Source organism: Podarcis bocagei (genome assembly GCF_964188305.1).
Source record: "Podarcis bocagei genome assembly, chromosome: 5".
In the NCBI taxonomy this organism is placed as follows: Eukaryota; Metazoa; Chordata; class Lepidosauria; order Squamata; family Lacertidae; genus Podarcis; species Podarcis bocagei.
The window spans coordinates 43,151,520-43,223,608 of NC_138129.1; the positions used below are offsets into that span (position 1 = coordinate 43,151,520).

The 72,089-nt window shown below is 44.5% G+C and overlaps 1 protein-coding gene and 1 long non-coding RNA gene across 2 annotated transcripts; both read left to right on the forward strand.

The window, feature by feature from the left end:
• Nucleotides 1-8,711: 8,711 nt before the first annotated feature.
• NUAK2 (NUAK family kinase 2) lies at nucleotides 8,712-31,177 on the forward strand. The gene is made up of 7 exons (XM_081193456.1): nucleotides 8,712-9,017; nucleotides 20,435-20,555; nucleotides 21,942-22,093; nucleotides 24,646-24,711; nucleotides 26,811-26,930; nucleotides 27,436-27,568; nucleotides 27,985-31,177. Exons 1-7 carry the CDS (start codon nucleotides 8,808-8,810, stop codon nucleotides 29,139-29,141), a joined length of 1,959 nt encoding a protein of 652 aa, XP_081049582.1. The 5' UTR covers nucleotides 8,712-8,807; the 3' UTR covers nucleotides 29,142-31,177.
• A 26,455-nt stretch (nucleotides 31,178-57,632) lies between these two features.
• On the forward strand, nucleotides 57,633-71,479 carry LOC308587355. The gene is made up of 3 exons (XR_014008329.1): nucleotides 57,633-57,883; nucleotides 58,678-58,762; nucleotides 71,026-71,479. It is a non-coding gene; the product is annotated as an uncharacterized lncRNA (long non-coding RNA).
• Nucleotides 71,480-72,089: the final 610 nt, after the last annotated feature.

Consider the following 72,089-nt stretch of genomic DNA (forward strand, 5'->3'; position numbering starts at 1 on the left):
TTTCTGTTCAGTTGGCTTTCAACCAATCTCTTATGGCTGCTGGCTAACAGCTCCTTCTTCTGCACTTGTGGCTGCTTTGCTATGAGGCCAGGTTCAAGGTACTTGCATCAATTCACAAAGCCCTGTTTTATTTTATTTTTTAAAATGGGAACAAAGTCCCTTAAGGGGCATCCGATTCCTTATATTCCACCTCCACCACTGAAGTCCTCTGATGTGGCACTTCTGGTGGTTCCCCACTAGGGACTTACAGTGGCAAACCTACATTTTTGGGGGCCCTGAAGTTTGAGCTGTTCTGGGGGCCCCTTCGCAACTAGCAATGTGGCCTGAGTAACCACTGTTATCTTCTTCCATGGAGTTGTTCCCTAACAGATCATACCATTAAAAAATAAAAATTAAGCACTACATTTCAGATTTTGCTTAAAAGGGCTGTACCGTGACACTCCATTTTTACATCTTCTATGCTACTGACTCTCAAGCTTGTTGTGTGACTCAAATTGGGTTGACTATTTTTTAAGCTTTTAATTTTTAATTTTAATTGCTTTTCATTTTTAAGCAATGTAAATTTGCCTCTGGGGTCTCTCCAGGATTAAGGGTCCTGAATCTTAAGCTTCATTCGTTTCATAGTAGATCTGTCACTGGGAACCTAGTCTCTATTGATGAGTACATGACCTTGAGGAAATAACAATCCCCCTTTGCACAGTTTACTGCTAATATCTACTTAGCATCTGTTGCCTTCTGAATAGTTGAGAAGATTATTTATTCACATATAAAAGCAAGCTAACAAATAAGGAAAGGGAAAGAGGTGGCTTACAAACCTAGGGCATTTTACATACTAAGGCTGCAATACTAACCCCACTTACCTGGGAGTAAGCTCACACTGAATTTGAAAATGCTTACTTCTGAGTAGACCTGGTTAGGCTTGCCCTGTAATCTGATACTCATTTTTGGTATCAGGAGAGGTTTTTTCCACACACCTTTCACAAGGAAATGTGTTAAGAGCTGATACTCATTAACAAGTTGAGATGAACAAGGTGCCTTTCATGCAGAACTAGTAGCTAGTATGTGTAAAACTCACTGCAGATTATCTGAAGGCAAGACTAAGTAAAGCAGTTTGGGGGTGGGGAGGCCATTAGACAGGGAAGGAGAAAGGGGGAATGACACAAAATTAGATGATCAGGGTATATTAAGAGTTAAAACAGAGAGCACTCTTCTTCATTCCTTGCATTCCCTCAGCCAGTGACCCCCTCACTATTATAAAGCCCCCAAATTGCTCTTGATAAGCATCAAGGGCCATAGAGCAAGATGAAGTGTTAGTTACTGTCTGACATTTCCCATCATTTTGTGAATTTGAAGTAGATCCTGAGGATTCTGTTTCCTTGGTGGTGAAAGCAAATAGTTCTTGATAATGGAGTGGTCTATAGGCACATTAGCCGTCCCCCTCAAAGGCAGGGTGGGTGGGTGGAGGGGGAAGCAGCTGCCCAGAGGGAGGAAAACCTAAACCTTTGGTTTCTTATTCCATCTCATGTCCTTCTGTTTTATATTTCCGTGCTTGATCTTTCTTATCAAACGGCTTCCTGCAAAAGATCAAATGCAAACAGCAACCATAGAATGTGACATGGAATGTCTTGTGACCACATCAAAGGGAATAATTAAAAAGTTGTGTCGGAGGCTTAGGAGCCCATCATGGTACATTGGCCATGAAGCATAAAAACACTCAGCAAAAGGTGAGACGTTAAAATTTCATAACTTGAGTATTACACAGCAATAACTTAACAGTGTGTGCCTGTGTGTGTGTGTGTGTGTGTGTGTGTGTGCAGACTGAGCCCAGTGTTTCTGAGGAGAAACATGATGGCGATAAGAGGATGCCTGCTGCATCAGACCAAAGATCTGTGGACCCCAAGGTTATGCTTCCATCCACAGCCAACAAGATGCCTCTAGAAGGGAGATGCTCACACACAAGGCATATAATGGCAACAGCTATCCCATGTGGTGTGTCCTCAGCATCTAGTGCTTAATGCTGGAGACCTGGAATCCACTGTTCAGTAGACAATCCCCATCATCAGCCCTTAGGAGTCATGCTATGCTCTCAGTTGGGATCTCGGAGTGAGAGGACTCAACTGGCAACACAGGAAAGTGCCATTAACTGGAAACTTCAAAGTGCAGAGATGCATACCTGCAGTAATCCCTAGTGATAGTATGTTGTTCCATGAATTGATTAGTCTTCCTCATTTGACCCCAACTACAAGGCTAATGCGGGATGTGGGTGGTGCTGTGGGTTAAACCACAGAGCCTGGGACTTGCCGATCAGAAGGTCGGCGGTTTGAATCCCCATAACGGGGTGAGCTCCCATTGCTCGGTCCCTGCTCCTGCCAACCTAGCAGTTCGAAAGCACGTCAAAGTGCAAGTAGATAAATAGGTACCGCTCCAGCGAGAAGGTAAACGGCGTTTCCATGCACTGTTCTGGTTCACCAGAAGCAGCTTAGTCATGCTGGCCACATGACCTGGAAGCTGTACACAGGCTCCCTTGGCCTGTAAAGCGAGATGAGCGCCACAACCCCAGAGTCGGTCACAACTGGACCTAATGGTCAAGGGTCCCTTTACCTTTACAAGGCTAATGAGCAACAGTTCATCCTGCCATGGGTTCAGCTCTTTGGTTAACAGTACCTGTCGACCCCTAGGAGCCCTTCCATCTTCTAAGTTGAATTTATTGAAGGCATTTATTTATTTAGTGTATGAGTTACCTAAAGCAAAGCAAGTGGCATCCAGAGTAAAACAGACAAAACTGAAACATAATGTACAGTTTGATTGGAAAGCCACAAATCAATAAAACCAACCCAGCAGAAGTGCAACAATAAAAGCCAACCATAACAACCGATAGGCACAAATTAAACCCCAGCAATCAATCAATTTAGCACAAAAACAAAAGTCAGCCTTACTGCAAAAGATAAAACTAGCCAGATTGTTATAGTTCTGCAGATATTAAAATAGTACCGGCCATGATAAATAATATTAAAAGATGTTTAGAGGCTTGGGGACCAAAAAAGTGTTTGCCTGGTACCAAGAAGACAGAAAAGTAGGTGACAGGAAAGTCTTTATAGAAAATTCCGCAGATGGGGGGGGGGTACTGCTGAAAAAGCTATGACCACCCCAAATGTCAGTTTCAGGGGGTTTGAAGAAGGGCCTTCATTAAAGACCCCAGGGCATGGAGTAAGTGCATATAGGAGCAAGAGGTTTTCCTTTAGGTCAGGGACCACCAATGTGGCACTCATAGAATCATAGAATCATAGAGTTGGAAGAGACCACAAGGGCCATTGAGTCGAACCCCCTGCCAAGCAGGAAACACATAGGTGTACAGGTGCCTAGAGTGACCTTTATTGGCGCCCAAAGGGCTCCTCTGTCTGGTGAAATTAGGCTAATGGAACTGGTTGCAGTGTTTGCTTGGCCACAGTGTGCTCTGCAGTGCCACAACAACTTCTTCAGCTTGCAAATTTGCCCACAGGCCCTAAAAGGTCAGCAAGTGCCTTAGGTGTGTGAGAAGCCTACCTGGAAAAGGAAGAAACATTTATCAATCCATCAGTCAATCAATTTATAACCCACCCTTCACCATAAGGTTCCATCGACTGCCATCAACTGGACACATCTAAGTGTAATACTGGATTCCCACAATAATCCCTGATAAGATGGTCTCCTCTGAGTGTATTAGTCTTCAGTCTTCCATGAACTCATTAGTCCTTCAGTGACCCCAGCTACATGGTTGATGGTCACTGGTTCATCCTGTGATGTCTGTATACACAGCAGCAGCAGCAGCAAAAAATTCTGCCTCCACAAATTTGGCACATTAAGCAGCCATCATTTTGGATATTCCTGCCATGTACTCAGAGGGCAAGCCCGAACACCAGCTTATTCCAATAAATGTCTCTTGTCCTCAATATTAGTTGTATCTGATTTACAAATAAATTATTTTTGCTTGGCAAACTGAAGTGGAAGCAGCAATGGCCTGGCTTCTTGGCTCTGCATCAGTTTAGTAACTCTAAAGCCTCCTTTGGAAACGTGGCCTCTCCGTGAATGAGGCTCTAGTATTTGTGGGTTCAGATAAGGATAGGGACATGGCATTCAGCTTTCTGAGTCGCTAGGCACAATTAGGTAGCTGGATAACTGCATGCCCTCATTTGGGTAAACAAGTAAGGCATGCACTGAGCTGTGAATGGCAGCATTGCAAGCACAAAAGGAGTAGTTGGGTTCTGCCATGGAATCTCGGATAAGACACGCTATTGACCTCTTCCTGTCTATATATGCCTATCTCAAAACTGTCCTGTTTGGTAATAGCAGCAGAAAGAAAGAAAGAAAGAAAGAAAGAAAGAAAGAAAGAAAGAAAGAAAGAAAGAAAAAGAATGCAGTTGGTAAAGCACGAGACTCTTAATATCAGCGTCATGGGTTCAAGCCCATGTTGGGCAAAAGATTTCTGCATTGCTGAGGATTGGACTAGATGACCTCCTTGGTCCTTTCCAGCTCTACAGTTCTATGAGAATATAGCTACTGTATGGTGTGTGTATGTGAATATTTGCAACTTGGATGATTGACAATGTAATCACTCTTCCCAGCCAATTTGGGCTATGCTCTGCACTGTGGAACTCAGCATCTAATCTGCAGCTTTGTTCCCTATGCCTTTTCAAGCAAGTGGCTCCTTGAGTTAGTTCTCTCTGTGTGTGTTTTTAAACATTCAGTCCAGAGATGCTTCCATCCAGACTGTCACTATTTTCAAGTGGCATTCAATCACATACCAACACCAGATTTAGGGCGCAGAGCCAAGGGGGCACATGATGATGATGGTGGTGGTGATGATATCTCTATTTATATGGGTACCTTTGGAGATGATCCACAAAAAAGCAACTATCAAAAAGAATTATTGTAAGAATAAGAAATATGGGGCGGGCACCAAATTTCGTCTTCACTCAGGGCACCATATTACCAAAGTCCACCTCTGCACATACCAGAGAAATCAGGTTGCCCCATTAAAGTTTATTTGTCAGTCTTGTGCAACAAACTCGCTTCCCGAAAATATCAGACTTTTTGCAATGTGGAAAATTACTTGAAAATTCACTGGAAAGTGTTGAATAACACTTGCTTGACACAGTGTTGTCTGACCTACCCACAAATGTATCAACATGAATGCTAAAAAATAGCTGTCGTGGCTTAACCTTTCTGTAAACAAATGAATAAGCATGTCATCTGGAAGCAGCCTTAATGGGAGAGTCATTGACAAGGAATGCACAAAGACTCCAACAATTGTGGTCACTGATCTTTATCTCCAGATTCACTGGATTTGGGCTTTTATGTTGCTTCAAGTATTCTTAAGGTATTCAAGTGGGATTTTTTTTAATGAGCATTGCAAAGCATGCACATCATTAATCTTAAAATGTGCTTGATCATCTTGTTACTTCTTAGATGTTCAGGACAGCAAGCTGCTACCTTTCTGCTTCCCTCCCATGAGCAAAGACTAGCTATAGTGGAGAAGATTAGGCATCCAGTGTGTGCTGAGATTGGATTTCAGAGGCACAAGTTTTGGTTGCCAGCATGGAACCTCCTGGGCTCAAGTACAGTACACACACAAATTACCATAGTTTGTTCAAACATAGATCCTTATAAGCAAAACTCAATAGCTGGTCTCAGGAGAGAAATAAATTGCCCTGTGATCTTCAGATGAAGGACTGTATGGAAATTTAATTAATTAATATTTCTCGGTCTAACCTAGTTGACAGGGTTATCATCAGGATAAAATGAGATATGGTTATGGTAAGGTTCTCTTTCCGCTTTGGAGGCCCTGAGAGAGGGCAGAAAATAAAACAATATGGAAGATGTAGTTTTTTCTGTTGCAGAAAAAATACATGCACCACGTGTCTTCAAATATCTGTTGATTTCTTGGTGCTGGGTGGATTGCTTCAACATAATGGAGTTATGTAGGAGTAACCTGCCAACGAGATATTGGAGAGCCTCAACATTTTTTAAAAATAAAAATAAGTGTGGTGTAGTGGTTAAGAGCAGTAGTCTCGTAATCTGGGGAACCGGGTTCGCGTCTCCGCTCCTCCACATGCAGCTGCTGGGTGACCTTGGACCAGTCACACTTCTCTGAAGTCTCTCAGCCCCACACACCTCACAGAGTGTTTGTTGTGGGGGAGGAAGGGAAAGGAGAATGTTAGCCGCTTTGAGACTCCTTCGGGTAGTGATAAAGTGGGATATCAAATCCAAACTCTTTTTCCTCTTCTTCCTTTTCTCTCTTTCTCATAAGAATTTCTAGATAACTAAACATTTGCAAGTCTTAGTGGGCTCCACTAAGTTGTTGTTGATGATGATATTGTTGCCTGCATTTACAAAACATTTGTCATGTAAGAATTGCAATGATGCCAACTCAATACTGAATTATTATTATTATTATTATTATTATTATTATTATTATTCCTGTAATGCTACAAGTGACCTTATTCAAAGCACACTAGACACTGAATTGATTGAATTAATCTTATATTCAGCTGTGATCTGCCTTGATTGTATTAGTGTGTTTCCCTGGTATGTGTCATTGCTGCCCAAGCACTTTGAAGTTCTGGGAAAATCCAGGTCTGTATGAGTAACTCTGTAGTTATCTTTTTCTTCAATCAATGTGATGACCTCACATGCCAAAGTCAGGCTGAAGCTTTTGTTTTGACTGCTGTTAGAACTTTCCTCTCTAAGATCTGAAACCACAATGTGGCAGTCATTCCAACTATTATTAAGTTCCATAAAAAGTGGAGGGGGTATTTCAACCTATATGAGGGTTGTTTTTTCATATGCAAAAAACAACTCTGTAAGAGTTTTTATTATTTAGATTTTCTAAAAATGTACCCAATGCCCAGTAGCTTCTGAGTGTATATTCAGAGGGTTTTTTTCCCCAAGGCATAGATGATTGCTAATACAAATAAGAAAATACAGCAAGGGGAGTGCTACAAAGAATTACCCTGCTTCCCCGAAAGTAAGACATCCCCTGAAAATAAGACCTACTTCCAGTTTTGCCTCTCGCTGTAATATAAGGCATCCCCCCAAAATAAGACCTCCCCGATAATAAGGCCTCCCCCAAACATAAGGCCTCCCCAGAATATGTGTACCGTATTCTTCTTCATGGAAAAATAAGACATCCCCTGAAAATAAGACCTAGCCCTTCTTTGGGAGCAAAAATTAATATAAGACACTGTCTTATTTTCGGGGAAACAGGGTACAACAAGACCTGCAGCAACCTTTCTACATCTCAGCAAATACTATTTTTTTTTAATCAAAACCCCCCACAGTGGGGTCAAAATAGAGGTTGCATATTAATTTTGCATAATGTGTATAGCCCAGCAGGTTTTTATTGAACCACAGGAAAACAATCCACTGCTAAAGGACAATTCAAATACTAAGGCTACATCCTATGCACCCTTATCTGCAAGTATGCATAGGATTCTGTATATATAGATTGCAGAATATCACAGGGTGTTTCCCATTAATAACTGTATTTGCTTTAGGGTTTTTGTAGCAACAAATATATTCACCATTTGCTTTCACATCATTTCCTTAGCTGGTTGTTGTTCTAAATACATTGGAAGTCTTAGAGCAGTGGTGGGGAAATTTGGCCCTCCAAATGTTGTTGGACTCCGGTTCCCATCTGCCCCCACCAGCATGGCTAATGGTGAGGAATGATAAGACATATAGCCCCAAATCATTCTGAGGGCTACAAGTTTTAAATATTGTTTCCTTGGAAATAACTATTTACTGCGTTCATTGGGAATAGTGTCCTGTTTGCAGGGAGGTTAGATGATGTGGCATCAAAGGAAGTGTTATCGCACTTCCCAGTGTCTTCTCCCTCACTTTCCTTATCACAGAGAGTTGCTATTGATCCCGTTTGTTTCTCAAGAACTCCCAATCACCTATAATTACACAACCTGAATTTGCAAGTATGTGATTGAATCCCACTTGAAAACAGGGACAGTCTGGGAGTGACATTAACACTTTTTTTGTGTAAGCAAATCGGGATGATAAGAAGTCTGGAAGGGACATTCATTGTTAATGGGGAAATAAGTATATATGTCCTACCTCACAGGGCTGGTGTGAGGATGATGGGAGAGGCAACATCTATGCTATTTGATAAAAAGGCAACAAACAAAACGCATCTTTTTTTCTGAAGTGGTCCCGAGGTGCTAAAAGGAGGATGTTTGTGGAGTGATGAGAGTCTAGTAATGATTTTGTAGGATGCTGCTATTTTCAAGATTCCCGCCTCTTGCTTGCTGCTGGAAACTCGCTTTCAAACAGCTATGCTAAGGCTGGCTTTTCAGAGACCCAACCCCCGCCGTGTGGCTCAGTTTCTGTAATTTTAACTTGTCTCCATAGAACCGATCGCGTCTTCTTGGCTTTCTTTGTCTTGGGAGACAAAGCCCGACCACAAGATGCATATCCTTCCTCAGGAGTCAGCCCCAACTGAGGTCCATATAGCTCTGCTCCCACGCAGATGCGCCTGGCCAAGCATCCTTGAGATTTCTCTGACAACACAAGGCTTCTTGTCCCCCCCCCCCCCCGCTTTCTCTCCCCCACCGCCATGGACACCTTGCGAAATAGGTTGGCCACGTGGTCCGCCGCAGCCAATGGCTGCAAGGGGGCGTTCCGGCAGCGGGCAGGTTTGTAGCATTTATTGGCTCGGCGCTGCCGGCCGGCTCCAGCGGCGCTTGCAGTCTGCCGATCGCTCTCTCTCCGTCTGCCTCGCTCTCTCCGCCCGCTTTCGCTTGTCACCTGCGCCGGAGGGGGCGATGGATCGCGCCTGGCCCTCCGATCCCCCGGCGGCCTCCGCCGCGCTAAGGGACGGGCTCCTGCAGTCGCCCAAGCCCCCGGCGAAGAAGCAGGCGGTGAAGCGCCACTACCACAAGCACAACCTCCGGCATCGCTACGAGTTCCTGGAGACCCTGGGCAAAGGCACCTACGGCAAGGTGAAGAAGGCGCGGGAGAGATCCGGCAAGCTGGTAAGGAGAGAGAGAGGGAAGCGTGTGCATGTGTGAGTGTGAGTGTGCGACCCGCTTTGCGTCAGTATTCCGGGACCCTTAATGCTAAGGTGCCTATTGCGCTGCGTGCCCATTTCCGCCAAAGCTTCTCGGCCATCATCGGCCAGTTAATGGTTCTTGGGGTTCCAGGCAGGATTCTGACCTTGTGCCAACTCGTAGGGGCGGAGGTCCCAGCAGCCCCCCCATAAAATATTTGAAGGGACCAGGCACCCCCAAAGTTGATTGGCACTGACATTCAAATAGGGTGCGCGCGCCACATCTTGTGATCGATTATGTGTGGTGGGGCTTATCTGCCCCCCGCCAAATGTTTTATTCAGGTTGGCATCCCTGTTTGGGGCTGCTGCAAACCCGAACGCGTTTACTCGGAAGTCAGGCCCCTTGAACGCCTTGCTTATTCCTAATCCTGCATAGGATCGCGCTGTTGATCGCTCTCCTCCTTTGCAAGGTGTCCGGACAGGGTTGCCCTGAACAAGTTTCTTTGCTTGCCTGGATAGAATCCTCCCTCACCCCCCGCGGTGCCGCAGTTTTGTTTTTTCTTCCCCGAAGGATTCCCCGGGAAAATCTCCCTTGAATCTTCCCGCTGTTTGTGCCACCATTAGCACTGCTGTTCCTTTTCAGTTTAGCAGCGAGGTGGCTGGCAGCGGCAGGACGCCCTCGGCCAAATTCCCCTGCCGCAAAGCCCTTTCTCCCTCTGGCTGCCTCTGCAGCAAGCGCGGCGTTCTCGTCTTCCTGGTTTTAAGCCGTGCAAGCCGGCAACTGGAACTCCCTTTGCATTTCTGAATGGCGAGATGCCTGGCAGCGGCTCTATGGTCTTTGCGCATCTGATGCCATAAAGGTTGGCAGATTCTCCCTGGGAGATCACAGAAGTCTTCATCCTCCACAGCGCAAGGTTGCCTTCTGCGGACCGCAAAGGCTGCGGGGCGATTGGTGCTGCAGGAGAGCGCTTTCCAAGAGCGGGGAGGGGGGGAGGGGGCGCGTGAATCGCGATTGCACAGCCCTCAGGGTTTGCTGGTGCCCGGGGCAGCTTCGAGATCCTTGGAAAAAATGTGCGCATGCATGTGTGCATGCTCTTTCTCTCACCCACCAACCCCCAGCATAGAAATAGATTGCATAATGAATGTCAGTTATCTTCTGCCAGAGTGCGTTTTTTAAAAAAATATATATCTGCAATTCAGATGAGCCTTGTAACTAGCTCCGCAGTCTGAGTCTATGCAGATTTACTCAAAAATAAATTTCACTGGTTTTTAATGGGACTTACGGTACTCTAAGCTAATTTGTGAAGTTGCAGGGAAGGGAGGTGTGCAAAGAGAAAGAGGTTGGTTGGGTGGCCCTGTGAGACAGGGATTCCCCCCCCCCCTTGTCGCAAAGGCCTCCTGGTTCCAAATTAGTGATGCAAACAGTGAAGGCAAAGCGAATTAATCCTAATCTGAGTTAATAAACTAAATTGGCAAGCTGTGGGACAGGCCTGTGCAAGTTAATGGTGGCCTTGCTAAACTTCACTTTCCTGGTGTGAATCATTCTGGCTGGTGAGGAACAGAGTGGTAGGATTAAGGGCAATTACATCCTACTGAGCCAGGGTGGTGAAAATTTCACCTCTTCTGCAAGACTGCCTTAAGTAGCTTTCTTTTTTAGTGACAATGGCAAGGCATTTATAGCAGCAGCTTCCTTGCAAGGCTGAGCTTTGGTGGTAGCCAAAATGCCCTTGTAAAATGGGAGGGCAAGTGGTTTGGGGGCCCCTTTTGGCAATGACACTTTTCTTTCCCCTTAAAAGTAGAGGACAAAGCTAGCCAATCCTCTGCTGCTATATTTAGTTCTCCTCTCTCCTCTGCTGTTATTGATCTGACATGAATTGCCTGTCACTGCCACTGTTTGCCTTTGTGGCTGGCCTCATTTGAAATGGGGAAAGTCGACTTTCATTGGCTGGAGTTTTCAGGCAGGCAGGGAGGGAGGGAATCTCTGCAGAATCTAGGAAGGGACCCAAAGCTCTCAGGGTTGGTCTCTCCCAATTTGACCTTGCTGTGCTGGTGTAAATTAGTATTTCTGGGGAAGATACATCAGTGTCTGTGTGAACACAATTAAAATTAGCCCAAAGGCTGTTAGGGACTGTGTTCTAATAGCAGCACTTCCAGGTTCTGAACACGGGCACCTAAGCAGCTAGCCTGTTAGAAACCTACTGCTCAATGACAGTGGTTTCTCTACAAAACCCCTGTAGGAGAAGGCGTGTCTATGCAGGCCTTGGCAAAGCCCTGGATTTTGGGAATAAATTAATCTGGTAGCATGATCATCTTGGCCCATTAGTGAGCAGTGTTGATGTGGGTGGTGGATAAACAGCTCCCAGTGGCAGTTTTGTTTCCTTGTGAAAGAGGAATTTGCATGTTGACTTTTGGGTATTGTAGAAGGAAAGAATAAATATTACTGCAGTAGTGGGCTTGGCCTTTTTCTGCAGTGCTGAGTTGCTCAAACATGCAAACAAAAACAGGTAGTCTGGCGCAACCCGAGGCCTCTTTTGTTTCGCATCATATCCAGCCTAATCTAATGAATTGTGCCTATCCCACCCCCCACTCCTTTTGAAGGTTCTTTGCAAACTGCAAACTACAGATGAATCATGGAACTGTAGTGTTGAACCACGAGGGTCATCTAGTCCTAGTCTAGTGCAGGAATCTTTTGCCCAATGTGGTGGGGAGATTGAGTCTCCTGCTGTACCAACTGAGCTATCTCTGCTACCCCCTTCTGGGGTTCTTTGATTAACATCTAGCCTGATAATAACACTTTTGGGAGGCCCTACCAGGTGTTACCTGGCTCCTATTAATGCATTCAAACCTTGTTAAGCTTCACTGGGCTTATGGTTGCTGGGTCTAAAGATCACCCTTCCTCATATTGCCACCTTGGTTTCTTTAACTGACAAGTCTATTAAGTATTTTTCAAGTCCTTGATCAGTGGCTTTAACAAATTGCTTGATTGTAGCCCTTAGGCAACCAGGAATTCCATGCTGGCCAGTGAGCAGGCTGGTGGCAGATGGATGGATGGAACTCTTGATAGAGCCCTCCTCTTGCCAGACCATTTGGATGAGGGGTGCTCATTCCTATGCACATTTGTCTGGAAATGCACACTGATAGCCTCTTAGCCCCCTTCATGGATCACTGCCTTGCCGTGGCGAAGGGGCTTGAAGAACTCAGAGAAGCTATGAACTACGCCAAGCAGGGCACACAAGATGAACAGGTCATAGTGGAGAGTTTGGACCAAACGTGATCCACCTGGAGGAGGAACCGGCAAACCACTCCAGTATCCTTGCCAAGAAAACAACATGGACAAATACAACAGGCATATAAAAGTTATGACGCTGGAAGATGAGCCCCTCAGGTCGGAAGGCGTCCAACATGCTACTGGGGAAGAGCGGAGGGCAAGTACAAGTAGATCCAGAGCTGATGAAGCGGCTGGGCCAAAGCCGAAAGGACGCTCAGTTGCGGATATGCCTGGAAGCGAAAGGAAAGTCCAATGCTGTAAAGAAAAATATTGCATAGGAACCTGGAATGTAAGAACCATGAACCTGGGTAAGTTGGAGGTGGTCAAAAATGAGATGGCAAGAATAAATATTGACATCCTGGGCATCAGTGAACTAAAATGGACGGGAATGGGTGAATTCAGTTCGGATGACCATCACATCTACTACTGTGGGCAAGAAACCTGTAAAAGAAATGGAGTGGCCCTCATAGTCAACAAAAGAGTGGCGAAAGCTGTACTGGGATGCAATCTCAAAAATGATAGAATGATCTCGATACGAATCCAAGGCAGACCTTTTAACATCACAGTAATCCAAGTGTATGCACCAACCACTGGTGCTGAAGAAACTGAAATTGACCAATTCTATGAAGACTTACAACACCTTATAGAAGTGACACCAAAGAAGGATGTTCTTCTCATTATAGGGGATTGGAATGCTAAAGTAGGGAGGCAAGAGATAAAAGGAACAACTGGCAAGTTTGGCCTTGGAAATCAAAACGAAGCAGGGCAAAGGCTAATAGAGTTCTGTCAAGAGAACAAGCTGGTCATCACAAACACGCTTTTCCAACAACACAAGAGACGACTCTACACATGGACATCACCAGATGGGCAGCATCGAAATCAGATTGATTATATTCTCTGCAGCCAAAGATGGAGAAGCTCTATACAGTCAGCAAAAACAAGACCTGGAGCTGACTGTGGCTCAGATCATCAGCTTCTTATAGCAAAATTCAAGCTTAAACTGAAGAAAGTAGGAAAAACCACTGGGCCGGTAAGATACAATCTAAGTCAAATCCCTTATGAATACACAGTGGAAGTGAGGAACAGGTTTAAGGATTTAGATTTGGTAGACAGAGTGCCTGAAGAACTATGGATGGAGGCTCGTAACATTGTACAGGAGGCAGCAACGAAAACCATCCCAATGAAAAGGAAATGCAAGAAAGCAAAGTGGCTGTCCAACGAGGCCTTACAAATAGCGGAGGAGAGAAGGCAAGCAAAATGCGAGGGAGATAGTGAAAGATACAGGAAATTGAATGCAGATTTCCAAAGAATAGCAAGGAGAGACAAGAAGGCCTTCTTAAACGAGCAATGCAAACAAATAGAGGAAAACAACAGAATGGGAAGAACCAGAGATCTGTTCAAGAAAATTGGAGATATGAAAGGAACATTTTGTACAAAGATTACCATAATAAAGGACAAAAGTGGTAAGGACCTAACAGAAGCAGAAGACATCAAGAAGAGGTGGCAAGAATACACAGAGGAATTATACCAGGAAGATATGGATGTCTCGTACACCCCAGGTAGTGTGGCTGCTGACCTTGAGCCAGACATCCTGGAAAGTGAAGTCAAATGGGCCTTAGAAAGCACTGCAAATAACAAGGCCAGTGGAAGTGATGGTATTCCAGCTGAACTATTTAAAATTTTAAAAGATGATGCTGTTAAGGTGCTACACTCAATATGCCAGCAAATTTGGAAAACTCAGCAGTGGCCAGAAGATTGGAGAAGATCAGTCTACATCCCAATCCCAAAGAAGGGCAGTGCCAAAGAATGCTCCAACTACCGCACAATTGCACTCATTTCACACGCTAGCAAGGTTATGCTTAAAATTCTACAAGGAAGGCTCAAGCAGTATGTGGATCGAGAACTCCCAGAAGTGCAAGCTGGATTTAGAAGAGGCAGAGGAACCAGAGACCAAATTGCAAACATGCGCTGGATTATGGAGAAAGCTAGAGAGTTCCAGAAAGACATCTACTTCTGCTTCATTGACTATGCAAAAGCCTTTGACTGTGTCGACCACAGCAAACTATGGCAAGTTCTTAAAGAAATGGGAGTGCCTGATCACCTCATCTGTCTCCTGAGAAATCTCTATGTGGGACAAGAAGCTACAGTTAGAACTGGATATGGAACAACTGATTGGTTCAAAATTGGGAAAGGAGTACGACAAGGCTGTATTTTGTCTCCCTGCTTATTTAATTTATATGCAGAATACATAATGCGAAAGGCTGGGCTGGATGCATCCCAAGCTGGAATTAAGATTGCTGGAAGAAATATCAACAACCTCAGATATGCAGATGACACAACCTTGATGGCAGAAAGTGAGGAGGAATTAAAGAACCTTTTAATGAGGGTGAAAGAGGAGAGCGCAAAATATGGTCTGAAGCTCAACATCAAAAAAACGAAGATCATGGCCACTGGTCCCATCACCTCCTGGCAAATAGAAGGGGAAGAAATGGAGGTAGTGAGAGATTTTACTTTCTTGGGCTCCATGATCACTGCAGATGGTGACAGCAGCCACGAAATTAAAAGACGCCTGCTTCTTGGGAGAAGGGCAATGACAGGCCTAGACAGCATCTTGAGAAGTAGAGATGTCACCTTGCCAACAAAGGTCCGTATAGTTAAAGCCATGGTTTTCCCAGTAGTGATGTATGGAAGTGAGAGCTGGACCATAAAGAAGGCTGATCGCCGAAGAATTGATGCTTTTGAATTATGGTGCTGGAGAAGACTCTTGAGAGTCCCATGGACTGCAAGAAGATCAAACGCATCCATTCTTAAGGAAATCAGCCCTGAGTGCTCACTGGAAGGACAGATCGTGAAGCTGAGGCTCCAGTACTTTGGCCACCTCATGAGAAGAAAAGACTCCCTGGAGAAGACACTGATGCTGGGAAAGATGGAGGGCACAAGGAGAAGGGGGCGACAGAGGACAAGATGGTTGGATAGTGTTTTCGAGGTTACCAGCATGGGTTTGACCAAACTGCGGGAGGTAGTGGAGGACAGGGGTGCCTGGCGTGTTCTGGTCCATGGGGTCACGAAGAGTCGGACACGACTAAACGACTAAACAACAACAACAAGCCTCTTAGCAGACTGGTGACTTTTGTGACTTTATTTCCAAGGCTGAGTTAACCATGCAGCAACTGTGCATGGACATAGCAAAGGAAGATCTGCTATTAAAACCAATAACTGTTTAGTTGCGACTCTTGCATTGCATTGGACTAGATGACCCTTGGGATCCCTTGCAACTCTACAGTTCTATGATTGTATTTTTCTGTAAGTATGTCTGGCACTGTCTTCTTGGGCAATACCAGCATTGCTCTCCAGATGCTACTAATATCAAACGGTGAAGCTCCTCTCCTAATTTCAATGTAAAACCCCAATTTCATTCTGTTTATTCCATTTCCATATGAATGAAAATTGAGATGTATGTGATAACCAGTGCCTCTGTGTAGAAGACACAAGAGTCACCATATCTCAGGGAATCATCTTGATCACCTGCTTTTGCTGACATCTAGGCCTTCTTAGGCTTCAAATGCATCCAAGCAAATCTTGCTCTGTGATGTTGTGGATCAAAGGAAGTAAATCCTGAGTCAGCTGTAGAGGAGTGCACATTTTAAATGAACTGATATTGTGTCAGACGTACTGTGACTGAAGAAACCAATGAATTTTTAATGCAGGCACCTTTCTATGTACGTAAGTACCCCACCGGGTACTTAATATATTTATTTGCAAACAAAGCTCATATCGGGCCTTATGAAATTACTGGTTTATTTGCTTACACAGAGATTATGAGCAGCCTTCTTTTCTATCTGGAGCTTCATGTGAAACTGCAGACCAGATGAAAGTGACGAGCCGAATTGGTTTCTACACCTGTTTGCCATTCTGCGTCTGCCTAAATGCTGGAGAGTAGCTTTTAGCTTTTGGCTTTCTGCCAAATCAAACAGGAAGCCTGCTGTTTCTATAGACTTTGCTAGCAAAATGTGATACATGGACTCCTAGTCCTGTGCTGTGCAGACAAAGGGGGAGGGTGGTGTGCCTAAAAATGGAAAGTCTCTCTCTCTCCCCACCCCACACCCCCAGTATCTTGGGTATATTGTGGGGTAGCTGTTAGTCTACTGGTCTGTGGCGGCAAAAACAGAGAGCTTGTGGCACTTTTGACACTCACTCTCTGCCAGTAGGATATAATTCATTGCTTTCTGGGACTAGGGCAGTGAGCAGAATCTGGAACTGGTTTTGGAACCACCTGACAGACTTTCATTACCTGTCGGGAGATCTCTTCCTCTCCAAAACCATAATTAAAACCGGATTTGAAATGGGCTTTAAAGCCAAATTATAACAATCAAGCAGAACTGACTGGGGATATACGTGGTCTGCCTACAATCATAGTGCACTATATACAGTGGTTAAACCTCACAAAAGATGTGCCTAGTCTAACTGGTCTCTGAAAGGGTGTGAGGCTAGTAGTCTAATGGAGACTTTCTCAAAGTTCCTTGTGGGCCATAGACACTTACTTTCCGAGTGCATTATGAACAGGGGCAGGGGAATTTCTTATGGGTCTAGAATCATGCTCTGATCTAAATTGCTGCCATCTAATAAGAGCCCTGCTCAGGTCCTCCCCCCCCCCCCCCGTCAAATGTCATCCTCAGTGAAGAAGAAAAATCAGTGAGATGGATAAAAAGTTGCTAATTTTTGCATCCCTTCAATTTGTACACTTTATTGTCAGTTATGTGTGTGAGTTTCTACAGAAATGATACATTTCTAACACAGGACCAGGCTAAAGGCCATGGGTGACAGAAAGCACAGATCTGGTTACTCTTTTTTAAGCAAAATTAGGAGCTTTCACACAATTGCAGTTTCTAATGTGTCTCTTCAGGGATCTCTAGGATGAAAAGTTTCAGAAAATCAATAATGCAAGCCTGGATTATTGTTGATACTAATTTGGGATCGGATTACCAACATTCATACATTGCACATTGAGTGTGTTAGTTGCAGCTTTAATCACTTCAGAAACCAGCTAAAATTAATTTGCTAATCCAGTCACTGTGGGGTCACTGAGGAAAATGTAGTACCTCCTCACACTTGAGTCTCTGTAGAAGGGCAGCCAGGCAGGCACACAAAGGCTTGCATGTGCTAATACATGTGAGCACACTTTGGTTTGTGTGGCCGTCGCCCTTTATTAATGTATAGTACTTTTATATCACTTTTTGCCATACAGTGGAGCTATTAAAAGGCTGACTCTTCTCTTCCCAAGTGAGCTCAGTCTGGCCTCCAAGCTGTGGTCCTTTAATTGTCAGGCAGCCCTCTTAATTTCTGGGAAGGCAAGGCAGGTGGCTCTTGGGTAGCTGTGCCCAAATCCTTAGGGCAGTTCAGACCAGACTAGATGCCAGGCATTCTGGGCACACGCCTCTGGGTCAGTGAATAATGGAGCAATGGGGATTCTCAATAGTGGGGGTTCCTGAGGGGAGGGGGTGGAATGGATGAGCACCTTTGTAAAATTAGTAGGCTGCATCTTTGTCTGTTTACCAAAAAAGGGCTTTGCATCGTCCAACAGTTGTGCACATTCCAGAAGGGAGACCAGGTGATAAGGCACTGAGGCAGAAAGGGTTAAAGTTTAACCCCCTGAACCAAGGCCCCTTAGGGAAAGTGACTTGAGCTCAAACACACCATCTGTATTGCTTCCAACATTATTTACACCTCCTATTTATTTGGTTCCCCCATTCAACCTTGCTGGTTGGTAGGCAATGCATTTAGCAGATAAGTCTTAACTGGATGTGGGCGTGATGCTCCCTACTTGTAACTGTAATGCCAAGTGTAGGTTGGATGTTGGCTTATGCGACAACTCTGGATTAAGTAATTCCTATTGCAAGAAAACTGTAGGCTGCCCCCTGCCCCCAGGCACCTCTCCCTATATTATTCATTTTCTTTTATGTCATTGATTGATCTATACATCTCTCTTGCACAGAAGAACCTGCTTTGAACTTCCCTGATCATTTATGCAAGAAATGATTCATGATGTGCCTGCTTGAGCTCACATAATTTTTTTATCTTTTGGGGATACAATTCCTTAACTTCAAAAAGCTGCAACAAACTCATAAGTGGGAAGGTGGTGATGAAATAGGTATTGCTAAACAACACACTGCTGTGGCAATATTGCCCAGTGACCCCAGATATGGAGAGCAGCCAGCATTGGTGGGTAAATATTGGGTTAACAAATTCTGGGACTTGCATGCACCACTTACATTTCTCTGAAAATATTCTTGTTAGGATAGTTTTTGTGATTATTACACTGTGATTGAGGGCAACTTTTATTTTCCTAAAAGTGCAGTGGGAAAGGCCACCATCTTGTATTCTTGTTTGGCTCGCTTTGAAGCTAATTTGAAGCTTGAAAACAAACCATTTAAAATTGTATATGACTGCTAAAATCATGGGATTTTTTTTTTGAAAAGGAAGTGCAGATGAATCTGATTTCTTGGATCCCAAGCTAACTCTCTAACTAGCAACTGGACCATCTCTTGATTCTGTTGCCCTTACTCAGGCCTCCAAGGCCAGACCTCTTTGCTGCCGAGGCAAACAGGGGATAGCTTGGTACCCCATCCTTTGAACTACTTACGGTAAATCAGGGGTAGGCAACCTAAGGCCCGTGGGCCAGATCCTGCCCAAACGCCTTCTCAATCCGGCCCATGGACGGTCTGGGAATCAGCGTGTTTTTACATGAGTAGAATGTGTCTTTTTATTTAAAATGCATCCCTGGGTTATTTGTGGGGCATAGAAATTTGTTCATCTTTTTCTTCAAAATATAGTCTGGCCCACCACATGGTCTGCGGGATGGCCCAGGGCTGAAAAAGGTTGCTGACCCCTGACTTGAATGCACAGTGCCGCCCTCTATCTGTTAGTGGTAATAGTGAATTGTGTGTTGATGGTGGTTGCATGGGAGAGAGCTCTAACACTTCACTGCTTTTGGGATGCAAGGCCAGGCCTCCCTTTCCTTGTTGTTGCTGGGAGGCTTAGTATTGTGTGTCCTCCAGGATCCTTTTACAGGATTAATGCTGTTCCGCATTCTTGTCTGATAGAAGAAACGAGGTTGTGCTGGATTCCCTTGTAAATTCAACCCAAGGAGTCCATTGTCTTCACAATCCCTTTGAAAGAGGATTAGCTGCATCTATTCTCTGGTCCTCTCACTTTCCCTCTCTCCTCCCCTTCATTTCCTTGTGGAGGAATTTTCATAATAAAGAAATCTGAGCAAACTTTGGAAGGTTTCCTCCTGCCGGTTCAAATTTCCACCATTTTGGATTGCTGGTTGTATTGCTGGGGTGGGTGGGGGGAGTTCTGTGTTTACTAGTACTTCTTTTCCACAAAAGAGAACATTACCTGGAACTCACGGCTTCTCTTCCATTTCTTTCTTTCTTTATAAATTTGAGTGACTTATTCTCAGTCTAATATAACAGAACTGTTCCTAAGGGCATCAAGTAAAGCTCTTGATATTAAGTCATGTTCACTGGTCACATTCCATACAGTGATGTATCCTAACTGCAGAAGCTCTTTACCTAAGCCTGAAACATATGATGCCTGTGTATAGCCCCTGCCTTAAAAAAGAACAAAGCAGGTGTATGTTGAAAAGAACATGATAAACTTCAGTGCAACTTTGATTCAAATAGAATAGGATTGTCTTAATCACTAGCCTTGAACCAAAGTGTTTCTAGAGTCAGTGTTCCCCAAGAGTGTCTCTTTAGTTAGCCAATCAGATTGCATGCTTCCCATCATGCATTTCTTCAGTTGTCAGTATAAACATGTGAGCTTCCAAATACTGAGCCAATTCTTAACTCCATATGGTACTTTAAAGCTTCAGATCCTTAGTAGCTGATGCTGTCATGCACATTTACTGGATTTTTATTATATTAGCATGTAAGAATTTGTAACCCATCGTTTTGTTGTGTTGATGCCTCATGTCCACCAATATGGATCACTTTAAATAGATATCACCCCTGTGACACAGAGCTTGTAGCTGGTCTATTTCCAATCATGAACACACTGGTATGTTGTATTTCCATCAGCAAGGAAGGAGATGACTTATTGGCTAACCATTTTTCAAACTCCCTGTTTTCCAGGTTGCCATCAAATCTATCCGGAAAGACAAAATAAAGGATGAGCAGGATCTTGTCCATATCCGGAGAGAGATTGAAATAATGTCGTCTCTCAATCACCCCCACATCATTGGTGTCCATGAAGGTAAGAACATTTAACACACTGCCCCTCTTCAGGTACAGGTACTACTGTATATCCATATAATATTGGTGCCAGCCTATTTTTCAGATGTCTGACTTTTCAGAAAGGGGTCAGACTGAACTCAAGAAGTTGTAGCTCCAACCAGATATACATGGAGAGACCCATATATAATCAATTCCGATGTTGTTAAATATGATATGCATAGGGCATGATTTCCATTTACTATAGGTATCAAAAGTGTGCTAAAATGTTTCTGTAATTTTTAGGAGGCTATCTGCAAAACTAATTGGTGGGGGGGGGGGACCACAAAGCTCTTTTCACTAAGCAGTGCTGGTTGCTGTTTCTTCTGTTTCCCATTCTAATGTACAAGTAAATGTCATTTTTCGTCAACTCCACAATGTTGCAAGGGTTGAAACTCTCTGTGGCTTCTACCGGAGGCACAAATGGATGACTCAGTAGTAGCAGCAGCACACAGATCTAGAGGGTGAAAGTTCCCCTCCTACACCCTTTCGTACTTTCTTCCTTGTTTTTGTGTACAAAACAACTTGTAGTGGCGGCATGGTCTCTATTTTTTTTTTAAAGCAATAGCAGCCAGCTCCTATTATTTCCAGCTTTGAGAGTAAGGATTCCTGCAAAATTGTTCTTAGAACTCTGTGAAATGCCACGTAAGGTGTGTGTTCTAACCTGGAGCCTGGCTCCAGGTATTGCACATTTATTGTTGGCATATGGCAGATACGTGCAGTATTGTAAATACTGGTGACGGTGGGAGTTCTTAAGGCACCGTGTTGCTAAATATAGCAGAAGGGTTGGCATTTCACAAGGCTCTGTGTGTTTGTACAGCCTGTGCCATTTGGTCCATAGCTCTTACTTTAACCCCAAAATGACTTGAACGGTGTGTTAAATTGTGATAGGAAAAACCTGACCCTAAGCTACTAACTGGTAAAATGCATTAGACTTGAATGAAATGCGCCTGTTTGTTAAACAGGCAGGTGTTGTGCCATCTTAGAATTTATAGGAATGCACTATTTAAAATAATGCTGCATTTGCCTTGCATGAAGATGGCATTGGAAGCATCCAGCTGAGATGCTGGAATAGTGAACTGAAATGGTACGCTAGAGCACCAACTTCATGAGCCTGATTTGGAAGGGACACAAGTCAGGATAGGACAGGGACGGGGCTGTTGGACTAGAATGCCCATCATCCCTAACCATTGATCACCTTGGCTGGAGCTGATGAGAACTGGGAATCCAACAATGTCAAGAGGAGCAGAAGTTCCCCACTCTTGGGATAGGAACGAAGGCCACAGACTTGTCATCAAGATTGTTCAGCTTAGACATATTGGATTCTTTGTGATTCATCTTAATTCCGTCCCTGTTCTTGTTCATGTAGTATTTGAAAACAGCAGCAAGATTGTCATTGTGATGGAGTATGCCAGCAAGGGAGACCTCTACGACTACATCAGTGAGCGCCAGAGATTAACTGAGCAGGAAGCCCGACACTTCTTCAGGCAGGTGGTGTCTGCTATCTACTACTGTCACAAGGTGAGTCAAATAAAGTCTTGGTGCACCTTCTCATGTCTGTGCTGTTTATCCAGCAGTTACGTAAGACACTTTGAAAGTCTAGGCACGTAGGAGTCTTGAGACTCTGTTCAAATATCACCAGGAGTTGCCTCCTTGTCTTCAATGATCTCCCCAATGGTGTGATCCACAAGTTCTGCTTACCATGTTACAGCAAAAAAAGAGGGCTCATTCTCTTGCTTCCTGCTTTCCTTGTATCTGTTGATTCATCCACAGTGCTGTTTGCCCTGCTGCTTTCGCTTGGGAAAATCCACAGTTTACCGCTGAATCTGAGCAAACCGGATTGCTATTTGTTCCAATTTAGCACTAAAGCATAGGCTGTCTGTGGAAAAGCAGCAGGGCAAAGGCAGAACTGCTCTGACCTGTGCCTAGAAACCATGGGGCAAGCGGAAAACCACTCTGACCCATTCACAAGCCTGTGTGAATGTCTGAAACAAGTTTGTGGATCTGCATTGGTCTACAGGTAACATACAGTGCATAATATATTTGCATCACCATGCAGCAACATGCTTCAAGCATGGATCATACAAGATGTTATGAATGAACTGTTATAGAACAGTTACAGATATAAAGGTTAGTTATTATTGGCAGTCATAGGAATTTTGATGTTAACAAGGACATAAACATTGGCGGGCCACCTCCTCCTTAAAGGAAAGAAGTGATAGGGGAGGGCTATTAGACCCTTGTCCTGCTGTACATAGTGGGCCAGTTTGAGCAACACTGCCCATTCCAAGGCATGGTGCCCCTGGGACAAGTCATCTGAATTATAGTGTACACATAGGCCCAAACTGCATGCTCAGTTTCCACAAAGGTTTTTATGCGCACAGGCTGTGTAGTTTGGATGTGTTCTATGTGTAGTATTGGATTGGACAGGTACTATGTTCTGTCCAGAGGTGTTACGGTGTTGGGAGACAAGCAAAGCTGCATATTTCCTCAGGGTGTTTTGTGTACTGCTAAGGCACTATGTTTTCCTAACGAGGTTAGTCACAGCAGTATTGTCAATGTCAACCCTGCACTTGGGGGAACACCCATAGCTGTCACACTGGATTTAATACTAAAAATGTAAAACATTCTGGTTTGCATTTTCACTTTTACTTGAAGCGAAAGGGTCCCTGTGAAGCGACAAACTCAGTTGTGCTGATCTGTATGGGGAATGTGAACAAACCTCTTTCTACCTGCTGTGTCATCAGTTTTTTATAGTTTTAAATCTTGACTGTTAAGGAAACAGATGCTGGTAGTATTGCATCACTGAATGTTTAGAGAGAGAGCCCATGAAATTTTGTTGACTCTTGAAAGTCTGGATTTGGTTAATTTTATTTTTGCCACTTGCAAAGTGTATACCAAAAATGGTAAGCTCATTTGCTAAACTGGAAAGCAGCTAATCTCATTTATTCTACTTTCAAAATGTATTCCTGTGATCTGCTGAAGTTTTGAGGCAGACAAAAAAAATTAAGGTGATAGATTGAGCTTGGATAAAGCACTCGTAATATATACCCAGGCAATAAATGACTAGAATTCCTGGCCTCCTCCCACTTTGCATGTTTTGTTTTTGTTGCAGAATGTGGGGAGGAATGTAGAGGTGCAGGTTTTGGAACTCTCTTTCTTTTGGGAAGGAATTTTGGGATTCTAGGAATGTTAAAGGCCAGAGGACAAAAATGGGCTTGCGTGGAAGGTGTGATCAGGGTACATAATTGCAATTTGTCATGGCAGTACCTAAACTCCACATTGCAGTAATATGGACTAAGGAGCCTGACTTCTTTCTACTTTGCTCGTGAAATTGTTAAATATCAGGCAATGATAGCAACTGAATGTGCCGGCTCCATCACATGATTTCAGGTCCATGGCAGATAGTGGTACCAAACATTGGTCAGATAATAGGCAATATGTGGATGGCCATGAGCATGATGCATCATGAATGCAAAGGAGAGAGCTTTGTGCTTGTATCTGAGAAATGACACTAGCAAACCTGACGTTCTTTCACCCACCATCTTGCTTTGGAGATGGGGAAACAAGAATAGCAACATGCAACGCTTGGTTAAAGAGGTCCTTTGTAGACATTTAGAGCTTTTGTCATTGTTCAGTGCAATTGGAGCTTTCATTTGTTGTGATCCTACTTACTTTCATGGACTTGCGATTATGAAAACATGGCTCTCAGGTTTGTATGCAAGCACATGCCCTTATGGAAAGTTCTCTAGTTGTGTAGAAGAGCACTACGACAGTAGAATAAAGTGGAAGGTTCTCAGTTTGAACCTAATTGTTGGGCCGAACATTTACTGGAATCCCTTGTTAGAACTTTCTCTCCTGTATTCCTAGTGGGTGTGTATATTGTGTCTCTCACTTTAGTTTCCTGTCTGGCTGCTTTGGGCTTTTTGCCCTTAAGAAAAAAAACAACAGTCTGTTAAACACACTGCTAGCATCTCTATAGATGGACAGAATTAGTAGAGGCAGACTTCTAGCATGCTTTGGCTTCCACCAGAAAAAACAAACCTAAACTCTCCTTTTCCCTCTCTCAACAGAATGGAATTGTTCATAGAGACCTGAAGCTAGAAAACATCCTTCTGGACGCTAACGGCAACATCAAGGTAAGTGGAGCTATTCAAGTTGTCAGTAGCTTGCAACATGTGATGCTCAAATGTCTGTGAGGACATTATTTGCACCTTTAAAGTCAAGGTTGCTTTCAGATAACAGCAAAATATACAGAAAAGAGGACTTTAAAAGCGCAATAGAAAGCTAATGACAAAATTAATATCAATGCAAGAGAGAAACTAACAAACGTTGTGGCCAGTGAATATGCTTTACATTTGCATTGTGGAGTCTTAATGTTTGGGCAGCCACAACGCCCTTCATCCTTGACCATTGACCAGGCTGGCAGGATGTGATGTGATTTGGAGTCCAACAACATCTGGAGGGCAGATGTTTGGGCAAGGATGGTTCAGACCATGTTCTCTGTGGTTGTTCTCATTTCTAAACTGGCACCCGCTACTGTTGGATGCCAGGGTTGCAAAGGGGAAAGGTGAGCCTTGCTATTTCTTGTAACTGTGGAAAACGAGAAAATGCTGTCCTCCAAATCCTTGATATTTGTTGGGGACCAGGATCCTTTAACCAGGGAGACGAAGGAGCTATAAATAGCCAGCAGTTACCAGAATACCAGGGCATATCTCCCATGATAAACATGCAGCTATTCCGTGTAATCCAAATAGTGACTCATGGCAAGTTAGGGATAAGGGGAAAGTTTTTTGTGGCTTACAAGCAAGGAGGAAATGCCTGTTTCCAAGATGATTAGACTACATATTTCAGTTGTCAGGCTTAAGAATAATCCAATAGAGTTTATTCTAGTTCTGTGCAAAAGGATAATACCTAGAGCTGTCCTACTATGGAATAATAAGAAAGTGAAATTCCCAGGCACCTTTTGAGCAACAGATAACCAAGTAGGAAACTTCTCTGATAATTGAAAGAAGCAATGTTCACTTTTCACACTCAGTGGAAGGATAAATCTTACACCAAGGGTAGCCAGTATGTGACCCTCCAGATATCATAAAATCATAGTTTTGTAGAGTTGGAAGGGTCAACGAGCTCATCTTGTCCCAACCTTCTGCAATGCAGGAATCTTTTGCCCGGTGTGGGGCTTGAAGCCATAAGAGTTTGAGCCTCCGCCAGAACAGCCATTGCTTAGGGATGACTGAGTTTGCAGTCCACCAGCAGACAGTCCATAAGGGCAGCACCTTGGGCTACCCTTTTCTTTATGCAGAGAAAAGAAATCCGTTGTAATAACTTTAAAACTGTGGTCTTACTGGACTGCCAGGCATCTGCTATGATAATGGTACATCAACTAATTCCCATAGGCGCTTATGTAGCCAAACCCTTCTGTAGGGGAATTATGAGGTCTGGGTTCACAGAGGTGATGAGGGATGCATGAAGATGACACTGCCTCAAGGCCCAGATTTGTGGTGTCAGCCCACTGAGTTCCCTACCTTTCATAATGCAGCAAGAGGGACTGGTAGGAAAATGTGGTATCCCAGAACTGTTAAAATCCAGGGGGCTGCAACTCCTCGTATATTGCAAGGATAAGGAAACAAGGGCCCCAAAGTTCTGCTTAATGGCATAAACTCTTTCACCCAGAGAGTTTTTCCTCCTTAAAAAAAAAGAGCCAGTCAACTGTTAACATAATGGAGATTTTTGTGCAGTTAATAATAAACAAAGACCTCCCATGGTCTATGTTGCCTGAACAATAGGCCGTTCCGCAACTGTGAACCTGGAAACATGTTCTGTACCTTCTGGCTGATATGATTGGCTGTGGGGCTGGATAAACAAAGGTATTAAAAATGTGGTATCAGCAGATGCTTGCAGCTGTGGCACAAGTGCAAGACTGGTAGAGCCCAGCTGCTCAGTTCTTCAAGCCCTGGTACATTCCTGATGAAGCAGTTCTGCTTTTTAGTCTAGCAACTGAATGTGCTTTTAGGGCTTCCACCTTTTTCCTGGAAGGCTCCTGAACAAGTGCATGGCAGGCAGAAATTCAACCTGTGCAGCTGTGATCCAGTGCCCAGCCCTAGAAGCTGTGGGTTCAGATTTAAAATCTTAATTCAGGCCAGCAATATTTTTAACAGACACAATGAAGGTTATGGTAGTGGTCTTCCACCAACAACAGTGCTAACCTGTGACCTTATTTCCCTCCCACCCCTAGATTGCAGACTTTGGCCTCTCCAATGTCTTCCAACAAGACAGGTTCCTCCAGACCTTCTGTGGGAGCCCCCTCTATGCATCCCCTGAGATCGTCAATGGAAGGCCTTACAAAGGACCTGAGGTAAGAGGGCTGCTTATAAAACAAAACTCCAGACCCAACCATTCTCTCAGGCCAGTCCCTCATGGGCTGGCAGTTATGTACCCTCTAGTCTGGGCTTCTCTCTCATCTTCTGCCTGCATTCAGGGCACAGAGGCCTTAGGCAACCCCGGGGAAGGTGAGGGTACCCCTTCTTAGACCACTGATGGTTCTGTCCATGTGCTCCCAGGCCTGAGGTTCCTTGTCTCATTTCCTTGGCAAATATCATCAGTAAGATGATATTGTCTACATGGCACATAGCTCAAATTATGTGTCTTGATATGTCTTTGCCTAGCAATTAAAGCAGCCTGCTCCATGCAACATATGAGCCCTCCATGTGCTTGGAGCTATAACTTCTTGTCAGCCCCAGCCAGCGTGGTTGGGGATGAAGGGAGCTGTAGTCTAGTGACACCCAGAAGGCAGTAGCAATGAGCAACACAGTCCTTGTTCTTTTCACCTGCTGATGCTGATGTCTTTTCTGTTTCTTCAGGTTGACAGTTGGTCCCTTGGAGTGCTCCTCTATATTTTGATTCATGGCGCAATGCCTTTTGATGGTCAAGACTACAAGACTCTGGTCAAGCAAATCTCAAGTGGTGACTATAGAGAGCCCACCAAGCTATCGGGTGAGTGGAAAGGGCAGTAGAAGTTCTGCATTCTGCCGTTTTGATATTGTTTTATGAAAGTGTGGATTACACATCATGTGCCTCTGTGTGCAGTTAACACAAACAACATGTAGCACATAGCAGCCAGTGCATGCAACTGTCCCTGTTTATTAAATAAAATACGTAGTCATGAACATAAGGAGAGCCTGCTGGATCAGGTCCATAACCCATCTTAGTCCAGCATCCTGCTCTTACGGTGCAGCCAGATGTCATGGCTTTTGAATATCTGTTAAACAGGCCAAGCCATTGGCTGAAATGGAGGTGGAGAGGTCAGAGTCTTCGCTTACTTGAAGCACACACAGAGATTCTGGGAAAGGAGATTTAAAATGGAACATGGCCCTTACCTGTGTATCTGATGTGGTTTCTTTGTCCTTCAGAGGCCTGCGGCTTGATCCGGTGGATGCTGATGGTGAACCCAGAGCGCCGAGCCACCATTGAAGACATTGCCAGCCACTGGTGGGTGAACTGGGGCTACAAGGTGCCCATTGGGGAGCAGGAGTCCTTGCGTGAGAATGAATCTCCATTGGCCACCGTGGCAGAGTGGCTGCGCCGCTCCTCCAGGCCCCTCTTTGAGAACGGCTCCAAGGTCCGCTGCTTCTTCAAGCAGCACATCCCTGGTGTCACGCTGGAGAGGCAGCGCTCGCTGAAGAAGTCTAAGAAGGAGAACGACGTCTCCCACGCTCTGCAGGAGACAGGACCCGTTCCCGAGAACCCATCCAAATCTATCCTCAAGAGACCCAAAGGCATCTTGAAGAAGAGGAATTCCTGCGAGAAGACCCAGGCTCCCCCTCCCCCTCTTCCTCTAGTGATGGCGCCTCCCGTGGACACGAGGAAGGAGGGCAATACTGGAACTGCCCTGGACTTGACTTGCGTCTTGTCATCCAAGGCTTTGAACTGCAAGAACGAAGATGTTGCAGCCACCCCTACCGCACCCAAGAAGGGAATCCTGAAGAAGCCCCCAAAGAGAGAGTCTGGCTACTACTCCTCCCCAGAGCGCAGTGAATCGGTGGATGTCTTGGACTCTAGCATGGACCTCGATGCCAATGTCTTTTCTGGTGATGCCTCCTCTGCATCCTCACCTCAGAGCTCCAGTTATGACCATCACACCAGGAGGAAAGGCATCTTGAAGCATAATGGCAAGTACTCTTCCAGCAGCACCGAGTCAGACAGCGTGCCTGCCAAGGTCTTCTCCCCTTTTACAGAAGTCGCCTTGCCCAAGCTGCCCCTGACCTGCCCTAGTCGCCCATCCAGTGCGGTGAGCGAGGACAGTATCCTTTCCACAGAGTCCTTTGACCAGCTTGACTTGCCTGATCGGATGCTTGGGAGCGGAGGCATCCCGATGCGAGCATCCGTCTCTGCAGATGACCTCCTGCAGCTGGAGGAGGAGGGAGAGGCAGGAGGTCGGCGGCTCCGCCGCTGGACAGTGACTCGTTGCCAAAACCCTCTGGCAGATAGCTGCTTCTCCCTGGTGGACTGTGATAACGTCACCGAGGTCTACAAGCGGGCTGTGGCCATCAGCATGAAACTCAGCTGAGGGGGCCACGGGAAGACTTTGCGCTAATCAATGCACACATCCGCAGCGATGTCTCGCAGTGGCTCTGGCTTGGAAGGAACGGAGTTGTCCAAACAATTTGCACTTCCTTTTGAGGTGGGACGAGAGAACTTTCCTCAGACTTTGTCTTCTCCTCCCCCAACAGGGTTAGAAGTGCAACAGGCTAGAAGTATTTATTTGTTGCATATGCTTTGGAATGTAAAGAGAACACTCAAGGTTTTAACAATGGCTTGTAGTGGGTCAACAGGGTACAGGAGTGTGTTTGGAGGGAGAAGAAGGTATGTTGGTAGGAAGTTCGTGGATGTGGGATTGATCTGTAAGGGCAGTGTAGGGGCTGGAGTATTAGGGGAGAAACAGGGAGGCATCTGTTAAGTGCAGGGCAATGGGTTAAAAAAATAATTCAATCTCTGCCTTCTCACAGTGAGCTGAAATCCTAAATGGTGGAGACCTGTAACACTCCCTTGAACGCTTTCATCTTCTCCAAACAGACCCTGATGATCATCCTTCTGATCTTAGTGACTGGGATGGCTATTTTATTTGCACTGTGCTTCTTTAATTGCACATAACTGAGGTAGAAACTCCTCTGAAGGGGAACAATAATGTGGCAAGGCAATAGGAAAGGAATAGCTCTTGAGCTGCAAAAAACCTAGGTTTCTGGCCCCTTGGAGAGTATCTGCACTACAAACACAGAAACGGGTGTCTTGCTATATCCTGGTATTCTCAGCCCTAAAAAAGTGGGGAGGGGGCAAGGGCTTGCTAATGTGATTCTGAGCATCCTCCATAAAAAGACTGTCTTTAGAAAAGCCTTAGTGGTTGAACTAAAAGCATGCAACCATGGTGTAAGTAGGATGTCAGCTGTTGAGAACTCACCACAGTAACAGCACACAGGACCTCGAAAAGATCCCTCACCATCCTTCCTGCTTTGGTTTATTTATTCATTTGAGCAGACTAGAATATTTTGATTCTTAATTATAGATTCTAAAAATAAAAATAAAATAATGCAAGATGGCTAAAGGTGTATCTCTATCCTTGGTGTACTTTCCTCTCTGCACCTCCTGAGAAAGAGACTGCAATTTTAAGAAAGTCCGTTGGACAACACCTGTGACCATTACAGCAGTCACTGTGTATCTCAGGAGATTGGCCTGCCCTTATTTTTGGGAAAAGATCTTGACTGAAATGCGAATCAAATCAGAACTGGGCACTAGGGCACATGACTTCTGAATGCCAAATGGAAGCCTTTACTGGAATGGGAGCAAATAAGGAGACGGGTTTAAAAGAATAGGCACATCAGGCATTAGAGAAAGTGGGCATCTTGTCCATGATAAACACGTGTGCCTTTAAATACAAAAGTATGAACTGTGGCTCTGAGCATTAGATAAGTAAACATACGCAGTTTAATGGAAGAAAGCCTTCTGATGTCCTTCACTTCTCAGTAGCCTCTTATACCTCCTAAAATTCCTCTCTAGAGGTCTGGGGGCCACCTGAATAATGTGGGGGTGAGGCTGTGGGCAGAGGACTGGAAACTTTCTTTTTATGAACTCCTTGGAAGTTGACTTATCTCAGCCTATGTGTCTTTGCCCAGATAGCTGTTACCTAATGGGGATTTTGCTGTTGCCGAGTATTTCAAAACACTGCTTTCCTGAGCAATGCAAGCTACTTGATGAAATGTTTTTGTTTCTTTTAATGGTTAAAGATGGTATTTTGTGTGTGTGTTTTGTTGTTGTTTTTTTAAAAAAGTAACTGGTGACTTTATAATATCTAGCAGGAAAGTGATCTGCAAAACATTTCTCTCTTGTAATCCTTTTGGATTCCAAATAACTTGTTGCACTATCTTGCCATGTCTTCTCTGGTTGACCTTCCAACTCTGTTTGCTTTGATTATTATTTTTGCCATCCAGAGAAGTTAATTAATACAAAAAAGCAAAATGAGACTTGAACTCTCTGGTCTATGCAGCTCTCCTTTTCGCAAGCTGATGGCAAACAATGGTTATGCAAAAAGAATAAAGGAAAAGGAACCAATTGTTGGATGCGTCAGTTGTCGTCATTGCCACTTCACTGGTTGGCCTGCCAAACGGTTAAAAGGCTGCTCCCCACGCACTCTTGACAACTGGTCTTTTTCACATTCTCTGAAGACTGATCTCCTGAGATCTTCTGGAGCTAGTCACAGCAAAATACTCTCTAGGCAAGATCACAAACTCCTTTGGCCATTGATCAGGAAATACTGTGAGCCCCTGATTTCCATATGGGCAATTATGATCATTAGAAGGTAAAAGTGGGTTTTTCATACCTCATTGCAACCCCAACTGATTATAAAACATAGGTTACTCATTACAATTTTATCCCACTTCTTCCTATGAGGGGCATGCTAGCACCCGATAATTCCTGTTGAGGCACAGGAGAGCACTGTATTGCAAATGGTTGGATATTAGAGCCCAGGATTCTTGCATTGAGCACTCCAGCCCCTGCACCTCACTCCCTCTCAGCAGTGAGAAACAACTCATTCATGCTAAGTAATCACACAGGCAATAAAGGTCTATTCTTTTTATTACTTTCAATTATATCCCGCCTTTCCTCCCCGGTAAAGGTTAAGTCCAGTCAAAAGGTTGTGGTGCACAGCTTTCCAGGTCATGTGGCCAGCATGACTTCTGGCGCAACAGAACACTGACGGAAACCAGAGCACACAGAAACGCTGTTTACCTTCCTACCACAGCGGTACCTATTTATCTACTTGCACTGACATGCTTTCGAACTGCTAGGTTGGCAGGAGCTGGGACAAAGCAACCGTTGCGGGGATTTGAACCGCTGAAGTTCTGATCAGCAAGCCCAAGAGGCTCTGTGGTTTAGACCACAGCTCATGGTTCTGAGAGGTGGGGCAGCCTCCGAGTCTTATGGCTGGCTCAAAGTTACCCAATGAGCTTCACGGCTAAGCAAATTGAAGCCTAGTTCTTCCAGGTTCTAGTCCAACACTAACCACTACCCCATAAAATGCAGGAAAGGTACAATTTCAAACACACCCTCCCAATTTCTATTGCCAAAAGGCTTGCACGGAAGCTGGAAGTCTTCAGCAGTCTTACTGGATGCTATTTCAAAGAGTCTTTTGTTCATCTAGTCCAGTATTGCCACTCAGCCTCTGGAGAACCACTGCCAGTCAAAGGCAGTGATCTCCACCCTGCCCCACACCTGCTGCCTGATCCTGCTAGCTAGAGATGCCAGGGACTGAACATGGGGATGGGGCCTTCTATGTGCAAGTGTTCCCTGCTGCTAGGCTATGTAGAGTTCCTCTGGAGTGGGGAAGTGGGATAAAACAGATATGGAACTGCACGATTTTCGGGAATCCCTTCCAAAAAAAAATAATATTCAGTAAATGGAAGTCTGAATTGCCATATGCACTCAAGAGGTTAATGTTGCAGAGCTAAAACAAGGATTCAGGATAATCTTAGGGCTGATCCGCACTGCCCCGCTGCATTTCCCCCAGGGAAATCTGCAGTTTAGTGCTGAATTGGAACAAAATGGCAATTGGGTGTTCCATGGATTGCCATTTGTTCTGAATCAGAGCTAGACCACTGGTTTTTTCCAGGGGAAAGTGACAGGGCAAAGGCCAAATTGCTTGAACATGTCCCTTCGTCTTGGCTGTAAGTGAGGGTAGGTGGTCATCAGCCCAACTAGTGCCTTCTAGGCAGGAAGGAAACAAAGGTTAATGAGGAAATTATGGGTATTGCCTTCTATGCATTGAGCAGCTCATGATACAGGGGCATATACTGTGACCTGGTCATTGCCTCAAGGGACACTAAATTGTTGTAGGGAGAATCTTGTCTGGGAAAAATAATTGCAGGGGTGGAGCAGGAGAAAACCAGGAAGCTACTGAGCTTGCTGATGAAGCAATTCCTGTGCTGCAGAAGCTGGGGGGGGGGGGAGACTATGCCTGACAACCATCAAACCCCACATTGACCTCCCCGTTGGCAAAGGTTTGGCCATCCCACTGATACTTGCCAAAGTGCACTTTATAATGAAAAAAAGTATTAAAAATATCTATAGTTTGTTATTTCTTGCAGTGTTTGTTTAACCATATGTTTTTAGACTAAATATTTATAGCTTAATCCTGCAGTGAGATAATTGGTGATCTTACATTCTCCCCCTCTCATTAAAAAACCTGATTACCTTTATAAGTACAATAAATCTTTCATCAAAATTAAGTGTTCATAGGGGTGTTTGTACATTCTTGCAGGGATATAGTGGTACCTTGGGTTAAGAACTTAATTCGTTCTGGAGGGCCATTCTTAACCTGAAACTGTTCTTAACCTGAAGCACCACTTTAGCTAATGGGGCCTCCCGCTGCTGCTGCGCCGCCGGAGCACAATTTCTGTTCTCATCCTGAAGCAAAGTTCTTAACCTGAGGTACTATTTCTGGATTAGTGGAGTCTGTAACCAGAAATGTCTGTAACCTGAAGTGTCTGTAACCCGAGGTACCACTGTACCTGAAATAATGATTCTGCAACAGGCAGAACTGCAACTTGCAGTTAAGATGTATGAAATTTTGACACTGCTGAAGACTTAAGGTCCAAAATTCATGTGGCAGTAAATCGATGGACTTGTGTGTTGCCATACCAAAAGCTGTTCTAGAGAGCCAACTCCTAGGGGTTTATGTCACTTTGCTCCCTAGTAAAATATTTGAGGGGGCTGGGACCCCTAAAGTAAATGGCATTGCCATTCAAATAGTGTGTGTGTGTGTGTGTGTGTGTGTGTGTGTGAGAGAGAGAGAGAGAGAGAGAGAGAGGGGGAGAGAGAGAGAGAGCGTGCGTGTGCACCACATTATGCAGGGTGGGGCTTACCTGGGCGCCCCAATATTTTATTCAAGTTGGCACCCCTGTTCTAGAGCATCACCTTTCAAGAAAATTTGACTACCCCTTTCCAATTATATGCAATTTCTAACCATGGGGCAATTAACACCTTAGTAATTAAGGTCACATCCATACCATACATTTAAAGCACACTGAATCATGGGAACTGTAGTTTGCCCTTACAGAGCCGCAGTTCCTAGCATTCTTAATAAACTGCAATTCCCCATATTTTGGGGAAGGGAAGCCATGTACTTAGAAAGATGTGAATGTGATCTATGTACAACTATTTAGAGTTTACGTCCTTACAAAGAAAGAGCAGCATGAGTGAGGCATCTTAAATTTGACACTAACAGCATTTAATACCAGGGAATCACAATTAGAGAAAGCATTTCTAACTTGCTGTTGCTCACAACGGGCGGGATTCAATAACAAAACAGCCACCGCCATTTCAGAAATGCAGTGATACAAATAAATGTATCTAGAGCAGAAAATATACAAACCAGCACAGGATATGACTCATGATGGGCACTCGGAAACTACCATACTTACCAAATTCCTGGTTAATTATCCTTTACTTTCTACCAAGCTCAATTTCCTAAAACAAATTCAGACTAGTACTTAAGGTTACTGTCTGGGACCCTACATAAAGCACAGGATTTTCTCTCTCTAGCATTGCCACTGCATGAAGCAAACTCTTTTGTGGCATAACAAAAATGGTATCTTTTTTTCAGCGTTCAGATTGGTCAACTAAAAATGGAATTGAATGGCGCTGCATCTTGCAAAAATCTGGTTTGAGAATGGTTTACAAAACTTGGATAGCAGCATGCCAGAAGACCTGAAAATTATGTTAAAAGCCCGAACTCCAAAGCCTAAATGTGTAAACAAAACACACACACACCATAGGTCATTGCTGTTGCTATGTTAGATTTAAGTTAGCTTTTAACATGGATTTCCATTTTAATGCTTAGTCTAATTTGTAAAAATAAAAATAAAAATAGACAAGCACAGTACTGAATGGACAGGCCCAGAATATCTATTCTTGGGGAACTTGCCTTCAGAAATTGTGCTCGAAGGCCTTTTCAAGTTGATTAATGGAGCATAGTGTTTAGAATTGCTCATTATGTATACAAGCACCTCCAGCAGTAATTGCATTGTATTTGCACTAGGAATACCTCCAGGTGTTCTTGGACTCGGACTCCCATCAGCACCAGCCAGCACAGCCAATCATCAGGGATTGTGTCTTATCCCTTTCTCATCCAGGAACCTCTGGAAATCCTGTAAAAGAAAAACTGGCTTGTCATCTGTGAAAAGACAATCATAGAATAGATTCCGTCAGGCCTTGCGGGACCTTGCTCCCCCTGGCGACTCATTGACTGAGCTTGTTGAGGGCTGGAATACCCAGCTCCTGGCAGCCATCGATGAGATCGCACCTAAGCGCCCTCTGCGACCCCGCAGAAACCGGGCCCCCTGGTTTACTGAGGAGCTTCGGAAAATGAAGCAGGACCTCAGACGGCTAGAGCGAGTATGGCGGGGTGCCCGTGACGGAGCCTCAAGAACATCTTATAGGGTTTTTATGAAAACCTATGAGATGGCAGTGAAGGCCGCTAAGAAGTCTTACTTCTCGGCCTCCATTGCATCCGCTAGCTCTCGCCCGGCGCAATTATTTAGTATAATTCGGTCTTTAACGTCCCTTGAAGGACAGCCAAATTTAAATAACAATCTGACACACAGCTGTGAGGCATTTGCGAGCTTTTTTGTGGAGAAGGTCCTGTTGCTCCGCCATGACCTCCCTGCCAATTTGGATACAATAAAGGAACTGGAGGCCCCTCGACTGTCCTCGGGTCCAGTATTGGACCACTTTGACCGGATATCTCCAGCCGATGTGGACAGATTCCTCCAAGCTGGAAAGCCCACCACCTGTCCTCTTGACCCGTGCCCGTCATGGCTGATTAGAGCGTGTCCAGACGAGGTGCGGGCCCCCCTGGGGGATATCATCAATTTGTCCCTTGACACCGGGATATTCCCAGGGGAACTGAAGGAGGCGGTGGTGCGTCCGCTCTTAAAGAAAACATCATTAGATCCCTTAGATCTATCCAATTACCGCCCGGTCTCGAATCTTCCATTCCTGGGTAAGGTGATTGAGAGAGCGGTTGCTGAACAGCTTGGTAGGTTCCTGGATGAAACATCTGCTTTGGATCCATTCCAGTCCGGCTTCCGTGCTGGCCATGGGACCGAGACGGCTCTGGTCGCCCTAACAGATGATCTCCGCAGACAGCTGGATCGAGGCGGGTCGGGGCTGCTGATTCTTCTAGATCTGTCAGCAGCCTTTGACATGGTCGATCACGAACTCCTGGACCACCGCCTTGCCGACGTGGGGATCCAGGGCACAGTCCTTCAATGGCTGCGCTCGTTTCTCTCTGATCGGGGACAGAGGGTGGTGCTTGGGGGGGAATTGTCATCGCGTCACTCCTTGGTGTGTGGAGTGCCTCAGGGTGCGATTCTCTCCCCGATGCTTTTTAACATCTTTATGCGCCCCCTCGCCCAGCTTGTCCGGAGTTTTGGGCTGGGTTGCCATCAGTATGCTGATGACACCCAACTCTATCTGTTGATGGATGGCCATCCTAACTCGGCCCCAGACACACTGACCAGATGTCTGGAAGCTGTGGCTGGATGGTTACGTGGGAGCCGGTTGAAGTTAAATCCTTCGAAGACAGAGGTCCTCTGGCTGGGGCGGGACGATATGGGATCGAGGGGGCAACTCCCATCTCTTGCGAGGGTGCAATTAGTGCCAGCACCGTCCGTTAAGAGTTTGGGTGTAATCTTCGATACCTCCCTCTCTATGGAGGCGCAGATTACAGCTATAACAAAGGCGGCATTTTTCCATCTCCGCCAAGCTAAGCAGTTGGCCCCTTATCTCTCTCGCCCTCACCTAGCCACTGTGATCCATGCGACGGTCACCTCCAGACTGGATTATTGTAACTCGCTCTACGTGGGGCTGCCCTTGAGACTGACCCAGAAACTCCAGCGGGTGCAGAATGCCGCGGCGAGACTCCTTATGGGGTCTTCGCTGCGAGATCATATTCATCCGGTACTATACCAGCTGCACTGGCTCCCGGTGGAGTACAGGATCAGGTTTAAGGTGCTGGTTTTAACCTTTAAAGCCCTATACGGCCTAGGACCCTCGTACCTACGGGACCGCCTCTCCTGGTATGCCCCACAGAGAAACCTACGGTCTGCAAATAATAACACCCTCAAGGTCCCAGGCCTCAGAGAGGTTAGGCTGGCCTCAACTAGAGCCAGGGCCTTCTTGGCTGCGGCTCCAACCTGGTGGAACGCTCTGTCACAAGAGACCAGGGCCCTGCGGGACGTGACATCTTTCCGCAGGGCCTGCAAGACAGAGTTGTTCCGCCTGGCCTTTGGTCAGGGCGCAGCCTGACTCCCTCCTCTGGCAACCTGCACAGAATTTTGTTTAATCGGTTGCCATCAATTTGATTTTAACTAACTTTTATAATGAAAATTTTTAGAATGTGTTATTATTTGATTGTTTATTTGATTGTTGTTAGCCGCCCTGAGCCCGGCTTGGCTGGGGAGGGCGGGATATAAATAAAATTTTTTATTATTATTATTATTATTATTATTATTATTATTATTATTATTATTATGGAAGCTGTAGTCTTAATCACTGGTAGACCAGAAGTTCCCTATCCCTGATGTATTATTTATTTGATTGATTGATATACTGCCCTCCGTTATAGATCCCAAGAAGGTTCACAGAATAAAAGGCAGGATAAAAAACAAGTAAATAAGTAAGGCAAAACAGCAAAACAATAACAGGCACATCTAAAAGGCTGTAGAATATTAATCAGCCCAAGACCTGGTTGTTATACACCTTTGGTGTGGTTTGATTTCCCTGTAGCCATCAGTGTCTATGCATTTACATCAGTTGCTCTCTTACTTTCTGCTGGAAATAATTGTTTTTTAGTATTTCCCACAAGCAACGACTGAGGCCCTGAACAAGAAGGTGTTGGTGAACTGTTCATATAGAAAGAACTCACATAACACACCACAGAAATTGCAGCATTTCCGAGCTCATTTGGCCTGTACAAAGTATCTCCATGTTCATAACATTCCTTTAGCTTCTGTGGGAGAAAGACAGCCAGATTGTAACTTTGCTGCTGATTTTCTAAATATCTGACCATTAGATCCGGTGATGACAAGAGCCAAACTTTGGTACAATTAGAAGACAGTTGCTGGAAATAGGGATGGCTTTTATGGTAGCCTGTGAAAGCTGACACCTCTGTCCTTATGGGGGTAGTAGTGATTTGTGGGTATTGTATCTCTAACGTACTGCTGTGAAGAAATGAACGCTTCCACACATCCCCTCCTGCCCTCTTCCTCTGCTCCTTTATTCTGTGGCTTCCAGTATTGTCCCCAAGTGTGTTTTATTACACAGTAAAAGCACTGTAACATGCGCTCCCATTTCCACTTGGGTTAATAAAAACTTACAGATTCCATCTCCTTACCCCCACCTTGGGCTGCTAAACAGAGAATGAAATGAAAGTAATGAATGCCAGGAATTCTCTCTTTCCCCTTCCCGATTCAGATGACATTAACGAGGGCAATGTGCAGTTTGCTCCCCTGCAGAGAATTCCACGCATGCTTCCAGGTCCATTAAGAAAACTCAGGAACTCTCTTAAAGCTTTTTTTTTTTTTTTTTTTTTTTGGAGGACATGCTGATTAACAAGGGCAAAGTCCCAACAAACCTCGAGATTTTAATGCGGAATTTGGAAGAGGAGACAACAACTTGCCAACCTTTTGCAAACTGGCAGCTGTCAATTGCTGATGGAAGGAACATAAATCACAGGAGTTCTGTTCCCTCGCTCCACAGACTTTCCTCTAGCCTGTGCATTTTGGCACACTTGCACCTCAGTGACCTTGGTGGGGCTGGCAGGCATTTGATAATAGATCTGCAAGGTGACAGAAGATAAGCAGCAGTAGCAGGATAAGGCAGGGGAGCAGGTGGCTCAATCCTAGCATCTCTTCTGCATTTCTTTGTGCAAACAGTCCATTTTAAATGGCCCTAAAGGAAGTTGAGGACATAACACATGTTTCTAAGCACATGACATCCTCTGTGACTGGGGCTATATGCACAGTTGGCATGTGGGGTTTGGTAACACACACAGGCACAAGAGGCCACACAGAGATCACAAAGCCAACAGAGCTTTAAGAGTGCAAACTGTGCCTTCTATTGGTAACTCTGAGAAACAAACCACTGGAAATTGAGGTTTGCGTAGTTAAAGTGCTCTGTTCGCTCTAGCTTTTGCAGTTAGGAAAGTGATGGGGAAAGGCATTTGAAAAGTGTGGAGTGAATGATTAACATCCTGCAAGCAAATCAGGATGAACGCAATATGAAAATAGGATAAATGCAAGATGAATGCTCGTTGTTGTATAACCTCCTCACAAATAAACCACAATGAAGAAGAGGAGGAGGAGGAGTTGGAGTTATTTGGATTTTATACCCCGCTTTATCACTACCCGAAGGAGTCTCAAAGCGGCTAACATTCTCCTTTCCCTTCCTCCCCCACAACAAACACTCTGTGAGGTGAGTGGGGCTGAGAGACTTCGGAGAAGTGTGACTAGCCCAAGGTCACCCAGCAGCTGCATGTGGAGGAGCGGAGATGCGAACCCGGTTCACCAGGTTACAAGTCCACCACTCTTAACCACTACACCACGCTGGCTCACTGATTTGCTCACTGATATAATATAACCACTTTGGAAACTTTGGGCAAGCAAATCAGGATGAATCCACAACATGTAGGTCATAAGAACATAAGAAGGCCCTGTTGGATCAGGCCAATGGTCCATCAAATCCAGCATCCTGTTCTCATAGTGGCCAGCTAGATGCCTGTGGGAACCTGGCAAGCAGGACCTGAGCACGAGAGCCCTTTCACATCCTGCAGTTTCCAGCGACTGCTATTCAGAAGCCTTGCAGCCTTGTAGCATGGAGTCAGAGCATAGCTATCATGGCTAGTCACCTTCATCTCCATAAATGTGTCCATTTCTCTTTTAAAGCCATCCAATATGATGGCCATCATGGCCTCCTATGGGAAGGAGTTCCATAGACTAACTATGCACTGCATGCAGAAGGACTTTATTATACTTTATTCAGCCATATTGGATGCCCACTTCCTTGGGGGCCATCTGGATGAGCCCTACAACTTCCACCCCTGCAATTATCCTGGCTGGTGCTAATGAAGTCCAGCAACATCTGGAGGCAAGTCACAGTTTCTCCACCAGGCCCTGAGTTAAGGCCCTTGTTACTGTCCTATACTCCTCATTATCGAAATGAACATCTTCCCCACTGATGAAGAATTAAAAAGTTAAGACTCTTGGAATCTTGGCTCTAGTTTCTTCCTCACTGGTAAAAGGGGGAAAATAAACAAAATTGCAGAGAGAGGCCTGCAAAGTAGAACCAGGTGCAACTTTTTCAATAGGAAAGGGAGAGAAAGGAGCTCTTTTGGAGTCTGTATCTATTCCAGACCCCATCCTGCCTCCCAAATCCTGAGCTTCTGTTTTGAAAAGGGAACTGATTGAGCACACGGCTTTAGCAGGTGTTGTTTCTGCTGGGAGAGCTTGTCTGGCTGCTGGCCTGCCGCTTTCATCTCACAGAGGAATGTTAATAGGATGGAGCCCTGGCCTCAGCAAAGTGTCAACCTTCAATACAGGGAATGTGCTTGCAGGCCCCATTGCATGCTGCAGGATTAGGGGGCATCCTCTCAGATAATAAATATTTTCTGCCTGATCTTCTCCATGTGGCTTTGAACTCTCAACATCATCCAGACACCCGCCCCTACCCTCCACCCCTTGCTTTATTCCCAAGACAACCGTTTCACTTATGCTGCAGAGGAATCTCTGGATGCACAAATTGGTCAAAGCTTCAAGCAGGTCATGAGCTCCTTAACTTCCCAAGATACATGCTACCATTGCACCAATGGGAAAGCACTGCACTGTACAAAATATTTTACTGTGGAAATATTGCACAGTTCCTGGATGGTGCCAGCAATTCAATACTGTATATGGTTTTGTTTTGTTTTTAAAGTCTTTATTTGTAACATTTTTACTCTCATCAAAGATAGAGAATACTGTATGAAATGGAACAAAATTTGGGACTCTGTACCATTCTGGTTAGTGTCATCACAAATAAGGGAAATAACTCATTCAAAGTAATCCATAGATGGTATTTGCCTCCCCATGCTCTGTAGGGGACTATCAAGGACTAATACTCCACTACGCTGGAGTGTGTGCAAGGATTTGAGCACATAGTTATTTTAAAAGAAAGGAAGGAAGGAAGGAAGGAAGGAAGGAAGGAAGGAAGGAAGGAAGGAAAGAAAGAAAGAAAGAAAGAAAGAAAGAAAGAAAGAAAGAAAGAAAGAAAGAAAGAAAGAAAGAAAGAAAGAAAGATGGAGAAATGGTGAGTTCATACCATCCAATTTCTCATGTAGATGCAAAACTGTTCATGAATATACCGTATTTTTCGCTCTATAACACACACTCGACCATAACACGCACGTAGTTTTTAGAGGAGGAAAATCTGTAGGCATGCCACCCGTAGGCATTCCCTCCATAACACGCACAGACATTTCCCCTTACTTTTTAGGAGGAAAAAAGTGAGTGTTGTGGTGCAAAAAATACGGTATTATCGAAGGAATTGAACCGTATGATTCCCCAGTATACACATATAGATCAGATAGAGTATATTTGGAAAAGATAAGTTACCAGCTCCATCAGAAGGACATTAAATGCCATATACCATGGTGAGGGTGGAGACCACCCAAATCAATCATCATGTTCGATGCTTAAAAGGCATTTGGCGATGTAGGAATCTCAGAACGTAATCAACAGATAATGTATATAGTTTTAATTCTATCAATGTTTCATTTTTTAATTATTGTTCTCTCTCTGTTTTTAATAGTTCTTATTTTTATCTGTGAGCTGCCTTGAGTCCCACCAGGGAGAAAGGCAGGGTATTGTTGCTGTTGCTATTGTTATCAGGCTTCAGTCCGTGTAGGTGATCAGTTCAGATCTGCAAATAGATGTGGTCACAATGCCACATGGTTTTGTGTCTGCATTGTTTGTTTGGAAAAGGGATAGTAAGGAGGCAGGCTAATTCACCATCAACATAGATGGTGACTGATTGGTGCCAGCTAATATCATTTTAATTGTGCCCCTTGTTCCCCCCACCCCACCCCTGTGCTGTTTCTTTCTCTTTAGGTGAACAGGATTGGTGTTTTGGCCCAGCATCTGTTGTCATGGGAACAGATCCTCCTTCCCTCCTGCAGGAGCTCATTTGCAACCCTCTGCATGCCCCCAAGCACAATGGAAGAGAGCTGGTGTGGCAAAGAAAGTGCAGCTTTGTTTCTCTTTGGGGAGGGAAATGAACATTTCTGGTAATAATTCTGCAGACTAGTTAACTGAAGGGGAAATGTATTTGTGTGGATTTCAGGGAGGAGTTCATTTGTGGGGAGTGATCTGGTGGGGATTTTCTTGGAGGAGGATCAATGTGGAAAATGAGTATGTAAAGAGGGGAAATTAAACAGAGGAAATGTTTTTAGTACAGGTGAGCCACCAGAGTGGTAATTCAGTGTTTGGTTGTTGCAGTAGAACATAAGGAGACCTTGGCTGGGGTCAAACTAAGTCAGAAAAACTTAAGAGTTGGAAGGGGAGATGTTGAGCTGAGCTTAAACTGCTGCTGTGTATTGAAAAAGAGAGGAGAGAGGGGGACAGTGTTAAGTTTGAGAGTGAAGAGGACAAGACCTGAACAGGGGGCTTCTAATTCTTCAACCCTATAATACTGAACTGTATTTTTTCAGTCTAGCTGGGATCTAGTTTGGCCCCAGCACTGCAAACTTTAAAGAAGCATTAAATAGTGGGGAGGGTGTTTAAACATATCCTAAATAAGACTTTCCTTGTTATGGAGTTGTTCTTAAGATGAACAGCTTTTCTACATCTGCCAAATTTTATACTGTTGTTTTATTTGTTTTGACTGTCCAATTCTTTTAAACAATGAATAGTACTGCTATTGCAAGATTTTCTTGCATTGTGTTTTTACACTGAGTAAGCTACCTTGAGCAGGTTATGTCCAAAATGGTGGCCTTTTATGTAAATAATAATAAAATTCCTTTCAAATTTAATACCGAACTACCCAAAAAATGCTTCCAGCGTCCCTCCATATGATTGGCACCCCGCTGGGATAAAGGGTTCCACCTCTTCCTTTTTCTGTTTAAAAGATCTGCTATCTTCCAGTGTTTCATAGATGAAAATACAGTAGAGAAATTCCTGATGCTATTTGCTTATCAGATGCCTCAGACAAGTGTTGCCAACTTTTTCAGGCCCATGGGCACGTTTAGATTTTTTTAGTGACTTCTGTAGGAAAACACCTCTAGTCACGTCCAGTAGAATTAATCTGAGCCTTGAAAAGCACATAGATTATCACTCTTCCAACTTCCTCAACTCTTTGTACTTTTCAAGGTAGAAAAGGAACTCCTGACCTCAGGAATTAGGACCTTCACCAGCGCATGACCAAAGAGACTGTGAGGTGAGGGGGTGCTCAGTAGTTTCCTGGGTGCTAGGAGAAGACCTCAAGGGTAAAATTTCACACAAGGATGTCAAGTTGATGACCCCTGATGTAGGATATCTGACAACTCAGAGCAGGGCCTTTTTCGTAATGGCACCTGACTTGTGAAATTCTGGCTTGGTATGCATTAGACAGGAAATACATTTTTTTGTATTTCCAGTACCTGCTGAATACTTTTTTACTTTGGCAAGCCATCCCTAAAGGGTGATCCTAGCTTTGTTACTTATCAACTTTTGGGTTTTAAAAATATATTCCATATCATTTATACTGTAAAGACTTTTTCATCACTTTAAAATTTATGAGTGTAAAACAATTGGAATAAATCTTGTAAGTAAGTAAGTAAGTAAGTAAGTAAGTAAGTAAGTAACATTTAAATGCCAAGAAAGTAATTGTTATTTTGCCTTTAATTATCAAAACTCCATAGGTAATGTTCCCCCAATAATGTAGGTGTAAAAATTATTTTGACCGCCGACAGCATTTGGCATCAAAAAAGTATCTCCTAAGCTTCTTGCCTCCAGTGAATATAAAGCTACCATATAGGTGACAGTGACCAGGAACCAACTAATTTTGAAATAACCTAATTGACTTCCTAGGAAAATCTGAAATGTAAGTGCAGTCTTGCTGCAGCGTCTGTCACCCCACCAGTCATTCAAATACCCAATCTGCCTTGAAATGCATTAACTGACCCTGGGCAAATCACCAGTATGAGAACAAAAACCATTATTTGAAATTCACACTTCTCTGAATTTTGCAGTGCATCCAAGTAACATGTACAAAAATGATTATATTACATAAAAATGTGCCTAATGCATGTATTAGTAAAAATGTGTTAAAATGCATATATTAGCAAAAAAAAAAGTGTTAAAATGCATGTATTGGTAAAAATGGCATACACAGCTGCATTGCGTGATGGAAAAACCGATTTGCAAAAATATATACTTTGGGGGGGGGAAAGGCATTCAAAAACGTGTGTATGAGGCGAAAGCCACACTAAAATGCTGGTGGATTTTCAATGAGGAATTTATTTATTTTTTAAAAAGAAATAAATCTCAGATTGATGTGGAAAGGTTGAGAACCAAATGTAAGTTTGGAAAAATGAGAAACTGTGAGAAACCGTAATTGAGAGATTTCCCCACCACCACCCCTCACTGACTCTCCCATTTCCACACATCCGTCTTGTAGGCCAGCCATCACACATACTGGGCAGAGGCTCAAGAATCCTGCAACCTGCCCAATGTCCCAGCTCCCCCTCGGGTTTCCAAGCCAGCTTTGTGCCACAGAAAAGGTGTTTCCTGGCCAACCTTGGGTGGTTTCCAGTGACCTAGTGTTGACCTCAGGGACGGGCCTTTAGCCTGAGTCTAGAGAGTGTGGCTGAGTGCGCAGCTGGGAACAAAGAGTGTCTGCGGTTTCTCTTTACTCTCTCTCAGAAGGAGGAAGGAGAGGAGGGCAGGGCGGGAATGTTATGGCTGGGGTCTGGCTGCCTTGCTCTGCCTCTGCTCTTGGCAAACATTTCATTGTATTGTTGAGGGGCTGCTAAACCACCATGACATGCCTGTGAAACCAAATGGGCCAGCAGAGAGAAAAGAGGGACATTTTTCTTCCCTGAATACAAATTGTTAGCAGCTGGCTCAGAAATGGGTAATAAATACCAGGCAGGCCACAACTCTCAGGGAGTCTCTGAGCAGGGAGGGTTTTGTACTGAAAAGAGCTGGCTTAGCCTAACAAGAAATACTTCTCCTTGGTTTTCAGCTGTAAGCAACAATGCAGCCAACTTCTATTTCTAATTATATACCTTGGCCTAGTTCTGGAGTCGCTCCTCTGAGATTTCTTCAGGGTAACACATCTGTATGAACATCCTTCTCCTCCTAGCTTGGCAATTTAGTGCAAATTGTATGTTTGGAGAAGTACCCCCAAAATGAAATTCAACATGGTACATGAGACCCAGTGGCGTAGCGTGGGGGGTGCCAGGGGTGCTGGCCGCACCGGCCGCAACATTTGGGGGGGCGCGTTTGGCCGGCCCTCCTCGAGGAAGCAGGAACCCCACTGTCCTCGGACCTCCTCCGAAGCCTGGCGGTGGGGCGGAGAGACCTTCTCCCTGCACCAGCCTTCGGATGGCTGTCCTGAAGACTTTGGTGGGAGCAGTGGCGTACCGTGGGGGTGCAGGGGGGCCTGCCGCACCTGGCGCAACATCTGGGGGGGGCGGAAGAGACTCGAGTGCTAAAATCCATGGGTTAGGGGGCGCAAATTACTTGCCTTGCCCCGGGTGCTGAGAACCCACGCTACGCCACTGGTGAGACCCCTGTGTTATCCTACATGACTTCTCTTCTATCCTTCCTCATGACTGGAGGCCCAGGGTTTGGACAACTTTATGGGAGAAGATGAAGAGTCCAAGTCCTGAAATCATCAAGACAACACCTGAGAACTGGCAAGGCTAAGGAGGCCAATGCAGACACAGTTCAAGGGAATCAAATGCACCAAGGTTAGTTACAGAAGACCTGTATATATTGAGTATTCATCCTAATTTTTCTGCACAAAGTTTGCAGGGAGGTTGAGTGATGCCAACTACTTGCTGAGCATTCATTTGGATTTGTTTCTGGGATTAGATTATTTTGTGCCAAGCAAATATTATCCCACACTTTTCAGTGCACTTTCTTATCACAAAAGACAGGGGGTTTTTTGGCACGCGGTGTGGGCTTGTTGTACAAGAGCTCCAAAAAGACTTTAATTGCACAATCTCCATTTGCCAATATGTGATTGAATCCCACCCGAAAACATCGACAGTCTTGAAGTTCCCTGAATGAATGCATTTTGAGCTGGCAGATAAGTTGCATGGGCAAGTCTAGAGCTGACTTTGGTTTAAGTAACCGGGAGCAGACCTTGGCTTCCTCTCATGTTGTTTACTAGACTATGGCACCTTTGATGACTGGCAGGGGACAAATGACAGGATATCTCACTGTTGGCAAAATCCAGCCTCACACTTTTTGGAGGTGATCTTAAAGAGAGTTTAAGAAACAGACAAGAATCAACAAAGCTAATTACACTTGACTCAATTGAACTCTGGAATCACTCCCTGGAGATCTTAACAGGGTAAATGGAAGTCTGACTTCCTCTCCCTCTCTCCCCCACCCTCCTCTCTAAACACACACATCTGTGTAACATAATAATAATAATAATAAAATAATAATAATAATAATAATAATAATAATAATAATAATAATAATAATAGTTGTGGTGGTGGTGGTTGTTATAGTTTATTAAATTTCAATACCTCCCTTCACCTGAGGATCACAGGGTGGTTTACAATGTAAAAACATACATATATACCATAGTAGCAAACAAAAACAATGACCCCCCCTACACAGTTTAAAAGACCATAGCTAGTTTAATTAGCCAAAGGCCTGGGAGAAGAGGGATGCTTTTACCTGGTAGCTAAAGGTGTGTAGTGAAGGTGTTAGGTGAGCCTCCCTGGGGAAAGCATTCCACAAATGCAGAGCCACCACAAAAAATACCCTTTCTCATGTTGGCGCCCTCCTGGCTTGTTGTGGAAGAGGCACATATAGGAAGTCCTCAGGTGATGACTGCAGGGTCCAGATCTGTTCCTATGGTGAGAGGCAGTCCTTGAGGTATTGCAGTCCTGAGCTGTTTAAGGCTTTAGAGATCAAAACCAGCACTTTGAGTTGAGGCTAATTGGCCACCAATGCAGCCAGGCCAGCATGAGTGTGTGTGTGTGTGTGTGTGTGCGCGCGCGCGTGTGTGCGTGCGCGTGTGCGTGCGTGTGTGTTGAGTGAATTGTTGCTGACATCTTGTGCACTGCTGCTTTGGGTTCTGCAATGCTCTTCTGTAGAGTAGCCAAAACGGCTTTAGGTTCAGTGAATTCTATAACTGTATGACCAGGGCAGTTAAACCCAATTGTTCTGAAATCTATTCCCAGGCAATCCTTGACCTTGCTTTGCTTGATTCATGAGGGCAAGACTGCAATCCAATGCCCACTTATTTCAGAGTAAGCCCTGCTGAAATCCACGGAACTTAGTTCAAAATAACTGTACACCCAACTGGGCTGCATTCAACACAGAAGTATTAACACAGAATAAAGACAGGAATCAGCCTGATAGGTATGAATTGTGTGGTGAATGGATGGACCTATACTCCTTTCTCTGTCAGTTGAGAGTGCCGGGTTAGTATGAATCCATCATGATTTGCAAGACCAATGCTTTATTATGGTCCTGATTGCTACTTTCATGATGGTACATTCCCCAGTCTGGAGGCAGTGGGTACTTAAACCCATGACCCCCAACTCAGAAAGTGATGTAGTGAATCCTGGTTCTGTTTATTGCTGCTGAGCTTAAAGCCACACAGAACTTTCCAAAAGCCTTTCACTCTACATTTCCCCGCTTAAGACACATCTGCTGAAGATAAAAGACGGGGAAACTGAGCAAATACAATTAAATGTGTGAGATCGCAACATTCTCCATCTGAACCTTGGAGACGGCTCTTTCACTCGGTGGCAACAGTTTCCGGTACTTCCCCTCCTCCCTCTCCACCCCCATTGCTTTCTGATCCCTGGCTGAAGCACACTCCGCAAGAAGGGCTGCATTCACTCAGTGACTATTATTAATGAGTCCCTTTTATCTCTTCCCAAAGATACCCCAGTCCAATCCAGTGCTTTAATAGAAGGTTAGGGCCAGATCCCCAAGCCCCATGAAAAGCCTTCGGCTCGATTTCCTTTCAGTAGACATGAAAGTCTTGCTTCATTCATGGTTGGCTTACTTCACTTCAGCAAAGCTTATACCAAGAACAAACTTAGTTGGTCTCTAAGGTACTACTGGACAATTTTTTTTATATATTTCACTTCAGCAGTTTTGCAGAAGGTGCTCAGTGTCCTTGGGAATCAAACTCTGCATCTTGGCAGAAAGTACTAAGCACTCTTTTAAAATGCGTCGTGATGTTTGAATGGGAGAAGCGCACCTTTGTGGGAGGAGACTGTCCACACACAAAAACATCACAAAATCTGGGTGTTAGTTAATCCCTGGAAAATGATGGCAATGGTTTTTCCTTTGGAAATAGTGTCCCCCTCCTTCCTCTCCTCCTCTTCCTCTATATTTCTACATTTCTCTGTCTTTCTGTTTTTGCAACAAGACTGTGCTGAATAATAAACTTGTTGTGATTTAACACAGAGTGTCTTTTATGGCCTAGGAATGAATAAGAAGAAAAACAGCATTCCTGGTGCAAACTTGGGTGATGCAACGGAGGAAACAAAAGAGAGGCAAGGCAGAGAAAAACAGCTGAAACACCAAACAATCTCAGTAAAATAGTGCTGTTCCTAGAGCTCATTTGCTAAGGAGGCAGGATACTCTCCTGTGCTGCTTGTTCCCTTGAATGACTATGAAAGTACTATAATGTTCAGGTAGGACCAGGTAGGTCGCGGGTGTTTTCTGCAACATGTCATTGATGCAACAGTAGTGTGTTGGTGATGGGTTTATACTGGACCACCATACACCAGTCTGCTTCATTGCCTGTTCTGTGATGCTTCCACAATGTGATCACATCATTACAGTCTGGAGGGTCTCCTTTGCACTATAGGGCAACAAATTCAGGACAAAAAAGAAAGAAAGCCCTGAAACATTTGTGGTATTTATTCATTGACTATTTTCAGTCCCAGAGTGGTGAACCATATAAAAAGGTTAAAACAGAGAAACAGCAATATACAAAAATATATAGATAGGACCAATAAGCAACCAGTTAACATAAGACAAACAAGCAAAATTACAATGAGGAGGAAATTTCCAATTTAATCAATACCTAGATGAAAACAAATACAGCACAATCAGACAGATTAAGCAATCAACAGTCTTAGGAACAGTATGAAAAGTTTCAGAATTTCAGCAGGCAGTTATGGGGCAAGCACTGATTGGAAGCAAAGCAATACGTCTAACCTCATGACTTTTGCAGATGCAGACAATATTGAAAGTGGGGCTGTGTATCTAGATCCCATCATGAGCACAAATAATCATGGATGCTCTACAAAAAGGATGACTGGAGGGGCCCTTAGGGCGCATACCTTACCATTAACACAAAGTGAATCTTGTGACACCTCAAAAGCTTTACGTATTGTGGAACACTGGGAACTCCAGACCACTTGTTCCTTTCGCAAGAGTCCTTGAAATGTGTAAACAGCCCGCAGGATGCTTGCTGCTAGAAATAGCAAATTAGGATGATTACTCACAAATTTCTCTGCTCAAGGATAGGCACTCCAGCCAACTTTAAGCAGCATGCTGGGTAGAGAGGATCTGCCTAAGGACTTCCTTCAAGATTGGAGCCCTACCTTTCAAACAGATCCTGGCAAGCAGCTTCCAGTCTAGACAAATTTCCCCTAAGGATGGGTACTTGGGTGTGTGTGTGAATCAGTGCCTTCTGAGAAGTGAATAATTGGGATCCACAACAAAACATTTGTTTTATTTTACCAAATCTTTATAAAGAACTAATACAAAAATTTCAATGTGGTGTGCAACAGGTTTAAAAATGAAGTCTAAAATACAGTCATACCTTGGAAGTCGAATGGAATCTGTTCCAGAAGTCTGTTCAACTTACAAAACGTTCAAAAACCAAATCGTGGCTTCTGATTGGCTGCAGGAAGCTCGTGCAGCTGATTGGAAGCCACGTCACACGTTCAAGTTCCAAAAGAACGTTCGCAAATTGAAACAGTCACTTCCGGGTTTGTGGCATTTGGGAGCCAAAACGTCTGAGTTCAGGGGCGTTCAGGATCCAAGGTATGACTGTACTATCACTAGAACAATAAGGATAAAATGCAAACATATGTAGATCAGCAGAATCAGACAAACACTAGGCTGCATTAGTGCTCCTCATTGCAGTGTGGAGAGCTCCTGTTCCAGATTCCAGCAAGCCAGCCATGCCCTTTTCCAAAGGACTCTGTTACATTTCTCAGGCTCCTCCTCCTCCTGGTTCTCAATTTCTTCCCAACCAGCAGCCAGTCAGCATTCTATCACTGAGCATGCTCAGTCCTCACTGGGGCTGCTTTGTGGCTCATTCCCCTGTTAGTTCCACCCTTAGAGAACTTTTGGTACTTCTGCAAACTTTGAGGTTTCTCCAAGCCTACTAATACCTTCTCTCATGTGTGTGGATGGTTCTGTTTGGGCTACATAAGGCTCCACAGCCAGACAATGAGTTCACTATTAGCATTATAGGAATGAACTAAAATGCCAGACCCTCCAAATGTCCCTATTTTCCAAGAATGTCCCTGATTTAGAGAAACTGTCCCAGTTTCTGATTTGATCCCAGAATGTCCCAGTTTTCCTTAGGGTGTCCCTATTTTCATCGGAGAAATGTTGGAGGGTATGGGAGTTATCCACCCCCGAGCCATCTGAAGGCAATCCTGTATAGGGAAGGTTTTTTTAAATGTTTACTGTTTTATAATGTTTTATATACAGTGCTACCTCAGGTTTCAAACGCCTCAGGTTACAAATGCCTCAGGTTACAGACTCCGCTAACCCGGAAGTAGTACCTTGGGTTAAGAACTTTACCTCAGAATGAGAACAGAAATTGCGCACCTGCGGTGCAGCGGCAGTGGGAGGCCCCATTAGCTAAAGTGGTACCTCAGGTTAAGAATGGTTTCAGATTAAGAACGGACCTCTGGAACAAATTAAGTTCATAACCAGAGGTACCATTTTATGTTGGAAGCTGCCTGGAGTGGCTGGGGCAACCTAGTAAGATGTGTGGGGCATAAATAGTAAAATTTTCATTATGGAATGGGTTGTCCCTATTTTCATTGGAGAAATGTTGGCAGGTATGGAATGTAAATGTTTGTATAGTGAGGATCTGCTGGAAAGGAAGTGTTTTACCTTAAGGTACCAAGAAGGAGCCCAAGTACTATGTTTGCCATGTAGAGTGCGAACCGTGAAAAGATCCTCCCCAAAAGAAAACAGAAAGGGGGGGGGATAAAACACTGGCACAGATAGAGCCCCATTCAGGATGTGAGTAAATGAAATCAACTGGCGTTAAACTGTTTACCCTCTAGTAGTGAGCTTAATTTCTAAAAAAAAAAAGAGAGATGCCAGGTCTAAAAGACAGATCCCTCTGATCTGGATGCCCAGATTAAGGCTCTATACATGTTAACTCATTCATAGCACAAAAATGTAGTTTTTCCTCAATCAGGAATCCTCAACATGCTGCTTTCAACCTAGATTGATTCTAGATCCTGCCATCCACAAGAGTGGGTGTGGTTACTTGGTACACATTTGAAAATCCTCCTCTTGATTAGGTTATCAACACCTTTCCCTCCCTGCACATGTCCCAGGCGAATGGAGGAGGAAGTGGTGACTGCAATCTTGGGAGACACCCACCCACAACATCTTCAGGTAGGTGTGTCGATACACCCTCCCTCCACTGCTGGGACAGTCTGCATCTGTTTCCAAATGGTTGCACTGTGGGGTAATGCAGAGTCAATTTGTAATAAGCTTTTGTTTTTGAAATTCACCAGTTTCTCAAGAGATGCTGGGAGGAGGGGGATATGCAGCAAATCTGGATTGTGTGTGGACTATGCAGAAAACTGAGTCTTCATTGATTCTAGAGTAAAATGTCATGTGTAGACATCTTATATCTAATCCCTGATGTATGAGGACTCTCTGAAGTAACTCAGTGGCGAGAAAAAGAACTGTACACCTGCCGAGGGCCACTTACTTCACATATTAAAGAGCAGTCCAAACATTAAAAACAGATGCTGGGGCTGAGCTCTGGAACATAAATTAAGCCTTACCTAGTTATGGTATTGTCAGGGGGTACTATGAAGCCAGAGATATGTGTTTTATGGAGCTATATTTTTTACAGTTACATTCCCTAATAATGACAGACATCTGGCAGCAACCCTAGAAAGGACAAGAGAGCTGAAAATAAGTCTGGTTAGGTTCCTAGTGTGAGTTGGACAGAGGAAGAAAGGTGGCTGGTTGCTCCCTGAAGGAAATGAAGAAGTCTCAACACAGTATGGGGCAGCACAGGAGAATGATGCTGGACTTTGGATTCCGGAAACATGACAGTTTCTCCTCGGCCACAGACTCACTGAGAGAGCTAAATTGCATCTCAGCCTTTTGGGCCTTTGGTCTTCCATTTTAGATCAGTCATTGAGGTACTTCCATTTCAGTTCTCCAAACTGTGAATTATAAAGACTATACATTGATGATGATGATGATGGTGATAAGAAAAGCCAGCATTCAGGGCCTGCAGTTGTCAACCAGATGTCCATGGGAAGCCCAGAATCTGAATATAAAAGCATTCAGAGGCTGAGAGGATGGGTGTGATTATAATAATGGAAAGTGGTGAAGTGTGTGTTTATAATTTCTATTTTGAAGAACTGAAGTGAAACTGCCCAAATGCCTGATTTCAAAGGTAAGACCTAACATATGATATCACTGGCGTCGCCACCGCCATCTCAATAGCACCCCTCAGAAAGGTTCTGTGTAGAGATGGACAAATCTGTCAAATTCAGTTTCTCTTAGTTCATCATTTTCCCCATATTGAGTTCAAGTCTCCACATTTCTGCATCAATTTGTGATTAAGTTGATACGGGGGGAGGGGCATGTCTTCTTCACCTCCTTCTTCGCTACAATATATCCATTTATTTCCAATTGTCAATGTCAAAAGGGACTAAAATCTATAAAATTCATAGAAAATCAACGTGCCAATTTGCTCAATTTCTCTAGGACTCCATGACACCTCCCCTGTCCTCCATAATCCCTCAAGCATGGTGTCAAGACCCTAATCCAGTCAAATCACTCTGCCAAGCCTTTCCTCCGTGCAAGGCCAGGTGGCAGACCATGCATACATGGACCATTGTCTTCTCATCAGGTACTCAGGATGTGCTTATCTGCGCATATCTCCAGCTCTGCATATTCCCCCCCTCCTCCATATGTTAATCCTGTGTGACCCAACCTCTTCTTAATGTATTCATGATGTAATCTGTGTAACCCAACCTCTTCTTAATGTATTCATGATGTAACTGGGATGTATTTTGCACTGTATTCTGGGACATGGAGGGAAATTTCAAAAGTTCATGTCACCCCTTTCTCGCTGTTCAATCTCATCTTGAACCTGTTGTGCAATAAACTTGGATCTTCTCCAGTTTGCTCCTGTCTCCGGCTGAGCTCATTTTCTTCCGCAGGGACCCGCAGACCTAGCCCGACGAGCTGGGTGGCAGAGTAGCCCCGCACCCAGATTTTACCGTAACAAAGTCCTCACGAAAACTCTTCATCACTTTAGTGTACAATTCTCCTAAAATACATCTTTGCATGTAGTTCTGCGCAACACAGAGATTCTTGTGAACAATTTTCCCTAATGCATTTTTGCATTCCCCCAATAATATGCATTTCACGCACACTTTCCCCTAACATTTGTGTCGTTTTTGGTTGGTCAACTGCATTGCAAAATTCAGAGAAGGAAGACTTTGGAAGGAAGCTGTGTTGTGGGTTCTTGTATTGTTTCAGGAAGTGTGTAGATCTGCATTAAAATGGAGATTCCACTGAATTTCTCCCCTACCCCTTAATTTAAAGGCTGTAAGCCAGAGTTGAGTACCAATGTGGCTTTGCACAATGTCTAAATCAAAAACTTGTTGAGCAAGCAGGGTGGAAATGGGGAACAGTGGTCCACCAGCCACTCTTGTCATCATTTCGCAGTGCATGAGAACAGAGGGCACATCTAACAGAGAGGGGGAGAGGGAAAGCGAGAGCAGTTTTGAGCCATGGACTCCTGATGACATTCTGACCTCACGTGCAGCAGCTATAAACAGGGCCATGTGTGAGCAAGTTAAAAAACATATACAGCTATGTGACTTGCCCATCATCTCTGCTGTTTGCTTAACAACAAAGATTTTCCACTGAGTTCATAGTTTTCTTTTTTCCTCTTTTGTGGCAGAACACAAAAATGGCACAGCATAGAAAGGCACCACTAGAAAGCATACTTGGTTCCTGTGGCTGGGAAAATTTCACCCAGGCTGCTCCATTCCATTAAAGTAGTCATCTCGGTCTATGAGAAAGACAGGCTGATTAAGATCTCTTTTCCAAGGTCACTGAGAGCAAGACAATGGGAGCTCCCAGCACATTGCACCCAGGGTTCACGGAGGAGAAGTAGCCATATCTATTTGTTTTAATTTCTAGCCTGTCTCATCTTGAAGGCTGAGCCCAGGTAGAAGTTCAGTCCTAAAAACCCAATGCAAGTTTACCCAGAAATATGTTCCACTAGGGTCAATGGGGTTTACTCCTAGGTAAGTCAGTACGTATAGGATTGCAGCCTGAATGGGGTTCACCATTGGCTTTAAACTGCATTTTCAAGCAATCCAACTCAGAGGACACCTGAACAGAGATGAATGTGTGTCTGTGTGTTTCTCTGTATATTGGAATATGTGGGTTCATAGTCTTCTTATGGTGTTACTTACCCCACAATGGGGTCTCCACCATGGTATAAACTTATGGGCCCAAGCTTTGCCTTGATTTCTGGTGCAGAGCTCCTGCTTGAAACACATAGGATACATACAGTGCAATCCCATACGTATCCGCTAGGAAGTGATTCCCACTGAGTTCGGAGAGACTTACTTCCACCCAAATAAGTGGCTATAGGGTTGCTGCCTTAATTCCCTAATAAATAATTGACATTTCCTCCATCCTCCTCAGTAGCAGCTGGTGAGTTGATGCAGGTGGGGTACCACTGCTCTCCTGGCTTCCCAACATTGCGGGTCACTAGTGTTTCCTGAGAGGGAGAGGCACAGAGAGCTTGGGGTGATGCTGAGTTGTGTGGTAGTGGAAGTGGCGGGTTGGCTCACCTGCCATGCACTGCACCAAGCTCCCCATGTCTCCCCTCTTCCTCTTTGGAAATGGCAGCAACCCACTGTGTTGGAAAAGCTGGGAGAATAGCAGTGTCCCACCTGCACTGCCTTACCAACTGATCCTGATTGCCCTGTATATGCCTTGCTTCTCCTTGCCCACTATCCCATCCTGTTAACAGCAGTGGAGGCTAGTCTATTGTGACAAATGGCGCACCGCACCCACCTCAGTCTGCTCCCAGCCAGCTCCCAAATGCTTGCCTTCTTACCCACACATTCAGTCTAGGGAGAAGCCATGGCTATGAGCTTCCTGGTGCTTAATCTATGTGTTGCCCTTGTACAGCACAGCAGGGAGGAGGATGGGAACAAAATGAGTATTAGTAGGCTCAGTCTGTCATTGCCTCTGACTCTACATCCCATTGGCTTCTCTGCTTTCCACCCTACCTGTCTGGATGTGTACCAGCCCCACTGGTTAACAGTCATGACTGAAGAGTGAGTAATCTCTGAGACTGCAGGATGTAGGCTGGATGAACAGTTGAGGGGAGTGTGTGTGTTGAGAGAAAGATGTCATCAGCCTACTGACCATATATCTGTATAATCTTGCTTAGTATTTTCATGTAGGAATGTCATAATAATGGACAAAGGGGCCTGTCATGGACTGGTTGGGCACAGAGGAATGGTGAGAGGAACCAACTGGGGAACCAACAAGGGAAGAAGGCTCAGAGCCTGGGAGTTGATGGTGGGATGATGATGGGTGGTCAGAAGGAGAAGAGGAAGGAAACTGGGAGGAGGAGGTGTCAGAAACTGAAGAGGTAACAGGGCTTAGTGAGCTGGGAGAGTCTGTGGTAGACAGAAGCCCAGAATCAGAGGCAAAGGCTGAAGCAGGGGAGGAGGGTGGTCAAGAGGCAGAGATGAGTCAGGCTGGTGTCTCCCCCTCCTGCTGCTACAAACTTATCTCCCCACTGGTCTCCCAGAACCAAAAGAGGCATGAAAAGGGCGAAGGAGAGGTTGGCTGCACACAAGTATAGTATCTGATTGCTTGGGACAGCTGTGGGGAGGCAGGGACTTACAGTCTCAGCAACTGATCCATGGGGCAAGACCTACAAGGGATGAGCTGCTGTGCTCATTAGGCCTGACACTTCACCAATCCTGTGCAGATTGTGTTCTTGCTAATAAAAAGGTAACTCCCACCTCACCTGCTTAATTCTTACCTGCCAGAAAGGGCAAGAACCCATCTTTCAACTGGTTGCTTTATATACTCCTAAATACCTTTTCCAGAGTCTAGATTATGTTGAAAGATCTTTCTGAGCGCTTCACACTTCAGGCTTGAATTTGGGGGTCTAACTAGCACAGACTCCCCCAAACCAGTGGCGTAGCGTGGGTTGTCAGCACCCGGGGCAAGGCAAGTAATTTGCGCCCCCTAACCCGTGGATTTGCGCCCCTAACCCTAACCCCCAGATGTTGCGCCCGGTGCGGCCGGCCCCCCCTGCACCCCCCACGCTACGCCACTGCCCCAAACCTGGTGCCCTCCAGATATTTTGGACTCCAACTCCCATCAGCCCCACTGATAGGTCTTGTAGTCTAAAACTTCTGGAGGGCGCCAGATTTGCGGAAGGCTAAACTAGCAGGTCAGTCTAGATGAGGTGTTTCCATGCAAAAATGAAATATGCCAAGTGGCAAGCTCCACATGATGGACTGTTGATGATTCAATGCCTGGGTGGAGTCAGCCTGCATTTACCAGGACTCTGCAATCACAGGAAGGACAGGAAAGAACTGATTTCTCCAACAACAACAATACCAATACCAATACCATCACTGCTAACACACCACAATGTTTTAAAAATAATCCATGCTGCAATAGGGAGGACATAGTATTAGTCACATGTTTTAATGATCTGCTTTCCCACTCCATCCACCTCTGGTCTTCTCTAAACTGTGTGATAAGAATATTATGGGACACCTTGCAGCAAAAGGTTGGAAGGTTGAGGCTTCCGTTTTACTCCACAGTTGAGCTGAAATATCAACATAACAGTGCGTAACGTTAGTGGGAGCAAAATATGCACTTTGTGCTCTTGTTTTCAGCAGCCTTTATCTCCCATTGTATTTTGGAGATGCACTGCTGAACATGTTGAGCTCAGTGGGAAAAACTTATGAGGATGCAGGCTCATAAGGATACTGTTTTGATACTTGAGGTGAAATGGGATGTGCTGCCTTTTCTTGACCTGCTGCTGCTGCCGCTTCTCCACACACCCTACAATTTTGGGTGAGATCTCACCCAATTTGGGTGATTTCAGACATGATATTAGCCCAAGTCAGCACTGATATCGGAGGCACTTCTGGGCTGGTGGCGAAGTTAGTAGGATGCTCGCAGGGCTGCTATCTTGGGAGCTTCTGACACAGTGAGATACACAGAACGACCATCTCTGGAAGAGGTAAGTGAACTTACCTGTTCTATGCCGTTTATCTCATAGTTCATTGGGAGCCTGGTTTAGCACTGGAGACCTAGGTGGAATATGGCAAAGATATTTGGCTCTGCCACAGATTCCTCAATGCAAACATAGTCATGCCACTTTTACCCCCCCTTTTTTTCCTCATCATTTCTTTCAACTTTAAAATGGGCACTGCAATCCTTTCTGCTACCGCCTGCCTGCTTTCACACCACAATCTCAGACTTTGAGATATGCAACTACACCAGCCAGAACTTCAGCCAGTATGTCTAGACACTAGAGTGTCATCAGTAATAGTTTAAAATATAGACTTAAGCAAGCACTTTATCTTACCAGCCTTGCTGAAGGAAACATGCCTGGTCCTTGTAATTTTCAAAACCTCACAATTTGATGTGAGGCTCAAAGAGAGAGGGGAAAGGCTGCAATCCAATACAGTACCCACCTGCTTGGGAATAACCCCTGCTGCTGCTGAACTTAATGAGACTTACTTCTGAGTAGGCATGTATAGGATTGTGCCATAATGTGAAACAGAGTGGCATCTGTATCCCTTTTGATAATCCCACTCATTATTGTGCTTGACTCAGGAAGAGAATTTCCAGACAGAGAAACAAGTTTGTGTGTGAGAGAGTAGCCTTCAGTTGCCCTGGGCAAATGACAGGAAGGTGAATCATCTACTTTTGATGAGATATATGCCTTTTGAATACTAGATCCTGCATTAATCTTAGGTATTTGTGCCTTTTCTTTTCTGTTTGGTGTTGCTACACGTGTCTGGATGACAGAGAAATGGAGAGATCAGGGAGGGGTCAGTCAGTGTGCTCTTTCTCCTTCCTTGCACGTGTTTACGGATGACAGAGAAATGGAGAGGTCAGTGCGTATGTTTGTTTTGGATGTGTGGTCTATTGAAAACAGTCAGCTGACCATATGGGGGGGGGCTTGTCTGGAAACCAGTGGGGCAGGAGTGATCTCTTACACTTTGCCAAAAAAGATAGAAAATGCACAAGCAAAACAGTGGGCAAAAGAGAGCAATATATGCATACAACTTGCAGATGCTAATTGATATAACACAATCTGGGATAGCTCAGTTGGTAGAGCGGGAGACTCTTAATCTTAGGGTCATGGGTTTGAGTCCCACATTGGGCAAAAAGATTCCTTCATTGCAGGCAGTTAGACAAAATGACCCTTCCAACTCTACAATTTTATGATTCTATGATTAATTAGCTAATTGGGTAGATGCAAGTTTAGATATGATTTCTACAACTTAATTAGATAAACAAACCAGCATAACAGGAAAGAGTGTTACCAGATGATCTATGGGCCTGCTCAGTTAGCTACTTAGGTGCAAAGTGTTAATAGGTCATTTCAAATCCCTGCCGCCGCCCCAACAGAGACTTGGACTGCACAGTCCTTCAAATAGAGGACTACTCTCCAACAGCTCTTCAGGTAGAGGAGTGTAAAAGTAGGCCACTCAGGGATGGGGGCAGAGAGGTAATGGACAACTGCCCAGAGTCAAATTCCAAGCTTGTGTATGAAAAGCACACAGCTGCCTCAAATAACTGCTAAGTAAAAGTTAGTGCCAGCTGCTCAGATGGCGAGGGAGCTAAATGCCAGCTGCCCAGTCAGCTGATGCTGACCTCCCTTTGTGTCATTCAGTACGCTCACAAAATGTTACATGCGTTCGTTTAATCACAAATACGCTTATCTGAACTTTACTTCGTGCTGGCATGCCAGGAATGGCTGAGTCAAGGTGAGCCGCATTCTGCAAGCCTGCTTTGTTTTTGCTGTGAACCATGATTTGTATATAGCTTTGGTAGGCTCAATATATTTCTTCAGGTTTCACTTTATGTAACCCCAACTGGAGGCAGTGGGGGGGGGACCTTTGATCCTTGTAATGAAGTGCAAACTTCACCGCGTCACAATAAAACAAAAACCATGCTGTGAGTTTCTAGGCCAGAGGTAGACAACATGGTGCCCTCTGGGTGCTTTTGGTATTCCAGCTCCCCTCAGCTCCAGCCAGCAGGGCCAAGAGCCAGGGCTGATGGGAGCTGGAGTTCAGCAACGTCTGGAGAGCATCATGTTAGTTAGCTCAAGGCCATGGGTGGATGCTGAGACAGCTTCTGGTTGGGTAGGTTCTCCTTCCCTGGAGATATCTAAGCGAAAGCTCGATGGCTATCTGTCTGGGATGACTGAGCTACTGGACCTCTGTGGTGCCCTCCAGCCGTAAAACTCTATGGTTCTGCTATTCTTCAGACAGGCCATCACTCCCATCTGCCTGCTTCAGAACACTAAAGAATCATAGGATCATAGAATTGTAGGGTTGGAAGGGACCCTGAGGATCACCTTGTCCAACCCCCTGCAATGCATGAATATGCAGCTGCCCCATTGTCAGGGAATGGACTGATGAGGAACAGTGGAGACCACCCCCCTCCTCCTGAACCTTCCCAAGAAGAGGAGGACAGTCTAGATTTACAACAGTGGTTTGCAGAAGGTCATAGTTCAAAGGCTACAGAGGGGAGAAGCTGGGAAATATTAGGAGAGGAGCAGGAGGAAGAAAAAGCACCAGGGGAGACACAGCAGACAGATTCAGTGTCTTTAGAAAGCATTCCTGACCCCAGCCCCCTCTGCCAGGACCCGGCGGGCATTGAGAGTAGGAGAGCAGAAAGCTCAGAGGCAGAAAGCACAGGTCAGCTGAAATAGGGATGACGTATAACAGGAGAGACAGAGGGGGTGGGACTTTACTCGGAGCAATGCCATTATCCAAGACAGATGGCATTTCTACCTCTCTCTCTGTGAATATTGAATAAAAGACTTGCTTTAGCTATGCCTTGGGTGCCCACCATGGGAGGGATCAGATTCTCTGAAGCCTGACACCCATACAGGGATTGAACCTGCAACCTTGGCATTATCAGCACCACGCACTAGCCAACCGAGCTATCAGAAGCTGCTACTGAACCTGCAGAGTGAGTTTTATCCCACCAGAAGGGAAACTTGAGGGATGTGGTTGGTGGTGGTGAGAACAGGGGGCTGGGCTAGAATGGGCTTTTTGTCTGATCCAGAAGGGCTTTTCTTAAGTTCTTAATCACATCTAGTTCTCCATATCCTTCTAGGATTAGAGAGAATGACTTTCAGCTGTATAAGAGTTGAATACAAGCCCTTACATCTTTCTTTTATACTGCACTGAATTTTGTATTGTGTCAGTGCGTCCCTGTCCTAGATATTTGTTGCTTCGCCGCATTGACCCCTACTCACTTCTGAGCCATTTTGAAGGCTTGGGACCCAAATATCTGCAGGAGTGTCTCTAATTAATTAATTTGTTTATTCATTCAAAATCACGACCTTTTACACTTGCATCACGGTGGTGTACAAGACAAGATCAGCCTGGAAGGGATAGGTCAGGTGGTACAGCATGAGACTCTTTCTCTCTGGGTTGTGGGTTCAAGTCCCACATTGGGTGAAAGATTCATGGAATCCATCCGGTTGGACTAGATGACCTTTGTGGTCCCTTCCAACTCTACAAGTCTGTGACTCTGTGACTGGAAGACTGCACAAACCCAGAGTTGTGCTCCATGTACCTGTATATCTCATGTGTGAGAACAGCCTTTGCCTCCAGTTCTTTGCTGGGAAGTAAGGTAACAAGAGATTTCATAAGCTTTCAAATAAATCACCTCTTTCCTCTTGGATGGTGCGCATGGGAGAATCTCCATCTTTTACCAGTGCATCATGCCTATTCAGTTCCGTTAGTTGGCTCAGTATCTTGTTATGGCCCCAAAATATTCCTCTCCAAACATGGATCATGTAACTTACTCTGCACCCTATGACTCCTTATCTGGGACTGGGAGCAAGCCCCATTGAACTGGTGAGGATTGGGGCTATGAAAATGTGAATTGGCATAAATAAACAATCCCTTTCTGGAGGTTCCCCAGGGGGTGGGGGTGGGAGTGATACTGAGCAAATTGCTCCATGTCACATGAATTCTGCATTTTGCACTGGATTGATTTTTGGCTAGATCTGGAGACAAACTGTATATCAAAGATACCGGTGTGTTAATTTGACAGAGTGAAACAATAAGGATGGGGGTGAGGATGGGACAGAGATGTGAGATGTTGCTTCCAACATGGTGGGGTTTTTTATTTGTTTAAAGTAGTTTTCAATATTCCTTCTTTGATTATTGACTTCCTTTGTAGATCTCAGGACAGATAATTTCCCGCTTTGAATATTCTTTGACTACTGACAGCATGTCACTTAAGTTCTACAGCTGCTGGGAAAGGATGTAACAGAGCAAGAAAAGGCTTTGATCATCTTCCCAGGGCAGGGCAGAATGTTGAAAGCAATCTAGCAAGAGCCTTTTGCTTCCAGGATCCAGGGCGGCATATAAATGCTTCAACAAACAATTTGTGTGAGCAAGGCTCAGACACTGATATCTGACCTCAAGGCTTCATCACATATTGCATTGATCATAGCTATTTAGATAGGTGTTTCAGAGATAGCATACCTGGCAGATCAACCTATAAATGTCAATAGAACCATAAGCTGCTTGTTGTTAATTATTAGGCAACATGTGGTTGCAAGTCCCTGCAAGCAAGTCTTGTGAGTTCAGAAACTGCAAAGTATGGAAATAACCATCCAAATTTGCCTCCCCTAGAAGAGGATGGCATTCCATTTTTAGTAACAGGATAAGCCAGACTGGTAATTAAAAATAGAATGAACTGAATGGTTACATTTAGGTGATCAGCCACTGTCCTCCATTTCCTCCTTGCTGCCACAGTGATCAATGGCAGAAGTCTTTTTCTTAAAAAAATATACTCATAGAACTTTAGGTAGTTTCACCCTAAAAATGCAAATCATTGAGTTACAGTACAATCCATCTTATTTGGGGCTGTTTGTAAGGCCTCCATCCTAGAGCTTTGGATATATTAAAAAAAACCAAAAACAGATTTGATACATAGCCAGACCTGGGAAATGAATCATAAAATTGAAGAGTTGGAAAGGACACTGAGGATCATCTAGTCCAACCCTCTGCAATTCAGGAATATGCAGCAATCCCACATGGGGACTGAACCATATGGGGAGGGAACTTTGGTATTATCATCACCATGCTCTAACCAGCTGAACTATCCAGAAGACCAGTCCTCTTCTGGGTAGTCAGTCCAGGCTGCCTAGATCTTTCACAGGTTCTCCATAGCATATAGTGCCATGCTATAGGTCTTCTTCAGTTTCCTTCTATACCTTTTAGCTGACATTGCCAAGTTCTAATTTCTGGGACTTGACAAGATAAGCAAAGAGCTGCCACCCCACTCTATTTCTGCACACCGAAATGAGGGGGTTCCTCTTTGGGGTGGAAAGCTGCCTTAAAAGCATCAAGGATGGGTTGCATAAAAGGAGCCGGACAGAATGAGAAGCCACAGTTGCCTTGCTTTCCACTTCACTGGGGCATTTAAGGTTACTGCATCGCCCAGCAGGTTGTGGTATGGCCCTGGTGATTGCAAGGAGCAAAGCACCAGTCTCTCGGCCCCATCTTTTGTATACAATACGCACAGGATTCACAAATATTTATTGAGGAGAGGAGGCCAACCAGCTGCAATTCTGTTTGCGGAACAGATACCTAGGATGCTCACTAACCTCATTCCCTACAGCTCCAGGCTGCCAGCTGTTCTCACCTGGCAAAAGGAGACATGAATTGACTTAACCACAGGATGTGTGCCACACCCATGCATGGTCTCTTTGGCAAGGTAGCCAGTGTGAGCCCAGCCATCTGCAAGGGCCTGAAGCTGACTTTGTCATGTCTCGAGTTGGCCGCCTCAGAGGATACAGCAAGGCATGAGCAAGAGCCCCTGTGCTTTGCAGACATGCATGACCACAGCATGAGGAGGCAATTCCACGCACAAATAACAACGGCAGTAGCTTTGCCTTTCATGAAGCAGCGCAGATTTTTGTACCTTATGAAGCGGTGGAATAAATGCTACCAGTGACAAACTAGCATTGTTTTCTTTTTAAAAAAGAGTTTCCCCATGTTTCCAGGTTGTAGACAAAAACAGTGCAACATTGTTTTGGTGGCTAAGCTTGTGGCATGAACTAGAGATTTGGGGGACAGCTAGACTTTAATCTTGGCCCTAAGGTTGCCCTTTCTCACCCCACAAATCCATGCTGCAGCCCGGTGTGAGCCTTCTTCACAGGGGTGGACTTTGGTCTTTCAAGGTTCAGTGACACCTCATGCAAGGCCAAAAGTCAGTGCCCCCCCCCCCACTTCCATTCTGTATGTGCAATACATCATTATTATTGGGAAATTGTTGGGTTGTCTTTGTCTCTGTTTTTAATCATCTATTTTGTGTGGTTTTTATATTGTATTTTTATGTTGTGAACTGCCCTAAGATCTATGGGGATAGGGCAACATACAAATTTAATAATAATAGTTGCAATGCCCCCCCCCCAGCTCAGTGCCCAGTGTGGGGGAACCAATTGCACTACCCCTGCTCTCTAGCAAAGTGTCATCTAGGGTATTGTTTTATTATTATTTTTTTAAAAAACACCACACATATAAAAGGACCCAGTAATGCTCTTGCTTTTTGCAGTTATACATCTCACTGTATGTTCAACATCATTGCTACTTTATTTAAAAAGGGGAATTGCACAACCACACACCCACGTCTGTTAACTAAATTTGGAAAAGTTTCACAAGGTCAGTGAGGTCACCTGGGCAGAGAGTCTCCAAGGAGCAAGCATTGCACGCAATGGTTTGAGTCATTGGTTTATCATGCCTTGATCTCTAGACTGGTCACCTGAGCTGAGAGGTGGTCTGCCGGCGGACTAGACTTGCATCCATCATTGCTCAATTGTGGGATTTCAGGACTTCCTGGTTCCGTTTTCATGCTTTAGCACTGTGACTGGCATTTCGACTGGTGGGTTGTGTGAGTGACTTATAACCGGCTTGCAAGCAATCCTAAAATGGGTCATATGTGTGGGACTGTGATCATTTATTGGGGGGAAAAAGTTTTTTGGGGTGGGGGTGTCTTCATAATGACAGAAGTAAGTATTTTCACGGTGTCATAGATCAGCTGTATGAGGAAGGAGAGAGAAGAAATAGTTAAAAAAATACACATCCCACGTTAAAGTTGGGATTAAAGGTGGAGCCTTCTGAAAAATGGAAGACTACTGTTCTGTCACAGGGATGGGAACATGTGGCCCTCCAGATTTTGTTGAAGTACAGCTTCCATCATCCCTGACCATTGACCATGCTGATTGGGGCTAATGAGAGTTGTAGTCAAAAACATCTGGGAAGTCGGGAAGGTTGCTCTAGCATCTTCTCATAATAGCACACATGGATACCCAATCAGTGAGTTATTGGACACCTAAATTTACCCTCCCCGCTGTTGTGAAAGTATTTTATAAGGTCTGTCACCTTGTGAGGGCTGCTGGAAATACAGACAGTGTGCTGGCATATTCCAGGCACCCTGGTAATGTTTATCTTTTTTTATTGGCCTTTCTCCTGATAACAGAATAAGGAAATGCGCTCTCTCTTTTAAATATGTTTTTCATTGAGTTTCAATATGCTGTGGCAAACAAAGTAGTAAAAAGAACGAAAGGAATCATAACAGCAAACCCCCAACTCCTGCCTTCAAAATGAGCAGCAGACACCATCATCCATGGAAATGCATTGCACCCCAATTGATCATGTGAATGTGAAGGATGTGAAGCTGTGGTGTGGCCAGTTGAAACGGTTGTAAAAAGGTGCCATATTTTCATAAAGCCATCACAGTCCTGATTGACATTCAAAGCTCTCGCACATTGAATGAGCTTTCCCATTAATGCCACTGTCTATAGGGAAAATAATAGCTTTTCCAGGTTTTTCCAGTTTGGCATTACCAGTTGCTGTGTAAGAAGAAGAAGAAGAAGAGTTTGGATTTGATATCCCGCTTTATCACTCCCCTTCAGGAGTCTCAAAGCGGCTAACATTCTCCTTTCCCTTCCTCCCCAACAACAAACACTCTGTGAGGTGAGAGGGGCTGAGAGACTTCAAAGAAGTGTGACTAGCCCAAGGTCACCCAGCAGCTGCATGTGGAGGAGCGGGGAAGCGAACCCGGTTCCCCAGATTACGAGACTACCGCTCTTAACCACTACACTACACTGGCTCTCTGAGTAGGCAAAAGAAGAAACATACAAAAATTATTTGAATTGTAAATCCTTTTGGTCATTATGGAAAATAGTAAAGCCAACTGAGGTGTACATTGGATTTTTTTGTTGTATAATGAGACATTTCATTAAAGACTTTCATCTGAAATGTCCGTATCTTATTGCAGATCCACCATATTTGGAATACAGTCCCAATTTCACTACATCGTCTCAAACAGAGAGGGGAAGTTGATGGGTAAATGACACCGTTATGGTGTCAGATGCCATTGATGAAAAGTTTGAAGGTGTTTCAACTATTTTTGTAGAAACAGATAGCGTAGGCATTTTGCCTCCCATATTGCTTCCTGATCTGGGTCCCCAGAACTATTTCCTAACGGAAGGGGAGTGGCTGATCTTTTGGTCCCAACATGAATGATGCTAATATAATAAGCCTTCATTCATATTTAGAAACTATCCTATTCCCAAAACTTAGATAGGGTTACAAAAATAGCTATAGTTTTACATATTTTTTTTTAAAAAGTGACTTGACTCTGGTGATTGAAATGCTCACAATATATATATAAAAAAATCTGCTGTGTAACCCCATAAAAGTTAAAATTATCCAGCAGAGTCTTCCAAGCAGTGATAAAAGTGGGTTGCATGTTTTGACAGCACATTCATAACATTCTGTTGGCATTCAAAGCTTAGTTATGAATCTCCCCCTGCCCCTCCTGGAATTTCATAATACTTTGCTGGTACTTGCTTGCAGCTCGCTCTTATGAGCCACACTGTCGATTAAATGAATAACAGGATCTGGCATAATAATAATAAACCAGGCACAAATGTGCATCTCTCCCTCTTGTCCTGGTGCCACAGTTACCTTCAGATATGCAGAAGCCAAACAAGCTGGGGTAGCTCAGTTGGCAGATTGCGAGACACTTAATCTCAGGGTCGTGGTTTAAGCCCATATTGGGTAAAAGATTCCTGTATTGCTGGGGGCTGGACTAGATGATCCTCATGGTCCCTTCCAATTCCATGATTCTAAGATCAGTTACATTGCTGTCTTGGAGAGACGGCAAAGGAGAAGGGAGACCAGGTCCACCTTAGATGAAAGCCTCTGGATCTTGAGCTGGGGCATAGAAAAGACATGGAGGGCCATGCAAAATGTGCACCAGCCAGGTGCAATACTTATTTGTTTATTTTAAAATACTTATATACCATTTTTCTATTGAAATATCCAAAGCAGTTTTGCATTACATAACAAAGGCCACCCTAAGACACAGCGACAAAACAACAAATGAAACCAAGAGGCAGATCAGAAATCCAGGAGTTTAAAAACACAAGAGGTAGTCAAAGCTGCCACAGGTTAAACTCCAGAGCCCAACCTGAGAGCAGTGGGGCAAAGCGGTGGGTTGATGGGCTGCATTCAAAGTCCTGTCACTTTCATCAGCCAGAGCAGAGCTGTTTCTTTCATTTGATTCCCTTTTGCTGCACCAGCTTCAGGCATCAGCAGAAGACTACCAAAGAAGGGAGCAAGGTGGGCCTCCATTGGGAAGATATCCCAGAGAATATCTTCCCAAGAGAAATAAAGACCCTCTCAATGGTTCCAGCCAACCATAGGTCAGGTGTGAGAAGAACTGTAGCTCAGTGGCAAAGCACGTACACTGAGGAGAGCCAAGGTGGCAACTTCCAGCTGCTTTGGACTACAATCCCCATCATTCCTGACCAAGGTGTGGTGCATCCCATTTTGTCACTTGAAGCAAAACAGGAAGTGCTGCTCTGACCTGCTGCCAGCGCCGGTTTTGGGCAATAACGGCAAGATCTCATGCAATTATTGCAATATCTCACCTGAGATTGGCATTAATGCTAGGGGTGGGGCATCTGTGGAGGCACTACCTTTGGGGCTTCTGCTGCCGGAGGCAGCAGCCTCACCCAACCTAATGGCCGCACCAGTCCTGATTCCCGTCCATTGGCCCTGCTGGCTGCGGATGCTGGGCACTGGAGTCCACAACCTCTGGAGCAAACCAGACTGATGAAAGGGGCTGTAGAAAATACTGAGCCTGGTGGACCAATGGTCTGAGTATGTATAAGGCAGTTTCCTGTGTTGCTAGGTTGGTGGAACACCTATGGGAACCTCTGCTGAAGACCTTAATGAGCAAGGAGGCTCAATAGTAAGGGTTAGGGGAATGGAAGGTTTTTGACAAGCTGTCCAGGAGTTCATCTTCTTGCTAAGAATAGATGGGTTGCTTTCTCCAGCTGCCATGGGGCAGGTTCCTGTTTGTGTTACTGCAGGATGCAGAAAAAAAATCCTGATAATAGAAAGCTCACTCCTGGAGGGTAGGGTCAAAGGCTGTGGAATTATAAGAATTCTGTACTAAAGCTATGAAACTAGGCAACTTTACAATATTTTTGACGTTTTTTTCTTTTAACGGCTTGCTGTGTTTATAAAAGTAAAAAATAAAAATGCTCTATGACTGGGTAGTTTTCTTCACGAGCTTTCAGTATAAATGCCAGCTTCATTTGTGCCCACTTGCAGCCATGAGTCAGCTTATATCACAGTACAGTGGTACCTCGGTTTTCGAACGTAATCCATTCTGAAAGACCGTTCGAGTTCTGAAACATTCAAAAACCAAAAACTCAATAGCCGACAGCCAGGCCTCAGGATCTTGCACTCAGCGGAAGTCACGTGGCATGTTCGACTCCCAAGGCGTGTTCGAAAATGGAAGCATTTACTTGCAGGTTTATGGCATTCGGAAACCAAAATATTCATCAATGGAGACTTTCAAAAACCGAGGTATCACTGTACAGTGGTACCTCAGGTTAAGTACTTAATTTGTTCCGGAGGTCCATACTTAACCTGAAGCTGTTCTTAACCTGAAGCACCACTTTAGCTAATGGGGCCTCCTGCTGCCACTGCGCCACCGGAGCACGATTTCCGTTCTCATCCTGAAGCAAAGTTCTTAACCTGAAGCTCTATTTCTGGGTTAGCGGAGTCTGTAACCTGAAGCGTATGTAACCCGAGGTACCACTGTATTGTTAAGACTCAGGGAAGGGCTAATATTGTCATGGGTGGAAGTTCTGCGTCATTTCTCTTCACTTCTCTTCTCTGAATCCTATGACTGAAGGCTCCAAAAGAGGAAAATAACTTTGCATACATTTCCCTAAAAATGCAGATGGCAAGAAAGCGTCCGCCTTTGGGGCATGCAGAGCCAGCAGGCGACACACCCCTGCAGCCCCTGATCAGGCTTACTCAGGATCTGTCCCCATGAACACCACTGCTATTCTGAGTTCAGTTTCGTTACAATTTTCATATCCTGGTTTGGCATTGAAACAGCAGCCAAGGGTGCTTCTAGGTGGAGGTTTATTGTGAAATTGGTGCTGCTCATGCATGCAAGGTAGTGTTGGTGGTTGTTTTGCACTGTCCACATGATCCTATAGTTCTCAAAATGCTTTTGCTGATGCAGCAGTGCTGTTTTATGAACCCCCTATAGCCTTGATCTCCAGTCTCAATACCCTGCCTTTCTTGCCAGTGCTTTCACTTGCTGTTTTTCTCCTCCTTACCAGTACTTTGCACCCTGTCAACAGGAACAAACCATTGCCAGTCGATTCCCTTTGATCCTCAGAATAAACCCTTGATACTCTTATCTTTATTGAGCACGAAACATTCCGGGCAATGCCCTTCCTTATCCCAGAGCTCCTACTCGGGTTTCTGTAAATATGCTATGAAATTGTTGTATTTGACCTGAAGCACAGAAGGAACCTGAATCTTCATGGGTCTGCTTCTAAAGCTTGCAGAAGTCATTGCTATCATTTCAGATGATAAACAAGCTCTGATGCCTTAAATCGGAGATACAGCGTCTAAAGTTCAGTAGGTTCTTGGCTCATTTGGGTCTCAGACTAAACTTGTTGCAAGGATAAGATCCTTATCTTTTCCTCAGAAGTGTGTTGCTATTTGCAGCCTGTTGTGGACAAATGCAGATGACCAAGTCTATTTTAAATTCTTCCTGCTACTAAATTTCCCTCCAAGAGCATCACACCTATATGCCACTCGCTGTACCTATACTAGCCATGTTGGCTACGCTCTGCCTCCACAACTGGAGGCAGCAAAGCTTCTGAATACCTGTTGCTGGAAGCCACAGTAGGGGAGAGTGCCCTTCTGCTCAGGTCCTGCCTTCAACAGCCACTGTCTCCACTGGCTTAAAAAACCACTGTACAACAGGAATCTCATTCCCAAAATAATGCAGAAGTCACCATACTGTGAGCTTCCACCTCCTCTTTTCTCCCCTAAAGGTATATTGTGACTTGTTGACCAAGCAACACATGAAACCAGAGATCAGAGGTGAGATCCCTCCACATGCTCAGATTGCTATGTCTTTCCCATAGAACAGCCACGAGGGTGGGGGTTGTGATTAGGACCAGGGCCATGGCATAGATCAGGTGTGGGGAACCTTTGGTCCATCAGGTGTTGTTGAACTACAATTCCCATCATCCCTTGCTTCCTAGGGCTGTTGAGAGTTGTAGTTCATCAACCTCCAGAGGGTGCACTCTTTTTGGCACAGGCTAAAAACATTTTTGTTCAGACAAGCCTAGTCAGATGCTTAAAAAGTCGATGCCAGACTTTTTTTTTTTTGTCTATTCCAATTTTAACTTTTTGAAAGGTTTTAATTATCGTTAAGTTTTTTATTGATGATTTTATTGTTTTGTCTTTTTTAGTAAGCTACTTTGTAGGGTGGTTACAATGAAGCAGTATATAAGTTTTATGAAATAAACAATACATCTGCGTATAAATATTCTGTTTTTAGTGTTGTTGTTTTAATTATGTTTTGTGCCTTTCTTTGAGATATATACCGTATGTGGAAGGTGGTTAAAAAAAATATCAATAGCAACAATAACAAACAATAACAATAATGAGCATGGCAATAAATCTGGAGACATGGCTCAGATCATCAGAACCCCACCCCCACCCATTTGCTGCACATATGGCACACTCATGAAGAGGGCTAATGTGTTGTTTTGTTTTCCAGAAAGCTGCTTTATATGGTGTCAAGTCATTAGTCCACGTGGCTCAGTCTGGTCTACGCTGGCTGACGGTGGTGCTTTGTTGTTTCGGGGAAATTCCCCAATCCTATCTGGAGAACCCGGGGATTGAACTTAGGACTTTCTGTATGCAAAGCAGATGCTCTGCCATTGAGCTATGGCCCTTCTCGGGAGCAGCATCCCTCAGTGAGTTGACCTGCTGGATCCGATCAAAAAACCATTTATTCAGCATCCTGTCCTCATGTGACCAAGCATATGCCTTTGGAAGGCCCGCAAGTAGAATCCTCATCCCACTTGTGAATCCCAGGGTGGTTTCACAGTCAATCCTTCTTTACAGAGAACACTGGAAATTGTAGTTCTGTGAGGGGAATAGGGGTCTCCTAACAGCTCTCAGGACTCTTAACAAACTACAGTTCCTTTCCAGAATTCTTTGGGGGAAGCTGTAGCTGTTTAAAGTGGTATCAGTGCCAGTGCGGTGTAGTGGTTAAGAGCGGTAGACTCGTAATCTGGCGAACTAGGTTTGCGTCTCCACTCCTCCACATGCAGCTGCTGGGCGACCTTGGGCTAGTCACACTTCTTTGAAGTCTCTCAGCCCCACTCACCTCACAGAGTGTTTGTTGTTGGGGAGGAAGGGAAAGGAGAATGTTAGCCGCTTTGAGACTCCTGAAGGGGAGTGATAAAGCGGGATATCAAATCAAATCCAAACTCTGTCGTTGTGCTTTATAGGTGTGGTGTGGATGTGGCCAAAGTTACATCTGATTTGGGCGGGGGAGAGGGATTAAAATACTTTGCAAAAAGAGAAGAAAAATTCCAGGCTTGGATTCCTGGTGTAAGCAGTTGGAAAAGGCAGGGGCCAAAGCAGTGGTGTACTTTAGTAATACGGCACCCTGAGTGAGGACAAAATTTGCCCCCCCCCCGTTTCTTATTTTCACAATAATTCCATTTTTAAAATTATTTTGCATCCCCTCAGCTTGGCATCCTGTGCGGTGGAGTTGTCCACACTGCCCTAAATCCAGCGTTAGCCAAAGATTAGCAATGCATTATGGAAATT

Coding starts and splice junctions, on each gene's coding strand:
- NUAK2 (XM_081193456.1), top strand. CDS start 8,808: ATGGATCGCGCCTGGCCCTCCGATCCCCCGGCGGCCTCCGCCGCGCTA. Junction 20,556..21,941: donor CATCATTGGTGTCCATGAAG/GTAAGAACATTT, acceptor TTGTTCATGTAG/TATTTGAAAACAGCAGCAAG. Junction 22,094..24,645: donor CTATCTACTACTGTCACAAG/GTGAGTCAAATA, acceptor CTCTCTCAACAG/AATGGAATTGTTCATAGAGA.